Source organism: Alnus glutinosa, chromosome 9, assembly GCF_958979055.1.
Source record: "Alnus glutinosa chromosome 9, dhAlnGlut1.1, whole genome shotgun sequence".
In the NCBI taxonomy this organism is placed as follows: domain Eukaryota; kingdom Viridiplantae; phylum Streptophyta; class Magnoliopsida; order Fagales; family Betulaceae; genus Alnus; species Alnus glutinosa.
In genome coordinates, this window is record NC_084894.1 from 20222242 (window position 1) to 20293952 (window position 71711).

General features: G+C 35.7%; 4 protein-coding genes across 6 annotated transcripts in view; all 4 read left to right on the forward strand.

Annotated features, from left to right (window-relative positions):
* The first annotated feature begins 19004 nt into the window (after positions 1 to 19004).
* On the forward strand, positions 19005 to 38803 carry LOC133877512 (V-type proton ATPase subunit a1). Of its 2 annotated transcripts, XM_062315849.1 has the most exons (18): positions 19005 to 19391; positions 20639 to 20683; positions 25576 to 25698; positions 26011 to 26118; positions 27093 to 27203; positions 27298 to 27471; positions 27684 to 27821; positions 30473 to 30580; positions 30723 to 30830; positions 30966 to 31114; positions 31232 to 31385; positions 32610 to 32770; positions 34079 to 34285; positions 34385 to 34568; positions 34662 to 34745; positions 37123 to 37316; positions 37409 to 37468; positions 38085 to 38803. In XM_062315849.1, exons 1-18 carry the CDS (start codon positions 19248 to 19250, stop codon positions 38287 to 38289), a joined length of 2457 nt encoding a protein of 818 aa, XP_062171833.1. In that variant the 5' UTR covers positions 19005 to 19247; the 3' UTR covers positions 38290 to 38803. The 2 variants fall into 2 exon arrangements, 1 of the variants encoding a protein (XP_062171833.1); XR_009901753.1 differs by lacking the exon at positions 38085 to 38803 and having other exon boundaries at positions 37133 to 37316; positions 37409 to 37471.
* Positions 38804 to 39804: 1001 nt separating this feature from the next.
* LOC133877093 (uncharacterized) lies at positions 39805 to 43430 on the forward strand. Its single transcript, XM_062315329.1, has 6 exons — positions 39805 to 40109; positions 40865 to 41116; positions 41600 to 41743; positions 41838 to 42527; positions 42614 to 42861; positions 43082 to 43430. Exons 1-5 carry the CDS (start codon positions 40002 to 40004, stop codon positions 42857 to 42859), a joined length of 1440 nt encoding a protein of 479 aa, XP_062171313.1. The 5' UTR covers positions 39805 to 40001; the 3' UTR covers positions 42860 to 42861; positions 43082 to 43430.
* A 3837-nt stretch (positions 43431 to 47267) lies between these two features.
* LOC133876656 (uncharacterized) lies at positions 47268 to 55376 on the forward strand. 2 transcript variants are annotated; one of them, XM_062314908.1, is made up of 11 exons: positions 47268 to 47588; positions 48224 to 48430; positions 48534 to 48802; positions 48969 to 49053; positions 49159 to 49323; positions 49494 to 49636; positions 49790 to 50059; positions 50166 to 53374; positions 53466 to 53574; positions 54308 to 54388; positions 55045 to 55376. In XM_062314908.1, exons 1-11 carry the CDS (start codon positions 47390 to 47392, stop codon positions 55123 to 55125), a joined length of 4818 nt encoding a protein of 1605 aa, XP_062170892.1. In that variant the 5' UTR covers positions 47268 to 47389; the 3' UTR covers positions 55126 to 55376. The 2 variants fall into 2 exon arrangements, with proteins under 2 accessions (XP_062170892.1, XP_062170893.1); XM_062314909.1 differs by having other exon boundaries at positions 48281 to 48430.
* A 10370-nt stretch (positions 55377 to 65746) lies between these two features.
* Positions 65747 to 71711, forward strand: part of LOC133876824 (integrin-linked protein kinase 1-like) — a 9323-nt gene continuing 3358 nt past the window's right edge. The window contains exons 1-2 of the mRNA XM_062315067.1: positions 65747 to 65992; positions 69397 to 69463. Coding sequence (XP_062171051.1) covers positions 65747 to 65992; positions 69397 to 69463 — 313 coding nt within the window. The remainder of the gene's footprint in view (positions 65993 to 69396; positions 69464 to 71711) is intronic.

Here is a 71711-nt window from a genome sequence, read left to right on the forward strand (position 1 = left end):
GTTAGTAAAATTCTCTTTGTAAAAGTTTAAGTACTCCTAGCATTTCTCTCTATATATATATAGAGATAGGCGGTTAGCGATTATTAACCGCTTTTCACAACCCCTATAACCACTTTTGAAAGCGGTTATGCAATTAGCGGTTGCGGAGCGGTTATATTTGTACACCTCTAGGAGAAACAACCAAAATTTAGGCAAAGAGTAATGATTCACTACCATCTAAATATACAACTTTCCACCACCTTGTCTATGTGGCAAGGTGGTCCCCCACTTTAATTTATTTTTAAAAAATAAAAAAACTCAAAAAGTAGTGGGGGACCACCTTGCCACATAGGCAAGGTGGTGAAAAGTTGTATATTTAGGTGGCATTGAATCATTATTCTTTAGGCAAAACTTCAAACTTTCATTAAATTACCCTTTAAACTTAAAAATAAAATAAAAAAATTAAAAAAAAAACTCTTAATTTAGTGTATTCATCTTTCAATTTTTTTCAACTTCACCCATTTGGTAAGATTTTATGTTTAAATCTTAATGGATGGTGTCAAAATTCTCAAAAAAAAACCCTCTTTATTTTTAGGAAAAAAGAAAAGAAAGAAATTGCAAGGATTTAAGCATTGGTCAAATTTAATAGAATTTGCTAAAATACCCACACCTGAATCTTTGAATTATATATATATATATATGTTACATGGGTATTTAGGAAATTTTGACAGAATTTAACGAAAAATCTTAACAGAGTGATGAAATTGAAAAAAAATTGAAAGATGAATACACTAAATTGAGATTTTTTTAAAGTTTAGAGGAGTAATTGTAAAAGCGACAACAATTCAGAGAGATTAAGCGAAGCTTTTCCAAAAATTTAAAAATAACTGTTGAAGCCCATTATTTTATTCATCTAGTATGCTACAGTGAGCAACAAGAAATTGCTATTCACCGTAGCAATAAATGCATTTTAGCTAGTCTCCGGCTAATTAGAGTAATGGTAGGGACCATTTTTTATCCTCCTAAAGTTTATGATGTCTTTAAAACTATCCTTAGATCAAAATTCAAAGGTGATCTATCTTAAATGCAATAGCGATTTTAAAAGTCATATTAACTTTAAAAAGATAAAAATATAATTTCTAACATTACTCTTATAGCTAATCCGTTGGACAAGAAAAAAAAAAATGCAATAGCTAATCTACTATAGTTGCTTTCAGAACGGTGAATATTCATACTAGAAAGTCGAGTTTCCTTAAACATTAGTTCGGCAAGTGCAATAAAGAAGCTTGAGTGGATTCGAAATCCTCACAAAGTGCCATTAAGAATTGAATTAACAGCTCCTTATCCCAATAAGTAATAAATGTTCTAACTTCACTAGTATACTTCCATTAAGGTTCAAAAATAGCAAATTGATCCCAAAGATAATTCATTTTTGTATACTGATTAGCAGTGGATTGACCTGGTTCTTGATGCATGCAATAAAGTTTAACTGAGAGTTGATACTAATGAATATGGTGAACTGAAGTATACCGTTGAGACAAAAGATCCCATACTTCTTTTGCAGTCCCAAAGCATATGATTTTGCATGTCGATAGAATTCATCAAGGTATTTATAAACCACATAATGATTCTAAAATTAATGTTTTCCCAATCCTCCAAGTGAATAGCAAATGCAGCAGATGACTCATCTTGGGCATGTTCCAATTGGCCTTTCCGTTGTGACATAGGGCCAAAGATTACAACTTTCAAGGAAGTTATGCATAGCTTTAGCCAAATGATTATAATTGGAGTCATCCAAAATGATTTGAATAGGTTTAATAACATCAATTTGAAACCAAGGGACATGAGCCATGAGAGGAAGAGAAATGCTTTTTTTATTTTCTTTCTTTTCTTATACCTAGTGGTTCGGACTAGGCAAGTCGGTTGATCGAGATGGACCAATTTGGATCAGTTTAGGTCAAACCTAGCCAGGTTACGCCAAACCAATTCAAGTGAGATGGGAAGAAGACATGAGCGTCAGTGCATGTGGAGCATGAGATCGATCAAGAATAATGAAGGTCAAACAGTGTGTAATGTAGCGTGTGACTTCTCTAATGACAACAGAATCATGGCCGGGTCAGTTGATCGGTGGCCTTTTGTAATATATTCATGGGTTTTACTCACTCTCAAAAGACACATTGAGAGAGAATGGGACACCTTGGCTTATAAAGTCCACAACCCAGAAAAACCTATGTAATGTGGGACTCTTAACACGCCCCCTCACGTGTAGCATCATTATCCAAACACGTATACAACAGACGAGAGGAAAGACTCATCATTGTCCAAGGAATCCGGTGCTTTGATACCATGTAAAAATAAAACAAGGAAATGGAAGCTTGTAAAGGAAGAAGAAGAGAACACCAAGCAATGTTGGAACAAAGGCTTCTTAAATGCTAAAATGGAGACAATGCAAGTAGTCGATAACCGAAGACTTTCGGTGGCACGTAAGAGCACGTGCAATGTTGTTTGTGACTGAGATTTCACTAAAAAATAGATTAGAAACTTCTGGGGGTACTGTAAATTAAATGGGTAAAGAAGATACATCATTGATATGTATAAACGGGCTTTTACAATTTGTACACCTTGTGACTTATGGTAAGAGTAATACAATATAGCACAATACAATACAATGTAGTACATGCCAATATCGTACATTAACACCCATAATGATTCCCAACATACAAGCCAAACAATTGCAAGATTGGCTTTCTCAACCTAACATGGACACTCATTAGTTACAAAATCCAAAGGGCGCTGCTATTAATTGGGACATGGTTTCAGATATCGGACCTGTTTGGTAAGTTGTGGAAAATGGGATGTTTTATTTGAATAGTAGTAATAAATGATTGATGTGATATAGAATTTGAGAATGTTTTATAGAAAAGTGAAAAAGTTTTGTTTTGTAGTGAGTTTTTTTATTTGAATAGTAATAAAAAATTATTGATGTGATGTAAAAAGTGTAAAAAAGTTGGAATGTTTTTGATTTGATTTTTTTGGGAGAAGTGAAATGGAAATTGAAATGGTTTGGATTGGTTACCAAACAGCTCCATCATCTTCATCCTTCCTTTGTGTAGAAAATATGGGCGCCCAAAGTGGGCAAGCCAAAACCGTTTTCCCACTTCTCCAAGAGACATGTTGCAACACCAAAGGAGGCAATGCTTGGAGTAAGGAATAACGGTTATATACAAATGGATTGTATATAAACAATACACTGCAGCAGTTGTTTTTCTAACAGGAAGGAAAAGAGACAAAAATGTCTCTTGTAAAAAAACGTATGGCAGCAAGGCATGTGTATGTTTGTACATCTGTCTTATGCATATATGTAAATCTCTCTCGTTTTTGAATATGTGGAAGGCACTTAGACCGTGAATAGAATGAGTATTGCTATAGTAGTATGCTCTACCATTGAGAGAAGAATTCAAGAATAAAGCAAATAAAACAACTACGTAAGATCAAATTTATTTCGATACAGCAAAGATATCGAATTATTTATTCCACAATGTATGATTATATTTCTAACACTTTGTATAAAGGTGAAAAAAGTTTTTCTCCTCTAATATGCTACATAATTTTTTCTTTTTTCTTTTGTAAGGCTCATTGTTATAAGTATAAAGAATGAAAATGAAAATGATAATCATAGTTCATAAGCTTTTACTATGGATTAAACACAACTCAAAACATTTCCCTGACATGATACACATCACAAGAAAAGAAAAATAATAAAGTTGAGGAAAAGACTATGGACGCGCGCCAACACTGAAAAAAAAAAAGAAAGAAAGTAGTATATAAGAATTCAACAATGCTTCAATCTCCCGAGACCATGCACAAGCACAATAGAACAATATAACACTTGCTAAACAAAACCTTATTACAACAAGACATATTGCTTTTCAATCACTCTCATTAAGTCATTATCATCTGGGCCTCACTACCTTCTACAACTTCGACCCTTATAGGCCTATACACCATGGAAAGAAAATGCACAGGATGATGTAGGAGTTGAGTGGTCTATATTAAATGGCCCACAATTTGAACCAAAATGAAGCATAATATTGTTATTCCCACAAAATTATTTCTTAAAAGTACTTCACTCCACCCGCATGTTAAGGAAACAGAGCAAACCATTCCCAAGAATGGTAACCAATCAGCCCACCTGCAACCAGAAGAACTAGAAGAGGATCCCTCACATGATCCCTCACATCACTCATGTTTTCAGGCCTCTCTCCCTACTATCAGTAGCCTCCTTACAGCCACAACTGCAGCTGGTTCTACCTCTGATAACAGCAGCTGCATTCAACCTATTTTCCAAGATTCCTTCGTCCATATTTTCTGTCGAATCTTCCTCAATCTCAGCACACAGTCAAAGCCTTCTTGTTTCACTCATAGTTTTATGATATGTAATTTTATATGTAGCTTTTATCTTTTCTTTGTAAATCTCATCAGCTTATTTGATATAAATAGATGATCATTCTTTATTCTTGGTTAAGTGACCAAAACAGAGCTTCTCTCAACTTTCATGGTATCAAAGCCCCCAAGAGCCAACGTTCAAACCATGGCTAACTCTAGCTCTTCAGCCTCGTCCTCCAACCCACCAACTGAAATTTGGAGTGTAAACGAGCCGATCCTAAACAGGTATTGATTGTTTAGAATTAGCTCGTTTATGTGACTTTGAAGCTTGAGCTCGAGCTCGAACTCGACACGAGCCTAAATTTGGTGTGTGAGCTGGGCTCGCTATTGAAGAATTACTGATCAAGCTTGAGTTTGAGCTCGATCATTTTGGTCAATCCCGAGCTCGAATACTCGGCTCAAGATTAGTCCGAGTCAAATAATTTAAATTATTTATTTTTGCATTAAAAAACAAATTAAAAACCAATTTCATTTATTCTCTTTCCAAAAACATTTACAAATTTACAAAGAAGACAAACCGAGTGCTATCCAAACAAAATTACAAATGATCTGCACGTATTATCTCGCTTCTGGAGAAATGTTTATAACTCAAGGGACCATTTATGATTTTGCAATAAGGCGCGATGAGTCTGGATTACTCTTACAAGTTACATTTAAACAAACACAAATAAAATAAAATTACAAATACAATAAAATTACAATCACAATCACAATTACAATAGAAGACAAATCCATGGTTCTATCACTTAGGATTTATGTAATATTTCTTAAGGCAAACGTGCTTGGGAATGTATAATAATAATGTTTGATTCCTTCAAATGCTCCCAAATAAAGCATGTAGGTTGTAACACACTAAAAGAAACTTAAGTTAATTTTAACTAATTTGCATCAGTTACACAAATTCTATGAACTTAATAAGAATGTCAAGGGAGGTTAAATAATAACACAAGTTATTGTGCATAAATCATTAAATAAGAAATTATACATTACCAATTCTTCATGTCTTGAACAAAATAATATTGTACAAGATCTTCAACAAAATAACATTATTCAACAATCTAACATAGTCCCCAAACCAAAATGTATAGTTAAATTATAACACTTAAAAAAAAAAAAAAAAAAAAAAAAACAGAGGCAAAGAACACCAACAATTAATTTGCTTATGGCAAAGTTATCTCCACTTCATTTTGATCCTCCTAACATAAAAAAGAAAAAGAAAAGGGTATATGTCTAATAAATTTCTGAGTCGGAGCGCCATTTGAATTCGATCCCTCACTTTTTAAAAGTAAGTATTCGATGCTTAACTTTTTCGCGAATTTGAAACATGTCCTTCCGTCATTTTTCTATCAATTTTTCTAACCTCCGTTAATGTCACGTCAGTATTTTCGCCACATCATTTTAAAATAATATTATTTTATTTGATTATTAATCTAAAAACTTAAAATACTTTTTTTAAAAGAAAAAAAAAAAAAAGTAAGACCCCGCGGGTGGCCGCAAGCCACCCCGGAGGTGGCGCCGGCCACCTCTGGGGATGGCTAGCAAGCTACCCCCCCTCCCCAAGGTGGTGGCTACCACCCCCTTGTCCTTTACTTCTTCTTCTTCTTTTTTTGTTCTTTTTTTTAAAAAAATAATAATAATATTTTAAGTTTTTAAATTAATAATTGAATAAAATAATATTATTTTAAGATGATGTGGCGAAAATGCTGACGTGACACTAACGGTGGTTAGAAAAATTGATGGAAAAATTACGGAATGACTTGTTTCAAATTTGAGAAAAAGTTAAGCATCGAATACTTACTTTCAAAAAGTGAGGGATCGAATTCAAATGGTGCTCCGACTCAGGAATTTATTAGACATTTACCCAAAAGAAAAATAAATGAATAATTAGTACAATGTAAAAGCAAAATTAAATTAACAAACACCCTTAGAAAAAATAAAAATAAAACAAAAACTCACCTAGACTTCTTTTTAAGCCCATACATTGATCTGGCCCAATCAGCCCCACATAACAACTATTGAACTGTCTCAGTTGATAAGGAAGCTCAATGGGGATTAATAACCCTTCCTCTGACACTAAATGTAGACTTTGAAGTTTTTAATAGTAATCGGTGTTGACAAAATATCATGGCCACTATAGACAAAATACGATACTTATGCTTTGTTTGTTTCGGCGTAAAATAATTTTTGGAAAATGATTTCGGCATTTTACGGTATTTGGTAGGGGCAAAAATAATGGTCAATGAAAATCATTTTCGGTTTGATCGTAAAAGCTTATTTAATTTTTGGAAAACGATTTACAATTTTAAAAACCGTAAATCGTTTTCCGAAATTAAACTCTTCATCCTTCCACGTACGTTTGATATCCGATTGTCAGAATCAAACAATGGTCGGTCGTCGGAATCCAGGCGGTGCCGGAATCAGGCAACATCCGGCCACCAGAATATTGCTGGCGCCGGAATCCAGCGACATCCGGCCACCGTGGCCGGATCCGGCCAAACATGCTTGCCGGAATCCGGCAACGGCAACCAGACATTGCCAGATTCCGGCAACAGTTGCATTTTCGCCTTTCGTAATTTTTTCGTGTAAACCAAATGCTGGAAAATATTTTTGAAAAAATTATTTTTTTTGAAAATGATTTCGTCGAAAATATTTTACAACGGAAACCATTTTACGTCGAAACAAATGGAGCATTAAGGGTATTTGCTTTCCACTAGTCCAAAGCACTAAATTCGATGCTCTTTTCAGGTGTATATACACCTTACTCAAAATATATTTCTAATTACGATTTAACAGGTTGAAGCACCGTTTCACAACTTTTGAAGAACGGCTCATAAATTTCCAAACCATCCTAATCATCAACTGCACAGATTGGATGATTACTTGAATAGCTTTCTTGAACTTTACTTGCAAGATTTAGTTCCATAAGATTTGAATTATGTTCATTAACATAAACATCATATATCTCTTTCAAAATTCTTTGGACATATTCAATATTCTTCGTAGCTTCAGCATTTTGATAGATCTTAGGAAAGCAAAATTGTATGAACACCATCTTAAACCTTGGGTCCAAAATTGCCGCAATTGGCACCTAAGTAATGGCACTCACCCCAGTATTTATCAAACTTAGCTTGGTGTAGTCATTTTCATCATCACATTTCTTGATTAGGATGTCTTTCATTCGCCAAATTTCAGGAATGAATAAGTTTGTTGTTAGATAGTCACTCCCAGATACAATCTTGGTTACTCGGTTGAAGACCCCAAAAGTTTACACACACATTTAACTTTAGCCCAATCTTCATGCGATGGCACCTAAGTAAATTGACGATCATTGTATCCATATCTAGGAAATACATCCTTAAACTCATAAGAGCACTCCCATCAGACTCCCTAAAATGGTTCCCTTCCTTATATTTAAGGAAAGTTTTATAAAAAAACATCAAAAAACACCCCCATCAGACACCCTAGATTTACAGGATCTCCTTGGGAATCTACAGTAACCTGTAGATTCCCAATCTAATATTTTAATAAATAAAAAAACCATCTCTCTCTCCTCTCTCCTCTCTCCTCTCTCCTTCCACCTTCCCCGTCCTCCCTCGTCTCCACCCCGTCAAAGCTCAAACTCAATCAAAATAAAAAATTTCTTCAACCCCGACAAAGCCTCAAGCCCCAGGATCACCGAAAATTTCACAGTTCAGAATTCCACCCGAAATTTCCACCGAAATTTCACAGTTCGAAATGTCCAGAATTCCACCGAAAATTTCCTCTTGTTTCACCAGAAGTTCGCACCTCAAGCCACCAAAATCGCGCCCTCAACTTCGACGGCGTCGACCCAGTATCACCCACCGGAGATCGGACCTTCCTCTCACCGCGTCTCTTCTTAGGCCACCGGAAATCGGACCCACGGGTCTCTCTGCATCTCCAATTCTCTCTCTGATTCGATCTCTCTCCCTCAAACTCTCTCTCGATCTCTCTCCCTACTTCGGTCTCTCTCTTGGGTTCTCTCCCTCTACTTGTTTTGGGTCACAGAGAAGAGAGGAAGGAAGGATCGGGAAGATGAAGAAAGGGAGAAGAAAAGAAGAGAAGAGGAAGAGAATAAGGGGTGGTGGTGGGTTTTGAGAGAGATAGGACGGAGATGACAAGAGAGGAGAGAAGAAAAAAATGAATAAAAAAAATAAAAGTAGGAAAGAGAAAAAATAATAAAATAAGAGTAAAAAATAGTATTTAATTTATATGGGGAAAATTAAGGGAATCTATTGTGTGGTGTTTTTTTATAGGGAAACAAAAAGTAATTTTGTTCCCTAAATATAGGGAAAATGGTTGGGAAACTGATGGGAGTGCTCTATGCAACTGCTAACATCAAATATGTACTATTCCAACGAGTAGGTACGTCCAAAAATAGCTTCTTGGATGACAATTGCAAGTTCTTTGCAATTTCACTAAATTGCATTAACCTTCCCTCTGATGCTACAAAGAATTTAATTTCATCCCTCACACAATCAACAATCTCTCCAATTTCCCCAAGACCATCCTGAACTATTAAATTAGTTATGTGTGCACAACAACTTCCCCCCAACAACAAGTGATTTTCTCAAATTAAAAATATCTCTCAATTGCCTCATTACTACATCATTTGCCTGAGCATTGTCTACGGTGATTGAACAAATTTTACTCTCAATACCCCAGTCTCTAAAATATTATGAAGTGCGTTAGCAATAAAAAGTCCAGGGTGTGGAGGCAAAATATTACAAAAGTTCATCACACGCCTATTTAATCGACATTCAGAATCTATGAGATGATATGTCACAACCATATAAGAAACTTTTTGACAAGAAGTCCACATGTCAGTTGTGATATTAACTTTGGGAACTCGATTCAATGAAGTTTTCAATTTCTTCTTTTCTGATTCGTAGGTGGCAAAGCAAAGACTCTTTTTTAGGAGTAGCTCGGGAAATTTTTTACCAATGCAGTGTATAAGTTTTCATAAACTTATTAAACAATACATGCTCCACAATTCTAAAAAGATATTCATGATACAAGATCATGTGAGCTAAAAGTTCTCTCACCTTACTTTCATCAAACTAAAAATTTGAAATGATGCCCACACTGCCAGACTCACTACCCTCAACTGACAAAACCTTCTGCTTCTTCTTTGAACCTATGTACTTGAAACACGTCTCTAAGTGTCTTCCTAAGGTAGATGTACAACTTAATTTTGATTTGGTGAATTTATTTTTACACCATTTACATTGATTCTTTTTTATACCATCCACCTCAACTTCCTCAAAATGATTCCACACAATAGAGGTCTTCCTCCAAGGCTTTCTCTTATATGTATTCTTTCAAGCGTCTGCTTCATTGGGATCCTCATTAGTAGCAATATCTTTAACAGCTCAATGGTTGCTTCAAGTCTTCAACAGTAGTACCATAACTAATTTCAAGAAAATCCTCATTCTCATATGAATTAAAAAACTTGAATCCTTATTGCACCAACTTGAGCCAATTGAGGAGTATGAGAATGAGAATTCTCTTGAAATTAGTCATGGTGCTACACTATTGAAGCAACCATATGTGAATTAAAAAACTGTCAACTTTTAATTTTTTTAGTTCATATTCTTTTAAGGATTCTAATCTCTGCTCATTTTTTTTTTTTTAAAAAAATGGATTGTTCATAGTTTTTTTGTTAATTGCTTACTTAAGGAATTTCAGATCTGCACAGTTTTTTATATTTAAGTTTTGTTCATAGTTTTTTAAGGATATTAAGATTTACCTAGCTTTTTGACAATTTTTTTTTTCATCTTTTGTTCATTAATCATAAATAAAACAGAACACAACATTACTTTTAATTTTTTTAGTTCATATTCCATTAAAGATTATAATCTCTGCCCATTTTTGTTTTTTTTTTCTAAAATGGATTTTTTTATAGTTTTTTTTTGTTAATTGCTTACTTAAAGAATTTTATATCTTCATAGTTTTTTATATTTAAGTCTTATTCATAGATTTTCAAGGATATTAAGATCTAACTATCTTTTTGACAAATTTTTTATTTTTGTTCATTAATCATAAAATAAAACAGAACACATCATTACATAATCAGAACATAAATTTCTAAGGATTGTGAAAAAAATTTAAACAATGTGAACAATTTCTAAACATTGTAAACATTCATTGAAGGGTTTATTAATCATAATTATTAATCATAAATAAAACACAGCATTACATAATCAGAACATAAGTTTCTAAACATTGTGACAAATTTCTAAACATTGTCAATATTCATTGAAGGGTTTGTTAATCCTAATCACTAATCATAAATAAAACACAGTATTACATAATCAGAACATAAATTTCTAAACATTATGAACATTCATTGAAGGGTGTATTAATTATAATCATTAATCAGCATATAAAAATAACAAATAATGTAAATAAAAAACTTAAAACCTTAGTCATTTGTAACTTGCAGAATCAAATATTCGAAGACACAAAATTAATGAGGTAGTAGAGGCTCTAAGGCCGAACGAACGCCCCTGATTTTTGAACAATCATATGATATATCAACATTAAAATTAGAAATTTAGAATTTAAAAATATTGGAAAAAATGGCTACTAAGTGAAAGAAAAAAAAAACATTAGAACATGAAATGATGAAAGGGAACAGATATTTGATATTTAACTAAGTTATGAATACTCTTAAGTTTTGACTCTTGAGTGGTTGAGATTTGAGAGCAAGAGTATATGAGATTGAACATTTTATAACCTGCATGTATGTTGAATCCTTCGAGAATTAGGAAGGAACTGAAGAAGAACCAAATCAAGATGCAGTAGATATGCAATTCACGCAAAGCCCAGTACTCAACTACTACCATTTGGTCCATTTCAATCCGATCAAGAGTGATCTTGGTCTCTGCCATCAATATGTGTGAGGAGAACAGAAAAAACCCACAAAATTTGGAATTTGGCTGCGCCGTAGAGAGATGGAATATCAGATGATTTAGATAGATTGAATTCTTTTGGTTCGATTTCGACGACAAATGTGAATAAACTCTAACAAATTTCAAAACCAATCATGTTTCGATTAAAAGTTCAAAATAAATCAAAGGTTGGATTACAAATAAAAGGAATCGGGTAGACAAGGTAGTTGAGAAGGGAACTTTGCATTAAAAGCAATGCATTAATTTTCTGATCATTAAAAGAATGCATTATGGATCTGAAGATTTCATCAATCCTAGATTGATCATTAACCTCAACATCTAATAAACCTAGTTGTTTCAATTTGACAATCTCATTGTGTATTGAAACAACTTCAACCATCTCAGTATTTGTGTCCAGTTCGGGAATAAGATATTATTCCCCAAACTTTACTTCCAGATATTTCAACATATCTGAAGTAACCATAAAGTTTTGCAACTTTACATAAAGCTTTGCAACTTTACATAAAGCTTAGGTGCTAATGACGTCAAGATCAAATCTTTCGCTATGTCATTAATATGCAACCACTGATTGTAATTATTTACTTCATCATTAATGGCTTTTATGTAGGATTGATACACATGATGAGTTTGCACAATATTGTGCCCTTTTAGTCTCATAGTTTTATTATAATCTCTGTATCCATTTTTTATAAGTGGATTCAAAAATTAAAATAATATGACCAACTAGCATTACATAAGGATTAAATGTTGTAAAATAAAGAACAATCTTAGGACATACATTAATTTTGCAAACAAATATAATATGAAAACCCAACGCAAAACATATAATATTCAAAATGCAACGACAACCTAATCCCGTAATTAAAAGAATAACTGCCTATACCGACCGGGGAGAACAAGCCATTCGATAGGGAGATTCTTAAATTGCAAAGGCTTGGTTCGATCAAGCCACTGAGTATTGGAAACAAGCTATAGTGCTTACTTCAGATTATTATATTGAAGCACAGAATTGGTTGAAGATCACAAGGCGTTTCGAATAAGAGCACTCTGTTTATTTCTTATTTTATTTGTTTACTTCATAGTAATAGAAATACATGCCCTACCAAGACCGAATTTGTAACTTGTTATCCTCTTGGATCTTGTAGGATTCCCAAGCAATTCATCCTCCAAAGGGAGCAGAGCCCATGGCCAAGGTGAGATTTCTTTAAGTATCTGATTAGGCGAGACAACTTACTCATTATCAACATCCATAGATGTTGACATCTTGTCGCTTAACTTTAGTCTCTAACTTTAAGATAACAGAACTCCAAAGAGAGATTAATATCCTAAATTAGTCAAGTGTATACCATCAAGTAGATTTAATATGATTGTCAAGTAATTCCAAGGAAGCGTAGTTGTTTTTAATACATAACCACATCTCCTCTATACTAAGGAAATCTAACATTGTAATCCGCAAAGTAAAGACACCCTCCGAGAGGAGCAGGGCCTATGGCAAATGCGAGGTGCCCTTACTTCATAATTACATATAGACCTATGATGGAGACTACAAGAATCAACAATATTGATTCTTTCTCCCAATTGATATTTTAAACTTATGATTCTTTCTCATATGTTTTGGTGCTTAAACCGCTTTATGCGGCTAATTTCTTGGCTTTTGCCCAAGAAATAAAGGACCAGGTCGTCTTTGATTCCTTTGGGTCATTTACAAACCCATTTTCTGGTTTCTGTTTCCAATTTCAGCGTTGTTTCTTTCGATTTGGTTTGTTGTTGGGGAGCCTACCCCTCTTTTTGTTCTTTTATAACTCCTCTTTTTTTTTTTTCTTTTTTTTTTTTTTGAAGGGATCTTGTAATTTCATTAAAATGCTGATGAAGAAAGCTCAAAACTTACAAGTCTCGACAGACATGTCGGGTAAGATTCAAACCACACTTTGGTTTGCTCAGAGGAAACAACAAACTTCGCAAGGGTGTGTGCCACCATATTACCTTCGCGCCTAATAAGACTTAAACCCTAAGACCCATTCCCCTAGATAATATTTCTAGCATCCATAATTACTATCGTCCACCTCTGTTCTTCCCAAAGCTGAAATGATCGCAATAGCATCGCCCTCCAAAATCACCGAGTTTAAACCAAGAAATCGATCAAACTCAGCAGCCTGAGGAGCACCATATGCCTCTGCTACTGCTGGATCATAAATGTAGCGTTGAACAGAGCACATAGAAGCCATAACACTGCCTTCCGAAGTTCGTGCCACAACACCCACACCCATCAAAAGCTTCCTACAATCAAGAGCTGAATCCCAATTGAGCTTGATAGTTTGGGGGTACAATTTCTCCTACAAAAACCTGTCGATTTTGCCGAAACCAGATACACTGAGCTACCATAACCACCAGTTCGAGCTCATCCTTCTCCAACCGAGAACTCATACTCCCAAATAAAGACAGAAAACCTCCCTCCATTACATAGCATTTATGAATTCGAGTAGGACATCCATTCCAAACTGCTTGAGCTGCCTCACAACTCTAGATGGCATGAATGGTTGATTCTGCCTCCTTCTCGCACATAGGGGATAGAGGATCTTCGACAATACGACGCCTACATAGGTTTTCTTTAGTAGGCAGTATTTCATTACATGCCCTCCAAAGAAAAAGAAGGACATTGCGTGGTATTTGAAGCTGCCAAATTAAACTCTAGAGGGATGTGTTCGAATCCAGAGCTGAACTGCTACCGTGGCTACTGGCTCGATGATCCACCTCAAGATGGTATGCGCTCCGTTCCGTCAACTACCCAGTTGAAGTACCCCCCCAAATCAATATGTCATGCATATAGCCGTAGGACTGATCGCAGTATTACAAATGTGCTCCACAAGATCAGCAGGGAATAGTTGTTTTATGAGAGGTACGTTTCACCAATTAATATCATAGTTTATCAAATCACTTACTATTGCTATTGGATGTATACCCTGAATTGGGATTTGAATCTTATGAGAATATGTACTTGGAATCTATTTGTCTCCCTGAATTTGAACTTGAGAACCATCACCAATCCCCCATAGAAGGCCCTTTTTGAGGAGTGGTTTAGCACCCCATATGCTTCTCCAAGCATAAGATGGTCGAGGGCCTAAGGAAGACCCCAAAAAATCCCCTTTCGGAAAAAACTTTGCCTGAAAGACCTTAGCAACCAATGTTTCAGGAAATTTAATTAATCTCTAACCCTGCTTAGCACGAAGAGCAGTATTGAAACTGACTAGATCTCGGTACCCCAAAACTCTGGCCAATTTCTTCCTCCCTAAACCACTCCAAGACATCCAAGGGATTTTTGATTGGTTTTCCTTAAAATCCCACCAAAATTTCCCCATCATTGCATAATGTATTTACCAAAAAAAAAAATAATAAAATAAAAAAAGGAGGAGGATATATTTCATGCCTTGTAAAGAAAAAAATAATAAATTTGAGAAAATCCTACCTTGTACTGATTGGTCAAATTTTCAAAACCTCTTTTTCTTTTTCTTTTTTCTTTTTTTTTTTTCTTTTCTTTTAATCAAAATTTAAATTTCACTTTGCAATCCAAAAAACAACTAAAAGTATTGAAATTTGTTAGGGCTGCCTATAGGTTGAGGCGAGTGGTAAATAGTCCGAGCCCAACATTGGGCATTGGTCGAACTAAAGCTCTAGCCAACCTTCACTAGCTAGGCCCTTGATTCACTAAATTATATCTAGATAATCATGAATGGTGCATATAAAGATTTCGTTAAGAGCATTCTCAGCAGTTTCTTTATAATTTCTTTTATTTCTTATACGTAGGAAAAATGTAAAAAAAAAAAATACTTTTACACTTACAGCAGATACTCTATTAGTTCCATAAGCATTAAAAATGTTATACTACCCAATTTGTAGGGAATCAAAAGAACTTCCCTATAGCTTCTACATTCATTATTTAATACAAAATATTTCTACATTCTCTCTCATCTCTTTGCCTTTCATTAGAGATTGTGTTGGAATTTTAAGAACTTATATTTTAGAAATAAATAATATTTAATTAATATAGGTGAAGATAATACAAACTATTGTGAGATGCACTTGGATAGAAAAATAAAAAGAAGTTTTGTTATTTAAATTTATGAAATATCAAAAACAGTTGTTGGGAATGCACAGCATGCCCTTGTTTCCTATTTCCCTGGCCTACTTCATAATTAAGAAGGTTGTATAGAAATATTTGACTTAGTTTTGGCATTTGTTTGACAAAGTCAAATCTCATAATTAAGAAGGGTTCATAAAAGATTTGACTAGTATTACGTCATAAAATAAGCTCCAGCTAAGCCATTTCACGGAACACCAATGTTGACATTTCACGGAAAGCCACGTGTTAAATCATAAAAATAAGCTCCAATTAATTACATGGCTTATTGATTTCTAATAGCTTTAAATGTGCAATAACTTACATGGAACACCAAGCATTGACACTACGACAGAATTTAGGACTCCATCTGTTAAAATTTTTATTTTATATTTCTCAAAATAAAAGTTTTATTTTGACCAGAAAAAATAAAAATATTAATAAACAGTCAAAACATAAAATATTCTTAAAATTCAGTAAATAAATAATTTTCATATTTATGCCATATCACAACACTTTTTTAAACTAAAAACAAAAGGCGCTCCCAAAATATGTTAAGAAACAAAACTTAAGATTGTCATTTTGCACGTTGGATTGGCGGGTTGAAACTCAACCCTACACGATTAAGGGTTCGTTTGAGTTTGTAAATTTAAAAAGTGCGATTTAAAAATAGCAATTTGAAAACACAATTTGTGCATTTTTTTAAAATGTACTCATCGCCTGTAATTTGAAATCATATATTTTTTATGTTTTCAAATCGTAATTTTTAAAAAACGTATACCTAAATGATATGTTTTATGCGATTTGATTTAATATCGTACTTTCAGTCTTCGAAATCGTAATATCAAACACACTAAAGATATCCAAAAATAGTTTTTAAGCTGAAAATCTCAAACAAGAAGGTTTTAAAAATTAAAGTAAATTGAGCAACTCTAAATAAATTCCTAGTGCTGCATTTCCATTCTTATTTAAAGACAAAAGGTTGGTACATTTCAAATAAGGATTCTCCCAATTTTAAATAAAAATAAAGATAATAATTTTACTATACTGTAGATTTCGACCATTCAAACTCCTTAATAAATGGTTATTGTAATTTAATAAAAATATTCAATTACAGTTAGCAAGGATATTTTAATAAGTACAATTTTTTATATGATTAAAGTAGTAACTTTAGAGTGGTCGTGCACGTGAGTGGGTAAGTACGTGGATTGCCCACTAATAACTGTAAAGGGCCAAGTGGCCAATGACCTCTTTGGAGAATGTGTTACGTAAGCAGAAATAGTGGAGGTTGAGTAGCTCCAATGAATAAATTGTAGAATTTGATTCCTTCAAAGGAAAAAAAAAAAAAAAAAAAACATCCAATTGTTAAGAAAGACATGTAATGATGTAAAAGAACTAAAAGCAGATCTTTTTGTAGTTTTTATTTTAGCGGTTTATATTTAAAAAATTTTGTTAAAATTTGGCAAAATTATCAAAATATCCATTATTTTTTTAGGAAAAAAAATTGTTAAAATTTAGGTGTCGGTTGGAATTTAATTGAAATTGTAAAAATAACCATACCTGTTGAATTTTTGAAAAATTTTGTACTTTTTTTTTTTTTTTTTTAAAAAAAAATACGAGTATTTTGAGAATTTTGATAGGATTTAACGGAAAATTCTAACCGAGGACTGAGATTGAAATTTTCTAAAAAAATGAATTCCTTAAATTGAGAGTTTTAAAGTTTATGTACATTATTTCAAAAATAGTAAAAGTTCAGGAGTTATAAATGAAATTTTTCTTAAATTAAATTAAATTTAGACTGTTAAAAATTATTAAAGTTCATCTCTTATAAATTTCCTTTGACTATTGCATCACCATTAAAATGCAGTGACTATCAAATTATCAGTAATGAAGATATATAGACTTTGTGTAGGGAAACTAACATGAAGGTAAACGGATTAATTTAAAATGCTATTTAATCCATTGATAGTATTCATTTATTACTTGAACTTGTTGCGTAGGTTGTAAGTGATATGATGAGTTTGGGGCAAATTTCAGATTTGAATACTACCAGACAACAAAAATCGATCATTTTATGTGGTCAAGAATCATCAAACTCTTGCCTGGACTACTTGAGTAAGTCATATTGATTGGTTGAAAGGTCCAAAACAGAATGCTATTTTAGGGGAAATAATACCCGTTGGTACTAAATTCAAAGGATTAATTTTTATTACAATATTTTAATCTTGAGAGAGAATAATGACAAATAATTACACAAAAAGAGTATCTTATTTTGATATAATTCATAAAAGCTTGGTGTAGTTATTTCTTTGGCCATGGACCCGTGGGTGTTTGGCCATGGACCCGTAGATACCCACAACTTGGCTGTACATCTCTGGTCATAGAGTCACGGAGGCTCAATGGCTCATGGCCTGGACGTGGGTTTTTAAATAGAGAAATGATCCTTACACTCATTTTTCACAATAGTCCCACAACAAGCTGATGTGGTTGATAATATTTTATTATTTTTTATGAAAAGAAAAGAAAAGAAAAGAAAACAAAAATAATAATAAAATATTACCAGCCATGTTAGCTTGTTGTGGGGCTGTTGTGAGAAATGAGTGTAGAGATCATTTCTCCTCTAAATATGGCGCCGCGGAGAGCTTTTGATCGGCTACAATAATTTTTATTTTGAAAAAAATATACATATATTTTTTTAATTATTATTCAATTGTTAATATTCTCTCTAAGATCAATAAAAAGACAAAAATATCATAATTTTTTTTAATAAGACAAAAATGTCCATATAAATTAGAAAAAACTAAAACTAAAAAATAAAAAAATAACTAAAAAAATAACTTTTTAAGAAACAAATAAAAAATTAAGGAAAAAAAGAATAATTTTTTTTTTTAAAAAAAAACAGAAAATTAAAAAAACGAAAAAGAACAAAAAATTATAAAAAAAATAAAAGAAAAAATAACTGAAAATTATAAAAAAATTTTAAAAAATATGAAAAAAAGAAATCCCCTTTTTATTTTTATTTTTTATTTTCATTTTTTTTGTATAAATTTTTGTTATTTTAGAATTTTTTTTGAAAAAAAATTAATAATTTTATGAAGGGTATTTTTGTCATTATAATGGACATTGTCATTTTTCAATAATTTAGGAAGGAATATTGACACACTTGGTAGTTTGAGAGACATTGACAATAAAATGATAGTTTAAAGAAGTTATTTGTACTTTTCTTTTATTCTTGTTTTTAATTTAAAATATATAGGAATATAATGGATAATTTCAATTATGTTTTTTTTTTTTTTTGGTCAAAGTTTATAAAAAATTGCTAATGGAAAAGAAAAAAAAATTGTGAATAATTTGAAAGATTGATTGCCAATTTATTATTATTATTAATTTAATTTAATTTTATTTTTATATAAATTTGATGGGACGATATTGGCGTGAAGTTGAGAGTCTTGAGACTTGAGAGGGCAAGTGACAGTACCTTTAAAAAAAAAAATTCACAAAGAAAAAGCGTTATTTGTCAAACTTCCAATAAGTTGTGACTTGTGAGGGCAAGTGTTACCGTAAAAGTAATGGAATTTGACGATTCTAATGGCAGTTGCCAAGGGAAGACTGAAACCGAAGTTCTCCCAATAAACACGACTAAAAACGCACTCGGACACCATACGCAGACTCAGGCAACATAGACAAGAGAAAGGGACGGGTTCAGATCTGGAATCAGATTCCAAATAACAAGTAGTTTCTGTTTGGTTTGCGGGAAATAGAAAATAGAAGGGATTATGGAGAGGTTCATAGACAACTGGCCGCCCATGGATCTGATGCGCTCTGAGAAGATGACCTTTGTGCAGCTCATCATCCCCGTTGAGTCCGCCCACCGAGCCGTCTCATATCTCGGCGAACTCGGCCTCCTCCAATTCCGAGATGTAAGTTTTGACTCAGATCCGACTGGGTCTTCTGAGAGTGATTTTCTATTTGGCATTGGCATTTTCGTTTTTTGTCGCTGAGAGAATCGAGGAAACGTGGAAGAAATTTAATTTGAGAATTAATGGTTTACGTCATTCTGGTTCAGTTCGGGTGTTGAGTCGTGGTTGATTTAGTGGAATTGGAACTTTTGGCTACTCTGATTTCCTGCATTTTCTTATAAACCAAACAGGATTTTGGAATTTAGAGTTGAATTTGTATTTTTTTTTTGTAAGTGAGTTGAATTTAATGTTGAGTGAATATCAATGATGTTGATTTGATTGGTCGCCGCTTTTTGAAGGCAAGTTCTGAATTGAAGATTATTTCTCTCTAGAAATTTCATAATTTGTTGGATCTAGTTATCATATTAGAGGCACGAATTCTAAGTCGTATTATTTATTTTTAGTTTTTAAATACAACGTACATTCAACAAGAGCAGGGTTACAAAGAAAATCCTGAGGGGTGGGAACCCCAACAATAAACCCAAACTGAAAAAATAGTGCCAAATACTCGTAACACCAGTCAAGAAATGGGTGTGTTTTTAACTCCAAAGGAATAAAAAATTTCCCGGTCCTCTTTACCTTGGACAAAGCCAAGGATTATTTTGGGGTTGCATGACTAGTATCTGGGGTTTGCTTGAGGGCAATGGGAGGTTACAACGACTTAATCTCTTTGCATTTGAAATGGCCATTGTTGAGTGAATTGAAACAAGCTTAATTTTGGTTATGAGATGTTGGTATGGAGACATCTAGTGCACTTCTTGAAGGTGGTTGACACTTGCCCCGACTTACTTAAGGATTGTCATCAAACACTTTCTGAATTAAATTAAGTGCTAACTAGATTTAATTGGCCTGTCTTATATAGCCTTAGACAGCCCTTAGTAACATCGAATTGAAGTTTTTGTTTTCTGATATAAGATTATCATGTAAATCCATATTTTTAGGTAACTTTCCTCTTGCAGTCTAAACTTTTAAATTGGTATAAGTACCCATTGATTGGGATAAATGCTCTTTGAGATACTGGCAAACACATTGTTGAAAGCAATGGGTTTTGTTTTCATAACTTTTTGCTTCCTTCTGTACATAGTTTTGTGGTACAAATTTTAGCCTTTTTCTTTTAGTATCATTGGTGTGTTCATAGTGGAAGAAATTATATGTAGTCATGTAATTATTAATCATTATACTCATTCTCATATTCTTTTTCTTGGCAGTTAAATGCAGATAAAAGCCCTTTCCAACGAACATTTGTTAATCAGGTATCAGCTTAGCAATGATTAGAACTACTATTATAATCTGCATGCTTTAGATTGTAAAGTCTTTCCCGAGTAGTTATGGTGCATGTTGGTAACTCATAAAGTGTAAAACATTAGTTTAGTCGCACAAGTAGGTCTTCTAGAGACATCTGATTAAGCCAATTCTCAGTCTAAGTGCGTCTTATATACAGCTTGATAATTCCAGTCAATAGGATCCAAAATGTGTGCTAGTTTTACATGCTTCTTGTTGATGTTACACTGTTGAACTGGCAAGAATAAGCATTTTAAGTTTTAACATCATCCTAATGTGTGCTAGTTTTACATGCTTCTTGTTCATGTTACACTGGTGAACTGGCAGGAATAAGCATTTTAACACCAAAATTTGATTTTGTAACTTTATCTTTTCCAAATAATTTTCACAATGGTTCACTTGGATGGAAGTATTTGTAGAAAATGAGTGGGATTTAAATTTTTTGTTTTAAATGGCTTGAGTAAAGTATGAAGAGCAAATTTTATTTTACGAATGAAATTCATAGATGGATTTAAGCCTTACTAATAGTGGATTTGAAAATATCAGGTGTAAGCTGTTATTTCAAAGTCATAATGCGCATTTTGTTGGAGCGAAATCCTTTGCTAATGAAATAGAGAATTACAAAAGAGAGACTCAGTTTTATATCACTAGCCCTCATAATTCATTGATATATATATATATATATATATATATTATTTTTTATAAGTAATGTCAATTCATTAATAAAGCGCAGAGAGGCGCAATCTTAATACATAGGAAGTATACAAGAGTGCCCTTACTAGGAATGAACAGAAAAGAAATTAAAAAGTCTGCAGAAGTAAAAACATTCAAGCTATGATGAGACGCTATCCAAACATATAACATGTTAAGTAAACGCTTCCTTAGCTCTACCATTGATGTCTCTATATCTTCAAAGTTCCGTGCATACTGCTCCCGCCAAATACACCACATTAAACACAATGAAACTAACCGTCAAACTTCCTTAGCTGGGCCATACCCAAACAACGCGCCCCAATTAGTCAACAACTCCAGCACCATTTGTGGCATAACCCACTCTACCTCAAATAAAGTAAGAATATAACTCCATAGGTCGTGAGCAACTTCGCAATGAAGTTGGACACCTCTTAGGGACAGTTAGAATAAAGGAACTTCATAGGGACAACTAGAATAGGGGCACCTCATAGGGACACTCAGTCTTCTAGAATAGGAACACCTGTTCCTTCCTTTATAAGTTTAGCATGGAACAAATAAATTCTAACTGTCCCTAAGAGGTCTCCTCCAAAAAAGTTTTGTTCAAGGCCAAATCATTCTTTTACTCCTTGGCTTGCTCTGGAGATAGTCACTTTCCCTAGAAAAGTGTTTAGCGCACTCAGGCTCTTTCAAGGGCGGATTTTTTCGCGTGGTCAGCGGCTATTGGCAAGATCCTTACTCTAGACAACCTCGGGAAGCAGCATGTTATCATGATAAACAGATGCTATATGTGTAAGAAGACTAGGGAGTCCGTGGATCATTTTTCTTCTTCATTGCGACGTGGCTTCTGCTATGTGGAGCACTCCCTTTAGTCGTTTTGGTATGTCTTGGATTATGCCCAGACGGATATCGACTTGCTTGCTTGTTGGCAGTCCTTTGGAAGGCCAATGAGTGATGCGGTGTGAAAAATGACGCCTATTTGCCTCTTTTGGTGTTTATGGAGGGAAATGAACAATATGTGCATTGATGATTTGGAAAGTGCCTTGGAGGAGATTTTATCCTCGTTTTACCTTACGTTGTACTTTTAGACTACTGCTTATGTACACCCTTTGTTGTTTAATTTTGATGACTTTTTTGCTTGCTTTTCTCGTTATGATTAAGTGTTTCTTTTTTATACTCCTAGTGTACTAAGGGGTGTCTTACGCTTTTAATGAGATCGATTTTTTACTAATAAAAAAAACTTATTACGACAAAGGCTTTGTAAACACATTAACGAGTTGATTTTCTGACTTTATGAATTACGTAGATATATCTCCACTCAGAATCTTTTCTTGAGTGAAATGATATTCAACCTCAACATGTTAGTCCTTTCATGAAACACAAGATTATAGGCATTTTGCAGGTCAACTTGATTACTGCAAAACAGTGGAATAGGAGCAGGAGCAGGAAGACTACTTTCTTGAAGAAAATGTTGTAAACCATGTTAGTTTACTTGTAGTATGAGTCATTGTTCTATATTTTGCTTCTGCAACTAGATCATGCCTTCATAGTTTGCTTCTTACTTTTCCATGTGACTAGATTGCCCTTTTAGAATGTACAATACCATGTGGCAGATCTTCTATCTGAGGGAGAACCTGCCCGATCTACATCACTGAAACGTTCTACCTTGATTTGCCGATTTCGCTTATACAATATATGTAGACTCAAAGCTTGGTTAAGATAATGAACAATACGAGTAACAACATCCCGATATGGGACTCTAGGAGTTTCCAAGAATTGACTCACTACATTGACTGCATAAAAAATATTTAGTCTGGTAATTGTCAGTTAATTCAGTTTTCCTGTCACGCCCCAAACTCACAATGGGCCTTGTGGTTAAGGGAGGTGAAAATTGCACAAAGTTTTTTCACCGAATGGGCAACTCTAATAGGAGAAATAACTCCATTGAATCTCTATTAGTTGATGGTATAGTTTCTATCGACTAGGATGAGATCAGTGAGCACATTATGCAATTTTATTGTAATATGTATGCCAAGCTATTCAATAGGCGATCTAAGTTGGATGGCCTTTCTTTTGATTCTATTGGTAAGGTTGAGGCCAATTAGTTGGTGAGAGCATTTGAGGAAGGTGAGGTATTGAAGGTAGTGAAAGCTATGAATAGTGAAAAGGCCTCGGGCCTTGACGGTTACTCTATGGCATTCTTCTAAACTTGCTGGGATATTTTAAAAGAAGATATTATGAAGGTATTTCATGACTTCCACTCTAGAGGCAAGTTGAAAGGAGCCTAAATGCTACATTCATGGCTCTCATTCCGAAGATTTCAGGAGCTGTTGATCTTAAGGATTTTCGTCCGATTAGTCTAGTGAGTTTACAAAATCACTAAAGTTCTAGCTAACATGTTGAAAATGGTATTGTAGAAGACTATCTCCAAGTCTCAGAACGCTTCATCCAGGGAAGGCAGATTCGGGATCCTATTCTCATTGATAATGAATGCTTTTGATAGCAGAATTAGATCTAAGGAGCGGGTGTGCTTTGCAAATTGGATATAGAAAAAGCTTATGATCATGTTAATTGAGGTTTTCTGTTGTACATGCTGAGGATGAGCGGTTTTGGGGGGAAATGGTGTACATGGATAGCTCATTCTATCTCTTTGTGTGCTTTTTTGTTTTGGTGAACGGCACCTCCCAATGGTTTTTAAGTGGCTGTCGTGGCTTGAGACATGGATCCTCTTTGGGCAAGATGCTCTCTACTGCAGTGAGTGGGGGTTTGTTTGGCTTGTTTGTGGGATCTGAGAATGATGATGGATTTGAAATCTCTCATCTTCTGTTTGCGGATGACACTTTAATTTTTCGTGGGGTTAACCCAGATCACCTCCGTCATTTGTGTTGTTTGTTCTTATGTTTTGAAGCCGTCTCAGGTTTGGAGATCCATTTGGCTAAGCCAAAATTGGTTCATGTTGGTAATGTCAATAATGTAGAAGGTTTGGCTGGGATCTTGGGATGCAGGGTCTCCTAATTGCCTATAAAGTACCTATGTTTTTTGTTGGGTGCTTCTTTTAAAGCCATATCTATTTGGGATGGCATTATTCAAAATATTGAGCGTTGTTTGGTCGGTAGGAAGCGGTTGTACTTGTCTAAAAGGGATAGGATTACCTTGATTAAGAACACACTGTCTAATTTGCTTACCTACCTCATATCTATGCTTCTCCTCTCGGCTAGCATTGCCAATCGTATTGAGAAATTATATCAAGATTTTTTGTGGGGAGGTAGAGGTGAGGTGATCAAATTTCACTTAGTAAGTTGGTCTAAGGTGTGTTCTCCGATTATGAGGGGGGTTTCGAAATTTATTCATGTTCAATCGAGCTCTTATGGGTGAAGTGGTTATGGCGCTACATACTTATAAGAGAGGCTCTGTGTAGATTCGTAGTGGACTTAAAATATGGTAGTCAATGGGGTGGGCGGTGCTCCAATGAAGTCAATGGGTTGTATAGGGTGGGTCCCTCGAAATTCATTAGGAGGAATTGGGAGGAGTTTTTTAGATATACTAGATTTGAGGTGGGTGACAACTCCAAGATTAGTTTTTGGCATGATGTGTGGTGTGAGGATCAGCCCCTTAAGGTAGCGTTTTTAGAGTTTCTACTTTGATTTTGCTTCAGACTCAACCTAAAAGAAGAAAAATGAAAAGGGATAAGGGAAATTTTTCCCTCCCCTTAGGGTCAATTTTTTTTTTTTTTTTTTAATAAGTAAGAGAAATATCATTAAAAAGCGCAAAGCGCAATCAAGAACACAGGAAGTATACAAGAAAGGCAACTAATAAAAAAAAGAAAAAAAGAATAGGAACACCTGTCCCTTTTCTTTCTTACTATCCTTACAGCTCAATCCATCATTTTTTGTTATAATTGATATGAACAATTTATACTAGCATTTGTTCTTTTAATCCCTTGATTTTTAAATCCTCAAATCCAAACACAAACTAAGATTAAAGCCTAAAATGTACCTTTGAAAAGAGGTTTCTATTAGCCTTCTTGCTCTCTGGAATCTGTACCTCCTGAAGTTATGTGTGCAACGTAATAATATTGTTGAATTTGTTCAAGTCATTTCTGTATGGATATTATTACTAATTTTATTTTCTACAGTTGAGAATGATCCTAACTCCATTTGGAGCTTTTTCACAGGTAAAGCGATGTGCAGAGATGTCAAGAAAGCTACGATTCTTTAAAGATCAAATCGGCAAAGCTGGTCTACTTTCTTCCATGCGTCCTGTTATTCAACCAGATATTGAGCTGGAGGAATTAGAGGTTATCATTTTTCTTTGGTTTAGGGGTATCATGTATTTTGTGTAATTTAGGTTGCGCCTCTCTGCGTTTTTTTTTTTTGAAATATACATTACTTATACAAAAAAAAAAGGAATTAGAGGTTATTACTGCTCTTGTTCTACTGAGAAGTGTTTTTTTATTCCTAGGCTTGGCCTTTTATCTTTTATGGTGTCAGTCAGAACACGAAGCTATAACTTATTGTTAGCAAAGGCACTGAATAAGTGCCACTTAATGTGGGGAATGCTGTGTTGGAATCTAATGATGTGTATTATACGTTCTTTCTCTTGATTCCAGATACAACTTGCTGAGCATGAGAATGAGCTAATTGAAATGAATGCTAATAGTGAGAAACTTCGACAATCGTATAATGAGCTCCTGGAGTTCAAGATAGTATTGCAAAAGGTAAATTTATTGGCCTATATATAAATATATATATATATATATATATATATATATATATATATATATATATATATATATATATATATATTTATATATTTATGTATTGTATACACTTGTATATTTAGCTAGAGCTAGAATTTTAGGGTTTTATCTCTTAAAAACATATAATTTTGGGGGAAATTTTAAAACTTGTACTTTGGGAGGGGGGGGGGGGGGGGGGGGGGGGGTACTGCCTCCCAACCTTGCGTCGTAGTTCCACCCCTGTAGTAGTTATGTGTTTGGGGATCCTACCCACTGTGGGTGCTGGATACCTCTTTTTTTCTTCTGTTCTTGATTGGTGGGGGACCCGGGGAGTGCCTAAGTTAACTGTAGCCTGTCCTAGGCCACGCTATCTCCAACCCTATTTTTTCCGGACAAAGTTTCAATCCCTTGACACCATTTATTGGGTATTGCAGACCCCACTTATTATCTTCACTGTAACCACTTATTATTACTAGGCTACATGGCTGGTGGTGGCCTATCTATTTATTATCTTAACAATAATATTTCCCAACCACACTTACTCGGGGAAAAAAAATTGCAGCCACAAAAGAGGTTTATGGTGGGAGAAATCCTGCCATTATCTAGTGAGATTTTTCTGTCAATTTGTTTTTTGCAACGGCTACTTTTGGAATATTCTTGTTGAATTAGATATTTACATGATGCATTAATGCTCATTTAAAAGCATTCTTCTTAAGATAGGGTGTTGTTTTGCGTTCAATTTTATTGTTCTACTGGTACAAGTACCATGATTTAGCATTTGTTTTATATGTTCCTTCTAGTGTTCTATTTTATTTACTGGTTTATGTAACCTCCCCATATATTAAAGTCATCTTTTTGAGAAGTTATAATTTACAACTTTTACATTTGAAATCTAATGTTAAATGCTTTTTTCCTATGCCTTCTCATATATGGATTGTATGGGGCAATTTTAGGCAGGAGGCTTTCTTGTATCAAGTGGTAGTCATGCAGTTTCAGAAAGAGAATTAAATGAGAATGTATATTCAAATAATGACTATGTCGAGACAGCATCGCTACTTGAACAGGTACATGTTCATTATGACTTATAACACTTGATCTGTTTTTGACTGTAGAAGTGATAACTATGGTTGCATTTATCATAGATTATTCATTTTACAGGAGATGAGACCTGGACGATCAGACCAATCTGGTTTGAGATTTATTAGTGGGATTATATGTAAATCCAAAGCTCTTAAATTTGAAAGGATGCTGTTTCGTGCTACAAGGGGCAATATGCTTTTCAATCAGGCACCGGCTGATGAAGAGATCATGGATCCTGTATCATGTGAAATGGTTATCTTCCTTCTCAATACTGTTGATTGTTTTGAAAATTGTTGTTCCCCTTGATTCTGTTATCTGCAAAAAATGTCATTCCACTTCTTAGTACTTGGCTTTCTCCATCCATGTCCCTTTTTACATGAGCTGATTGATTTTATTCCTTTTAGAAAGAAGTAATTGAATCATCTTGTTGAGCCCTACTAATTTATATGAGTTGACCTTTGCAGGTTGAGAAAACAGCATTTGTAGTCTTTTTTTCTGGTGAGCAGGCAAAATCAAAGATTCTTAAAATTTGTGAAGCATTTGGGGCAAATTGCTATCCTGTTCCTGAAGATACAACTAAGCAGAGGCAAATAACTAGAGAAGTAAGTATCTGATGGGACATTGACTCTATCTTTCCATGTATTAGAAGAAAATTCACAGGTGACAGTGACATGCTTGTTGTTTCTTCACCAATGGCGACTTCTCATTCCTCTTCAGTTTCATTCGAGTATACCCTCATGAGTAAATGATTTGCTCTTTATTTTTTAAGGACGTCCAGACTCTTTTAAGTTTTTATTCAATAATATTATTCAGGAGTATTTAGAAACACACAAGGGAAATTGATGCGCATTGTAGCAACAAGTCTAGCAACTCTCTCTCTCTCTCTGCCCTTGCATCGGCGCGTGAGAGCGCGTCTAGCTAGGGATTCGTTTCTTCTCGTCGCCTACCGCTTCTTCTATCTTTCTTAGTCTTTTCGTTTGGTTCTCCGGTTTTTGAGTTTCCATTTTGCTGGTCTGTTGGGGTGTGATTCTCACAGGGGAGTCTGTCAGCGTGCTCTTTGGATTGGGTGGTTCTTTTTCTGGCGATGTAATTTTTGGCTTGCCTTGGTCGCCGGTGCTCCGGGGGTGTTGTGAGATGGGTAAGAAATTTTCAATGGAGTCGAAGTCTTTTGCTTTCTCTGTTTTGGCTGGGGCGTCGGCACTGAGGGTGGAGGAGAAGAGGAAAAATTTCTGGGAGTAGTCATTTTGAATTCTCAGAGCTCCGAATGGCTTGCATCGATGTTGGAAGTGTTGTTGGGTTTACCGAAAGAGCAAGAAATTGTAAAGTCGTTTAGAGAGGGATCGAAACTTCTGATTGCTCGAAGAGGTGGGAACAAAGATGGGTGCTTTTTAGAGGTTTCTTCATTCGGGTTGGGTGGTCGGAAAGGGTTCATTGTTATCCCCGAGGGTCGTGGAGGGTGGGGTTGGATCAAATTCTCTGATGAGCTGAGAAAGGTTGTTGATTTTCTCTCTGGCCCGGTGGGTAGTGGGAGTGGTTCCTCTCCTTCTTCGGAGAAGAAGGAAGTGAAGGCTGTTCAACCGAGTTTGGGTTTGGCTCTGAAGTGGATGGGACCCTCTTTTGCGGAGGTGTTGAGGTCGATTCCGGCCATTGCTGCGAAGGAGTTGTCCATCGTGGGTGGCGGTCGTTCCAGGTCAAGGGCTTCGTTGCCGGAGCCTTGTGAGCTTGATCTTTTTTCGACGGTGTGGCATGCAGAGTCTGTACAAAGAACGGCAGTGGATTGCTTCTCGGTGGAGTCGCATCAGCTCAACCTGTTGGACAAAGACCGTTCTCTTCGTCCGCAGGGTAAGAAGCGTCCCTCTTGTTCAAATTTGAAAATTGAACGTTCGAGGCTGCGGACGTGGCGTACGTTGGGTTCCGGGTTTTTTTTGGCTTTGGGCTGGGCCATAAGGAATCTTCTGGACAGTTTTGCCGGGTCGGGGCTAAGTCGTAAATCTTCTGGCTTCCGCGTGGGTCGTCTCATGTCGAAAGCTAAAGTCTTCCGTCCGTCGAGTTCGCCGCCGGAGACAACGTCGAAGGTGTCATCTGGGCTGATTCTGGTTCGACCTCCTCCTGGGGGTTTGGAGGTTGCTGCGTCGGTAGCCACAGAGGGCACGGATCCGGCGATCTCGGTTTCTGTTGGGGGTTCCATTAGGTCGGAGCCCTCGTCGTCGGTAGTTACAGGGATGACGTCGTTTATGCCTTCCACCGGGGGTGAGTTGAGCAACATCCATATGGTGCTTTCAAGCCAGACTCCAGCCTCTAAAGAATCTTCTGAGGGTATGGGTACGGTATCATCGGGTTATTTGGGGTTCTGTCATCCTCCTCTGCCGGCACCGGAGTTGTTGCTTCCGGTGGCTCCGGCATCTTCTCTGGGTTCTGTCTCCTTGTTAGTCGGTTCTGAGTTGAACTCTTCTCCGGTGTCCTCCTCCTCTCTAGTCCCTGCGGTTCCTTCTGTTCAAGCCCACACAGCTTCTTCTTTACATGTCTCTGCAGATCCAGTAGAAGAGAAGAAGTCTGCTGAAGATCCTCGTTGGATTTCAGAGTTATCCACTGATTCAATTTTGGGAGAGAAAGTCTGAGATGCAGTCTATTGGTGGAAGGAGGAGGTATCAAAGCTTCAAGAGAAGAAGGATCAGCCTATTGTTTGCGATCAGAATTGGGAGAAGGATTGTTGGAGTATCGAGGCAGAGCTTTGGGGGAAGATCTCCGAGGTGTATCTGTTGGTGACTAAAGAATAGAGAAAGAAGCATCGGGAGATTTGGGGTGAGATGATTGAGAACAAGAAACGCGAGAGTAAGAGGGAGCTTCGGAATCTACAAAGTTCCGTAAATTACGGAGACATCAAAGCTTCTTCGAGGTGTAGGAGAGACAAGGCCAATAGGTCGTAGGGTTGGTTGCTTTAAGGGTATTTTTGTGGGTTGTTCTCAGATTTTCTTGGTGTTTTGGGTGCTGTTTGGTTTCTTTTGCGGGTAGTATTTTAGTTGGTTCTTTGTTTTCTAGGTTTTGACTTGGGGGCTATTTCCTGGGTTTTTTTCGGGTTTTTCGGGTTAGCTGTGGTTCTCCTGTGTATACTTCCTGTGTACGTAGGGGCGCCTTACGCTTTCTTTTCAATGAAATCTACTTATCAAAAAAAAAAAGTATTTAGAAGTTAATGATTACACTCAAGTTTGTGGTTGCCCCAACTATCACCTAACATTGCTTATGTTGTTTACAGGTTTCATCGCGTCTTGATGAATTAGAGGTCACTTTGGATGCTGGGATCCGTCACCGAAATAAGGCCATTACTTCCATAGGTATCCACCTGGCTAAATGGACCAACATGGTAAGACTCAGAGACTGTTTGTCTTGTTTACTGTCATTTGCGATTTTATGGAATTTGTGATCTCACATGTGATCATTGCATGAGGGTGATTTGGCATTATTGTGATACTAACAACTATTTCATGCATCCCTTTCTTTCCCAGGTAAGAAGGGAGAAAGCTGTCTACGACACATTGAATATGCTAAATTTCGATGTTACAAAAAAATGTCTTGTTGGTGAGGGCTGGTGTCCTATATTTGCAAAAACTCAGGTAACTTGTTTTTCTCTTGCTATTTTGATCTTTTTTTTTTTATGGTTAAATATATTGTCCAGTTTCTTAATTTTTTATTTGTTGAAGACTTTTACATGCTTACAGTTACTTCTATTTTTTGAAATGATTGAACAGATTCAGGCTGCACTGCAACGTGCAACAATTGATAGCAATTCACAAGTGGGCATAATATTTCATTTGATGGATGCTGTTGAATCACCTCCTACATATTTCCGAACCAACAAACTTACAAATGCATTTCAGGAAATTGTTGATGCATATGGGTGAGTCAAATATGCTATCGAGGGGGAAAAAAGAGTTAAAATGTGCTGCCATCATTTATATGGAAAAGGTCTTTTCCCATTTTGATCAGAGACCTAATAAACCATTTTGTTTGGCAGTGTTGCAAGATATCAGGAAGCAAATCCTGCAGTTTACACTGTAATTACGTTTCCATTTCTTTTTGCTGTGATGTTTGGGGATTGGGGTCATGGAATATGCTTGTTGCTGGGAGCATTAGTTCTTATAGCTCGTGAAAGTAAGCTTAGTACACAGGTATGCTCTCTGATGAGTTTAAGCAGAATGTGTTCTTTCAAAGCAACTATCTTGGCTACTGGGGTGAATTAGTTTCCTCCAATGAAGGGAAACTTATTCAAGATGTCTTGCATTTTTTTTTTTTTTTTTTAAATGAATAATTTAGATCTTATTGAGAAAAAAGGATAAACCCACGTACACAAGAGTATACAATATAGACTCAACCCTATAAACTATTACAATGTAAAAAACTAATCAAATCAACCAGGTTTGTAGAGACAAAGTTAGGAACATTAACAAGAACCCAACCCAAGAGAGATCTCAAAAAGGAAGATTTTAGAAAGAGCGTGTTTGTGTCACTATCCTCGAAAATACGACGATTCCTTTCTCTCCAAATGCTCCACATTAAGAGGGCAGGAATAACTTTCCAGATAGCTTCTTTGGGATGTCCCCTCGAACTTTCCAGCAATGAAAAAGTTCGTGGATGTTGTTAGGCATAACCCACGAGACTCCAAAAAGATTTAGGATCAATTGCCAAAGAGCCGAAGTATACTCACAGTGGATGAGAAGGTGATTAGTCGTTTCCTCATTCTTTTTACACAGACAACACCAATTAGTCGTTTTCCACGTTTGTCTCGCATTTCGTGATTTTCTGTATTACAAGTGAAGGATTATTGAGGCTGATAAGCATATATCAGGTCATATTTTGATTCAGAAGCACCATATAATGCTAAAAATATGCTACAACCCCAGTTATGACAGTCATAGCCTCCACAAGATCATCATTACCACTGGTCCTGTTTCTACTCCAGTTGGTAAGAGTATGTAAAATGTTTGTCATATGGGTAGTCATAACTAAGCAGCACCAAGACAATGGCTTTGGTGGCTGAGATTTAATATTTTAAGATATATAGTTATGCCTTGATTTATGATGCTGGGAAGACGTAGCAGAGAGATGACATCATGTAAATTAATATGTATATCCGTATATACTTTGATAGGTTAAAAATGATAATATGTAAATTGATGGTAGCAGGAAGAGGAACACTACTTCATTTGTGGGGAAGTTGAATCACTGAACAACTTTTAACACTCTCCTCCTTTGATGGGTGGTAGCTCTTGTTTGAGAGGAACCTAATACCTGAACATGTGGTCATATTATTTTTCAGGATGTACAATTTTGGTATAAAAAGTATGGTCATATACCTTGTTTGCTTCCGTTAACAAAGTATATGTCTCCTGCAGAAACTTGGAAGCTTTATGGAGATGCTCTTTGGTGGACGCTATGTACTTCTTTTGATGTCACTATTTTCAATTTATTGTGGGTTGATTTACAATGAATTCTTCTCTGTTCCTTACCACATATTTGGTGGGTCTGCTTACAAATGCCGAGATACTACGTGCAGGCATGTGTTATCTATCTCTTTCTCAAATCTCTAAATCAAAATTATCTGGTACCACTGATGCATTTTTTTTGATTGGTATGTTGTCTAAGCCTCTGGATTGCTTAAGTCGAAATGTATCTGGTATTATTCATATTTAGGATCAATCATTGGGCATAACTTTTTTTTTTTTTTTATTTTATTTTTTTTTTTATTTTTATTTTTTATGTTGCAGTTGCATCTTAATTTTGTAACAAATGGCCTGTTGGATTTGCTTTTTTCTTGGTCGATGTGCTTCTAGGTTTGAGTGGTGTTAACAAGTATGTATATATCCAATCATTTGTAAATGGAGTCACATCAGTGATTACGTGGTGCTGTTCTCATGGTCTGGAAATACTTGAGTCTTCCCTGTCGCCCCTTCTCCCTAACCCCACCCTCCTCCCCACCCAAACACCCCAGGCATGTAAAGCAGAGGCCAATGTTATTGAATGTGAACCAATATCAGGTTATTACACAGAGTGATGGAAAAAATTGCGGAAAACCGAACAATTTTACAATATCTGCCTCATGTAACCTTATTAAGTAGCAACAAGGGCTAGTTATGTACTTTTTCCGATGTAGGGTGTGTGCACCATCATAATGTGGGATCTTTTGATGTTGGCTTTGATGCCATGGAACTTGTAAGCAGATGGTGCTAACCTACCTATGTCAGTTTCGGGTATAGGTACCCTTTTGTTGAAGGTCATTCGAGCTTTTCCAGAGTTGCATTAGCGTGTTGAATCTTATACGTATTCATCTTTCAAATGTTGTTGAGAGAGTTTTCAGTTTTTTTAGATGGTTTTTTTCTGTTCATTTCGATGGGAGATTAGGGTTTTGCTAATCTATCTATTGCTGTAATACTGTGGATCGTCAACTGCACTGATATTTAATTCTTAACAAGGGCATTGTTAAATATCATTAAGTTTGGTACTGGGTAGTGAACCTTATTAAGTTTGATAGCTTCTGTAGATATCATTAAGTTAATAAGAAAACTAGATTGAATGCTTTTCAGAAATTTTTACCATTCAATTTCCTCATATTCTTGATCTACTCTGAAATATTCTTTTTAGTTATTAGGCATCTCCTGCATTCTTTGCCATTGCCTTTATCTCTTCATACCCGCCTCTCAAATTTACATAGGTTCTTAGTTCTCAAATTTATTCTTGATCTACTCTGCATCTCCTGCATTTAAATTCCTATTTGAGTGCATCTGTTTGGAACTTTTTCTTTCTTTAAAATGAATTTAGTTATGCAGCTGTCTGATTTATAATCAACTTTTGTTCCTCTGTTCAGCGATGCATACACTGCTGGCTTAGTTAAATACCAAGATCCATACCCATTTGGTGTAGATCCCAGTTGGCGTGGAAGTCGTTCAGAGCTGCCATTTTTGAATTCTCTGAAAATGAAGATGTCTATTTTGTTGGGTGTGGCCCAGATGAACTTAGGAATCTTATTAAGTTACTTTAATGCACGTTTCTTTAGCAGCTCGCTGGATATAAGGTGTGTTTCCTGCTCCTGTATCCTCTCTCTCTCTCTCTCTCTCTCTGCAACTTCGAAGGGGAAATCAAACGTGGAACTTATTTTGCATCTTGTTTATAGGTACCAGTTTGTGCCACAGCTGATATTTCTTAACAGCCTTTTTGGGTATCTTTCACTTCTTGTTATCATAAAGTGGTGCACTGGTTCTCAGGCAGACCTCTATCATGTAATGATTTACATGTTTTTGAGTCCCACTGACGATCTTGGTGAGAATCAGTTATTTTGGGGCCAAAGACCTCTTCAGGTATGATCCCCACTTTATTTTTTCTGAGCTTTTATGTATGCTTAATTAATTTTTCCATTTTTCTATACTGTAATTTATGCTCAATTATCGCAGATCATTTTGTTGCTTTTGGCTATAATAGCAGTTCCCTGGATGCTTTTTCCAAAACCTTTTATTTTGAAGAGGCTTCATACCGAGGTACTATCATTGTCTAACTTGACTTTCATCTATTTTATTGTGCTTGTTTAAAAGAAGTTTAGAAATATGTGTCCCCTTGTATGACTCATGCATTCCTCTAATGTAAAAGAAGAAGTTCTTACATCCCTAAACTATTGGGCCCATTTTTTTGCCCACTCTTGGGCTAGATACCTATAATTGTTTCATCCAGTATTACGGATAGTATATCAATAGACATTTGTCCAGGAACTCATGTCATTCTGATTTTGGAGCTTATTCCTCTGATGTAAAGGAAGTTGTTCTTACATCCCGCAACTATTCCTCTCCCACTTTTGTATTAGATACCTATATCACTCTCATCATGTGCTCAGTATCATGTGTAGGATATGAATTGATATTTGTTCATGAACTCATAACTTGCACATGGAATTCTGATTTTGGAGCTCTATATGGTTAGGCCAGTGCTTCTCTTTGCTTGGTTCAATATTGTGCATGATAAGTATGAGACAAGTACTTATTTTAAGTTATGGCGGTATGTGAATTGATAAATGTTGAGTGGCTGTAAGAATCTCACTTTAATGAAGGGAGTGGTAATTGGGAGGAGCAGCACTAGATAGACAATTAGGGTTAGTGTTGATACTGGGTTTCAAATTGTCTGCCTTTGATTCATAAACCTTGGAATGTTATTATTATTACTATTATTATTGTTATCGTTGTTGTTGATATTATTACTTTTCTGAGTAAACCTTGGGATGTTCGGACGCTCTGTGGTCATCCTTTATATGGAAAGATTTCATGTTGTTTCACTTAATTTGAACTAATTGGAACTAACATTGAAAAAGAAAGGAAAATATGGATGGCAGCTTCCAGTCTTATGAGACTGTTTTACCATATGATTGGTAGAGGCTAGTTTTCTCTTATTTTCAGTCTTATGTGACTATTTCAGCATATGAATGATAGGGGCAAGTTTTCTCATATATTCAGACACATCTGAAACTTTTATTATGAGAGTAAAAAATACATGAACAAAAAGATTTGATTTGAGCTTCTCCTTTCATAACTTTAAAGTGTTATTTACTCCTCTAAGGGTTGGTGGTATTTAAAGAGTCCTCGAGAGCTAGAAAAGCAATGAATTCCATTCTTGAAATATCCTTTGCATGTTGCAGTTCATCATAAATTGTTAGAATGTTAATCTCAATCCATTATGATCCTCTAGTAGTCTGTGGACCTGATCTATTTGTAACAACCATGACTTTTCTCTTTGGAGAGGGAGGGAGAGAGAGGGAGGGAGGGAGGGAGAGAGAGTTTTGTCTACGAAGGAGGCATCTGGTAAGGGAGAGAGTCAGTCATGTGAAATGGAATGGCGTAGGAAATTAGGGTTTGGGAAAGAAAGCAGTCTCGGGTAGAGGTAGCGGCACATGGGAACTGAAGAGCTGCGGAAGGAACAGTTCAGATTAAGCGGTTTTGTCTACGAAGGAGGCTTCTGAAGGATGCGTCCAGTAAGGGAGAGAGTCAGTCATGTGAAATGGAATGGCGTAGGAAATTAGGGTTTGGGAAAGAAAGCAGTCTCGGGTAGAGGTAGCAGCGCATGGGGAACTGAAAAGCTGCGGAAGGAACAACTCAGATGAAGCGGCTGAAATCTGAGGGCTCCCTTTCCTGCTCACTCTTAGTGGTCCGGATCCCCACAAAGGGGGAGGGAGTCAACTTAACATCTCAGCCATTGGCGGGAATTTTGCCCACATCCGATCCCCAAGGGGTGCACGATAAGAGAGGAGCTGCATGGGTGGTGCGTGGCAAAGGTGCTTTGGTGGGGTTAGACTGAAAGGAAGAAATCCAATGATGGGAAAGAATGGTGTGACAGGTGTGCGGCAGATACACGGTAACGTGGAGGGGCGTGTGGTGAGTGGGTGCATAGAATGAGCAGGCGTGTGGCATTTTTTGTGGAGCATGTGTCTGACAGAGGCAGCAAATCTGGAAGTGCTGCTTGGACAGTGACTTTTATAAACGCATGGAATGGGCAGAAAGGTTAGCCGATTTTGGCCAAGATATGCTAGCCCGGAAGTTAGGGTTGGGTTTGAATTAGAATTAGAAATTAATTAGGAAATTAGTTAAAAGGATTTTATGTTTAAATTAGGAGAGAAGAAGGCAGTTAAGCAAAGTGTGTTGTTAATTTTCTGGGAGGCCCAGCTACTCTCAAATTAGCCACATTAAATTTTTTTCTATTTTTGTTATTTCCAAATTACAATTATCAAAATACAAATTCATAAGTTTGAAGCCCGTTACACTATTTAACCTAGTTTTTAACTAATATGTGTCGACAATAGCTGTAATTGTCGACAATAGCTGTAAGGGGCTTCGGAAGAGTTGAAACTTGATTTTATATTGATGACATTGCCAGAGATTTCAAGGTCGCACCTATGGGATGCTTGGTACATCTGAGATGGATCTTGAGGTGGAACCCGACTCTGCAAGGCAACATCATGAGGATTTTAATTTCAGTGAGGTATTTGTGCACCAAATGATACACTCCATAGAGTTTGTTCTGGGTGCAGTTTCAAATACGGCATCATATCTTCGGCTTTGGGCTTTAAGGTGCAGCCATGATTTTCCTCATGTCTTCATAAGTTTCTTTCTTCTCTATGACTATAATTGTGTAATTGATGTCTCTGTTACTGCTATTACAGCTTAGCTCACTCGGAATTGTCAACTGTTTTCTATGAGAAAGTTCTTCTCCTTGCCTGGGGGTGAGTTTTAATACTGTTGCGTAACACACTATGCTTTTGCCTCTCTCTTTTTCTTATTCTTTTTCTCTTTATTAGATACACATGCTAATTCTTCGTTAGACACACTTATACTGTGCTAATTCTTTATCGTATACTATGCTAATTCTACATAGTATATACACATATCCTATGTAGCTCAAACTTCTCTTAAGGTCTACATGGCCCCCAACATTTAGTTTTTACTTATGTCCCTAATTGTACTCCTCATTTCCTCCGATTAATTACAACCCTTGAGCTATTGCAGTTATATTGCAAATCATTCTCCCAGTTTGCCCAGGTCATATGTAAAATACAAAATATGGCGTATACAAGAGCGGTAGACTCAATACAGAATTCATTTCCTTGTAGGACTGATTGAATAACTTTAACCAATATCTTGTTGTATAGTTTAAGATGGTTTTGGATTTGTTGCTTTATATGTCTTTGCTGAAATTAACAGAGCTTCAAAATTCCTATACAAGCAACATTTTCATGTTACCATTCATGTGTACAACTTGTATACCCATCTATTGTCCTGGGCAACTGGTGTTGCTTGTTCTTTTATCAGTGACGTTACCGTTAAGGGTGGTTATGACAGGTATGACAACCTCATTATCCGGCTAGTGGGGCTAGCAGTTTTTGCCTTTGCAACTGCCTTTATACTACTAATGATGGAGACTCTCAGTGCTTTTCTTCATGCCCTGCGTCTTCATTGGGTGGAATTTCAAAACAAGTTCTATCATGGTGATGGCTACAAGTTCAGCCCTTTCTCTTTTGCCTCCTTGACCGAGGATGAGGATTAGTCCACCACTCATATATGAAATTTGCTTCAGTTTCCAGAAAGAAATACAGTATAGAGAGAGGCAGGCCTATTGGCTCTGCTTTGCTTTTCAACACTGCTCAATTTTGGACTTAGAAGTACAAATCCTGGCTCCTATTCTTTTCATGTATTGGCATAAAAGGGTTCTGCTTACAGTCATGGTAACCTACCTTGAAGAGTGGATGATGCGTTCTCTCTTCTTTTTGTTTTTCAGAAAAAAAAAAAAAAAAAGATTTTTTTTTTTTTTTGGGGTGGGGGTGGGGGTTGAGGGAGTAGCGCTTTTGTAAAGAGGAGCTGGGGAATACATGTAGCAGCATTTCTAGTTACAAAATTTTACACACACGTACAAAGGCTAGTGTGGGTTTTACTAGGAATTGGGCCTTCTTTTCTTTGTAATTTTTCTATGTAATGCTTAATCACAGTTCTACAGAGTTCCATTTTTGTAAGGATCTGTTATTTAGAGAATTCCAAGTTAATCCCATCTGCGTCTTCAACCAGCTTGATATTCAAGGATGAGAGATGTTAGGTTTTCCAAATTTCTTTCCAAAAATTTGATTCCTAAAATGATGTGTCACAATTCCATTCCATGTAATCTGTTGTTTTAGTAAGTAAATAAAGTCATAAGGTGATGGAATGGTGACACATCATTTGCATTTCTCCTGCAGTCTTTTCCATTGCATCAGAACTTCTGCCGATGAATCATGATTGTTGTCCCAACTTTAATCTCGTGATAAGAAGTGTTTTGTTTTTTAAAATAATCTTAAATGTTGGACATTTACATGTGGCATCTAAAATCTTCTTAGTGTTAATCCCCCCCCTTACCGATTACTTTTATTTGTTGAGAAACAATTAAATAGAATTGATGGCTTGAAACATCTGAATAACCACTTCACCCAACAAATTTCTTTCTATAACTAATTGAGCTCCCGATATTTGCTACTTTTTTCAGGAGTTTTTTTTTTTAAACGATAGATAAAACCCTCATCTTGTAAAAATAATGATAGACTAGAAGATCATAATTAGTTTTATGAATAATAGGTAGAACACAAGATAATTTGTTTTATCCAACTTAATGACCTAGAATTTATTGGATTTAATGGACAAAGTTCTCTATGTTTACATTTTTTTTTTTTTTTTTTTTTTTAATTGTATGCGAGAATCCCATGCTTTAGAAAAAATACATATAAAAATTATATGCTTTAAGGACAAATATCAGTTTGATATACTAGATTAGAGGACTTTCTGCCGACCTAATTAGGAGAAAAACTTGTTCCATAAATAAAAAAAAAATTAAAAAAAAAACTGAATTTTATTTATTTTTCTACGTATTTAAATCAATTCTTTAAAAACATATTACCAAACGAATTTATTTATTTATTTTTTGCCATTTGATTTAAATCGCACCTTTCATTTTACTTGTAACTTTACGGGAATTAAAAAAAAAAAAAGAAAAAAAGAAAAGAAAAGGGAATTAGACAAGAACATAAAATTAATTGGATTCCACGGACGTTCCAAATACAACAACAATCTCATTCCTAAACCTTGAATATTTCCGTCAGCCAAAAGCCACAATTGTTCATGTATCCACCATCTTTCGAGTGTACTGTCTGTGTCTCTCTTGGTGGGCAAAAAAGTTCATGAGCTCTGAAAAAACCGATTGTACTTTCTCTTTCGAGCCTGACAATTCTGCCAAAAATGGAGAATCGTTATAAGGTAATTCAAAATGGGTTTGCAGATATTTGCAGGAGAGAGATGGGTTTCACTCATCCCAGATGCTTCGCTCGCCGACTCTCTGCTTCTGAGGTTTCAATTCTTGGTCCTCTTCTTCTTTATTTCCCCATAGTAGTCTTATTGAAAAGGATGCTACTGTTGAGGCTTCTATTTTCTAATGAAAAAACAATGATGTTTACTATTTGATGCTTCTTTCTACGTTTTAATTCTACTGTAATCAGGCTATATGAAGAGCACTGCAACAGTAGCTGGATAAAACCAATCGGCGTACATGACAATTCAATGCCTTAACTTAATTAGCATTCGATTCTCACTAAAGTGCTGTACATATTAAGACTTGGTAAATTTAGTATCTGAATTTCAAGAAATCATGGAAGAGTTACATTTTCAAAGGAAGTTAGGCCATATTTCTTGATTAAATGGGTGTGATAGTATGGGAAGACTTAGCATATCTTTTTATAATTATATTAATTATTGAGGGATATGTGGAAAACAATATTTCAACATCGTAAGTAATTTGTTTTGAGTTTTATGTTGTTAAAATCTGGAATTCTGTTTCCTTTTTCCTTGCTTTCTCGTCTTACTCAATGGCAGAATAGTGTTCAAGCGTTTCATACAATTTTATACTTTTTTATTTTATTTTTTATTGAATTTTGTTCCATGGGGATATATACTAATGTTATTTAATTAATTTATTTATTTATTTTTCTGTTAACATCTGTTTTTTGGGTCAATTGAGATTCATGCCATAGTCTTCCATGTAGAAAGACTGATATGCAGCATTATGATGGTTGATTTGCCTTACATGAGTTTGCTTATCAGTGCAGGTCCTTGTAAAGCAACTAAATCTTTATGGGAAGTTAAATGGTCATAGAGGTTGTGTAAACGACCTAGAATTCAACTCCACTGGCGACCTCCTTGTATCGGGTTCTGATGACAAACAAGTTATATTTTGGAATTGGGAAACTAAAACTGAGCGGTTCTCGTATGCTTCTGGCCACTTGGAGAACATATTCCAGACCAGAATTATGCCATTCACTGATGATAGGAGAATAGTGACTTCTTCCCGTGATGGCAAGGTGAAATTGTAATTAAATTGTTCTCCTCCATTTTGTTATGCATTTTGCTCGAATCGTTTCTCCCATTTATGTGTTTTTAGGTGCAATGCTTCTGCCAGTCAATTGAGGTAGCTGGTTTTGGCCTCTTTATCAATTTGATTTTTAGTTGGAAAAAAAATTTGACTTTGGACCTTTGTTGTCATTATTTTCTTGTTTTGTAGTCTGATGTGCTCTAAGCACTTTGTACAAATGCACTTCCAATGTTATAGGCTGTTGTTTGGAAAAGATTTTAAAGAAACTAAGCCTTACAGTGTGGAAGTTGTTTGCCTGCAGAAGTTTTATCTCATTGTGATCGTCCTAAATCGTTTTGTCTGCTATTTTCTGCCACCGAAGTAAATGAGTTTTAGAAGTTTCCTTCTTAGCAGTCTGGGTTTAAGCTATCCTGCCTTTACCCCCCATATGACTAGATTTTGGCTTATGTTCCAACTGTTGTTCCCTTTGCAGGTAAGGCTTGGGCAGGTCTGGGAGGATGGCCGAGTTGATACAAGAAGGTTGGGGGGGCACCAAGGCCCTGTACACGAGCTTGCTGTGGAGCCAGGAAGTCCACATATACTATATAGCTGTGGTGAAGATGGTTTTGTTCAACATGTGGGTTAAATTTATAATATGCTCCTTGTTGATGCTCTCTTTCCTCCCTTCTATTTTATGAGTTATTTTTTGTTTTTGTTTTTGTTTTTTTCAGTTTGATTTGCGAAGTAGTTCTGCTAGAAAACTTTTCTGTTGCACCTCATTGACAGAAAATAGTAAGCAGCCTCTGAAGAGCATAATGTTGAATACCATTGTAATTGACCCAAGAAATCCAAATCACATTGCTGTTGGAGGATCTGACGAATATGCACGTGTATATGACTTGAGAAAATGCCAATTCGAAGCATCAAGTCATCTAGATAGACATGTTAACACATTTTGTCCCCATCGCCTGATCAGAGCCAACAATGTTCACATCACGGGATTGGCTTACTCTAACACAAGTGAACTGCTTGTCTCTTACAGCGATGAACTCATTTATCTGTTTCAGAAGAACATGGGGTTGGGTCCCTTACCGTCATCTGCTCCACCTGAAGAATTATCAAAAGTTGAAGAGACACAGGTTTTCATGGGCCATAGAAATTCACGGACGGTTAAAGGAGTGAGTTTCTTTGGCACCAGTGATGAATATATCATGAGTGGGTCTGATTGCGGCCATATATTTATTTGGAAGAAGAAGACAGCTAAATTAGTGCGTGTAATGAAAGGCGATCGCCATGTTGTTAATCGTCTTGAGCCACATCCACATATACCTATTCTTGCTACTTGTGGGATAGAAACAAATATAAAGGTCTGGGCTCCTATGGCGAGTGATGCTCCTCCACTGCCTGACAATGTAGAAATGGTACTATCTTTAGCCTCTATTGCCGTCCTCTTCCATTTCCTTATGGTGTTGCTCATAAATTGTCTGATACTTCTGTCTGTGAATAGATTATGGAGTCTAATAGACAAGGCAGAGAAGATCATAGACGGGTAACTCTTACCCCTGATGTTATCATGCATGTCTTGCGCCTGCAGAGGCGACAAACATTGGCCTATGTTGAAAGGAGATACAGCAGAGCTGATATTGGGAGTGATGAAGAAGATGGAGAGTCCTATGCCTTGGGATTCTCAGACGGTAACACATCTTCTGGCGAGGGTTCTACAGCAAATTCCACAGACTGCAACATTAGCTAGAGGTCTGTAACCTATAAATAAGCAAACCTAGAATATTCATCAAGCGTTTACAATCTGTTATATGGGATGTCTTGGTGTCATTTTTTGGTGGGGTTTTAGTAAGTATTTGAGCAATGAAGATGATGCATTGCTCAAATCATTACTTTTGGCCAACGTATAATCTTCTTAGAGTTTAATGGTAAGACCTTTAATTTCTGTTGATGTCCAACTTATATGTGACAGGAAATCTAGCGCTCTCAGAAGTACCATGGAGTGAAGAAGCTGACTTTTGCTGTGATGGATGAGCTTAAAGGAGTACATATTTGTTTTCTACTTTCTGAATGCCCAATTTATGAAGCAGGAGCAGAAGTTCTGCAGCGTCTGATGTAACCCAATTTTCGGTCAAAATGTCCTGAACATGCATATGCATACACCAATTGCATTCTATACGTCAATAGCATATGGCGATGATATTTCACTCTCTGTACATGTAGTGCAAATTTGCCATTCTAGTAGTTGTCTATTTGAGAAGTGTAATGCTATGCTTCACACCACAATCAAACTATAATGACAGAGTAATGTTTTTTTTTTTTGAACGGGGACCAATCTTACATATCATAAAAGCCAGACGGCATCTACAACAGCCCAAAGGCATCAACACAGCCTCAATTACAATAGCCCGAAGGCAGCCCCAAAGATACAACAGAAGCCCGAAGGCATAAGGTGGTGAGAAGAGATGAAGAAACCCTAATCACCAAGTTAGGAACAAGCCTAACTTAAAGCAGTTACTAAAATAACAAGCTAAAAAATGCAAGAACAAAACAATTGACCCTTTCTAAAACAATGAAGAACAACCCTCCTAAAGTGAAAGGGCGTGGTCTAGCTACCAAGCAACCTAAATGCCCAAGCAATTTTTAGCCCATTATAATAGTACACTGTGAAAGAGGCAAGAATATACAGTAGAAACACAGAACAAATCGAAGCCGGCAAGAGGAGGGACCACTCAAACAGCAGAGCGTTGAGCCACCCCAGCTGCAAACAGTCAACAAACTATCCCGAAAGCACAATCCAACCGGCCAGAAAGGAGGCACGCGGCCCATATGCGGAAGCCCTTTCGGCGCGTGCAAGCCACGTTCCGAGCGTGGAGGTACGACACAGCCGGAGGAAGAGACGGCAGGATCAGAGGTTGACGGCGAACAACACAGGGGGGGTCGTGTCGTAAGATCTCCGGTGAAACCATGTAGATCTAACTCAAATGAAAGCCGGAAAAAACACGAACGAAAGTCACTCCCGAAGACGACTTAAAACGAAATGTATCTGTTCAAAACAAAAGAAGAAACAACAACCACAACACAAATAAACCAACTCCATAGCCCCAACAGCTAGGAGAACAACAACACCACCGGAAACTAACCGGGGGAACAAAAACTCCCACTGGAACAAGCCAGGGGACACAAAAAAACCACCCTAGTTCACAAAGAAACTAGGGAGAGAGAACACCACCGGGAGGAGGGAGGCGTGCGGCCTCCCTCCCCCGGAGAAACCAACTTCACAGAAAACTATCTCTCTAAACGAAGAAAAAACGAGACAGTCTCTCTCCTCAGAAAAAAGAGAGCCAAGATAATGACTGAGTAATGTTAATGTTGGCGCTCGCTTGGTGCATTTTAAGTAGTTTTTATTTTGTTTTTTTGAAAAAAAATTACCATATTTTTATGCCTTCAAACTTTAAAAAATGACATCGGGACTCCCTAAACTACCGTTGCGTGTCAAATTAGATACTTTTATGTTCTCTCCAAAATACCCTTGAAGTTATTAAAAAATAAAATAAAAGTAGTTAAAAATAATCATTTGCAAAAAATTTAAGGGAGCTAATATTAAAAGAGGGGACACCCTTTTTTTTTTTTTGTATTTTTAGTTTTTCCCTATTTTTGTTTAATTTTTTTTTTCAAATGGTAAATTTTTTTAATAACTTTAAGGATATTTTGTGAAGAAAAATGTAAAAGTGTCTAATTTGACACTTGCAAAATATTTAAGGGGGCTAATATTAAAATGGACACCCTTTTTATTTATTTTTTTGGTATTTTCAATTTTTCCCTTTTTTGTTTATTTTTTAATATTTCTTTTTTCAAATGGTAATTTTTTAATAACTTCAAAGGTATTTTGGAAAGAAAACATAAAAGCATCTAATTTGACACGCAGTGGTTGTTCATGGGCCCCGATGTCATTTTTTAAAGTATGAAGGTGTAAATGAAATATAGTAATTGCTCAGAGGGTATATATATATATAAAGTAGCCGACATAAAAAATCACTTAAACCACGTCATATTAGACTATGTGAGCTGAATGATAAATATGTGATTACTCATGCTAATGTGGAATGAGCGAACTTGCCTTTTTTCTTTTCTTTTCTTTTCTTTTTTTTTTTTGGAAAATAATAATTTATCTAAGGGTTATTTTTTTTTTATAAGTAAGTAAAATTTTATAGAAAATAAAGCGTAAGGCACCCCTACGTACAAAGGAAGTATACACAAGAGAGCCAAAGCTGACCCGAAAAAACCCAAACAAAAACCCAACAAATAGACCCCAAGACAAAACCTAGAAACTGAAATAACACCCAAAAGACAACCTACAAAAGAACCCAAGCAACGCACCCAAAAAAAACCAAGAAAAACCTAAAAACTGAAAAAGCATAGCGAACAACCCACAAGAACCCCCAAGGTATACAACCCTACGACCTAATGGCCTTGTCTTTCCTACACCTCGAAGAAGCTTTAATGTCTTTGTAATTAACGGAACTTTGTAGATTCCGAAGCTCCCTCTTACTTTCGTGTTTCTTGCGCTCTATCATCTTGCCCCAGATTTCAATGAGCCTCTGTCTCTGTTCCTTAGTCACCCCCGGATACATCTCAGAGATTCTCCCCCAAAGCTCTGCTTCCTTCTTCCAAGCCTCATTCTCCCAATTCTGGTCACAAACAAAAGGCGGATCATTCACCTCTGGAGGCTCTAAAACCTTCTTCAAAGGGAGCTCCCTCTCCAGCGTCAACTTCTCAGCCGAAGAGATCTTCTTGCCCAATTCAGTCGCTCCAGCGGATAACGGAGGGGCAACACCAGACTCTGGTACCCGACTAGGAGCCTCCAAACCTTCAAAAAACTTTTTCTCTTCTACTGGAACCACAAGTGTTTGCGCAGACTTCTTCTTTTCTACTGGTGCCGCAGGAGCTTGAGAGGACAAGGAGAAGGAAGGATCCAACCTAGACCCAACCAGCAAGGGGACAGAACCAGGAGGAGCGGACCTAGAACTGCTAGGCAGTGGATCAGCAGCAAACCCAGGACCATCGGAAGAATCAGACCCAGCAATAGTCACCGGAGGACTCGCCGGAATCGCTGGGGCAACCAGAGTCACCGGAGGTACCACTTCCGGAACCAGCAAAGGGGGGAATACCCCATGCTATGTTAGTATAGAATGATTGTTGCGTAAATGATACATTTTTCATTTGAGAATATTACTTTATTTGAAGAGTAATGTGAAGGGATTTTTCTATCGCTGACGGCCTAATTTCCTCAAAATGGGTTTGAAATACCACTAAGCTGTTATTCAATTTAAAATTGTCAATTATGCTTTAGATTTTGCTCAAGATTTAGGGTGCGTTTGATATTGCAATTTCGTAGATAAAATGTGTGATTTTAAACAAAATCACAAAACATGAATCGTTTAGGATTGCATTTTTTATAAAATTGCAATTTAAAAAAATGCAAAAGGTAATAAGATTTTTTTTGAAAACACATAATTTTAAAGAATAAACTGCGATTTTGTTAAATATTTAATTGCGTTTTTAAAAATCATGTTTTCAAATCGCGCATTTTAAAATTACTATTTTTAAATCACACTTTTTAAAATCGTAAACCCAAATTATTACTTTATGCAAAAGCCATGTCACAACAATTTCAAATCCAATCGTCGAGATTTTATACGTTCCATTAATTTCACAATAGTTTTCCTTACCCTTCCCTATATCATTAAAATATTTTAATTTTAATTTCTTTTTTTAATTTTATTCCTTTATTTTTTACTGCCATCTTGACCTTTGAAATTTTCATTTCATCTCATTGACCTTTATTTCAAAGCTCTAAAACGGCATTAATGGCGATAATAAATTAACCGAAGAGGAAGACCAGCCTCAATCACCCAAGCACACTCCCAAACTCCTGAACTGTCTGGGCCAGGACCGTGTGTGTCGTCGGCCCATTCATACATCAGAAGCTTTACCTTGAGGCTGCGTTCGTAAATACGTAACTATCACATGGCTACTATTGTAATTACACATTCGCAGCCCAAATCCGATGACGTGGTCACTGTCTTCATCCACCCAACATCCCGCTTGCCAATCACTTCAAATATTTACACACACACAAACATTACGCACAAAAAGCAAAAGCGAAAATCAAAACAAGGTCCAAAGCAACCGTTTAAACTTCCTTCTTAAATCCTCATTTTCCACTGGAACCCCACCATTGGATTCTTCTAGAAAACACTTTGAGAGAGTTTCAGTGATGGATCCGGATCTCTCGCTCCTGGAGATCTCGGGCGAAGATGATTCTCTGCTGCTAATTCCAAACGACGACGCTTCGATGCTTAGCAGCAGCAGCAGCAGCAGCAACAATAACAACAACAACTATTTCTTGTGCTCGCCTCTCCAAATCCACGGATCTAAGCGTTCCGTTCATCCTCCTTCTCTTGGCCCTCCAATTGGTTAGGTTTTTCACTCTTTCTTCAAGTTTGCTTCAAATGATTGATTTTTCGTTTTCTCTGAATTTTCTGCTTCATAGTATTTTTCTATCTAGGGTATTATTTCTGTTCGATTTGAATATTTCTAATTCTGTTGATAATTTCGCTCAGGTTTTGCTCTTTTAATAAAGCTTTGATATCTACATTTGGTTGTTTACCATTTAGAACTTTGTTTTCTTCTTCTTCAGAAAGATTTAGAAGATTCGAGTGGTTTTACGTAGAATGCGGTTTTTTCAATTTCTTATTTTCACTTCCAATTGTGCTCCGCAGTTGTTGGTTGAATTTTATATGGTTACGTTGTTATGGCTTTGGCATTTACTCCTTTCGTATGAGCAAGTTTGTTTAAATTTGTGAGCTTAAAATCTGTTCAAATAATTTGGCCTTCTTCATATTGAGAAAATCTAGTCAACTTTAACCGAAGTTTGCTCTTAAATTTTTAGTTAACCAAGGTTGCTCTTAAATTTTTAGTTTCTAATCTAAGAGTAAATAAACTTTTAGGTTATTACTACTCGAGTGAAGGAAATTATTTTGTTGTAACAGAGTGATTAAGATTCTACTGATCCATGTGATGGTATAATTAGTAGTGGCTTGTTTTACAGTGGAGGGTAAGGTAGGCGGTGAGAATGCTGAAAAACCATGCTCTTCATTGGTAACAGATAGTATTAACAAAGAGAACATTAATGCAAACAAATCAGAAGTTCCGAAACTCTGTATGGAGCCGCAGCAAATGAAGAGGAGGAAAAAGGGTGGAGGATACAATTTGCGGAAAAGTTTGGCATGGGACCGAGCCTTTTTTACCGAAAAAGGTGTTTCTAATTTCTCTGACTAGATTTTTTGATTTTATTTTATTCTTTGAAAAGTTGGAGCTCGGATTCTTGTAGATGAACGTATTCAATGCTATATGTCCAGGTGTTTTGGATCCCTTAGAGCTATCTATGATTAGTGGAGGTTTTAGTAAGGTTGGTGAGGAAATGTTGCCTGGTATCCCTGAAGAAGGGAGAGAATCATTGTCTGGTGAATTGGATTGTACACGTGATTCCGCAGATTTGCAAGCACTTGAAGAAAATTTGTTCAAGGAATTGTCGACAAGTTCTCTGAACGAAGATAGAAAGAGAGGTTGTTGCTTGTTGCCAAAGCATGGTTCAGCTGCTAGAGATAATGTGTCCCCAGCATCTCAGGTTAGTTTTTCTCAAGTTTGAACATAAGTATTCTTTTTGTCTTTTTATGGGCATGTTGATTAATAGCTTAAGCTGTTGAATGTTTGCTGTTTTGACATATTCTTATTGGGTGGAGGAACTTAGGGGAAAGTAACTTATTGCAGTTGTGTTGAATATGTGATCTCAGGCCAAGACAAAGGTGCTTTTATCCCACGAGATTAATAGAAGTGGGTCTAAACGAAGTGGATGCCCACGACCGGCGGTTTCCTCTTCATATCCTTGCTAATGGAAATTCGATGGTTTTCAGTGTTTTAATTGAGTAAATCTGTCCTTTACCTATTTTGCTTTGTAGTAGAATTGGCCTTAACTTCTTTGAACTCTGAAAAGGCCTGCTAATCTGAGCACAAATAAAGCAGCAACTAAAGCACCTAAGGTTTCTAAAATACCTGTTCCAAAGCCAGATTCCTCTGTGCTTTCTAGGACTACAAAGGGTACTTCACTAAGTGCAAGCAACTCAAAGCGTAATCAGATTGCTCAACCAGGTAGTTTTGGACTCTTTTTCTCCTGATGGAGTTTGAACTTGTATGTTTATGGAATGATTGTACTATTAAGTTTCTCATCCTCTTCAGATAAATTTGTTTTGTTCAAAGCATTTATCATAATAAATAAATTTCTAATGTTCAATTACTGTATCTTGTTTTTTCCTTCACAGGTGTAGCAGTTAATGTTCAGAGGAAGATTGAATCAAAGGCCTCCTCGGGCAATAACAGAAGTGCTCAAAACAATTCTAAAGCTGGCCCTGCTAACAAGTCTTTAACTGTCGGAACTTCTATTAGACAAGCTAGGAGAAATGTGGTGAGAACCTGAAGCTCCTAGAAGTAGTGGCATTTGTTATTCAACATGGTAGAAACTTGTGGGACTAGGCTAATAATTTCTTATGCTCCATCAGCATTTTCTTATTAACTGGGAAGCATATGCTCCCCATTTTCTTTATTTAAATAAGTACAGGTCAGTTCAGCATCGGAAAAACATCGGTCAACTAATTTTCAGTGTCCTCCGGTTACCGCAGCGACTAAAGGCTTAGAGGTCATGCCAGATCCATTAGGTCCTTCCACTAGTCACAAGCCAAACAGTCATGATTGTGGAGGCAATAAAATTGCAGTTTCTCTCCCTCAAAATGCTTGCTATGCTGGTGGAAACATGCTTCACGCACAACTGCAAACAGCAAAACCCTCAGGTTTACGGATGCCATCACCATCGCTGGGTTTTTTTGGCCAGGTATGTCACTAGGATTACTGTAATTGGTAAATTGAATGCATGTAGGGCAAATGGTTTTGAAGTATTCTATTTAAGTTATCCTGTTGATTATTCTTTATGTTTGCAGCCAAAAGCTTCTTCTTTGCGTTGCCCATTACAGAAAAGTTCTCAACCAGACAAGTTTGAGTCTAATATTCCTAATTTTAGAAAACCTGGCGCCATAAACCACATTCATGCTCTGAGGCCCCCAACTCACCCTGGGAAAATTCCCAATGTGGTCAATGATGTGAGAACAATTGGAAATATGGAGGTCTTATGCTCAAGCTTGGAATGCTCAGTTCCATCTACTGTTAACCCTGCTTCACATAATAGGCAAGATGAAAAGATGAAATCTGTCTTGAAAATGAATAATAGGCAGAAGGTGGAAGCGAAGGTGCCATGCCAAGCAATAAAAAGTCAGCAACAGCTTCATAGCATTATTGATGATGTTTACCAGCAAGTTCTGGAACGTGCAGAACCATATAAAGCTGGAATGATTTCTCATAGTGAGGACATAGAATTGCAGAAAATTGATGACAAATTCCTCTTACAGGGAGCACCCTGTGGGCAGTTGGACAAATCTGATGACAACAAGAAGGTCGCTGATGTTTGCCTGAGAAATAGAGATTTAAGTGGGACTGAATTGGAAAATCACCCTTTAATTTCTTGTCTTAGTCCTGCAGTACTAGATAAAGGTGTTTCTGGGACAAATGACTTGATTGATCACCAAGCTGTAGAAGACCAACCATATAATTTGGCAATTAAGAACGGTGGTGCTTTTTCAGGGTCAAACTCTGGAGCTACCAGTTACAGTACATGGAGTAGTTTAAAAGCAAAGGTGCCATGTCAAGCAATAAAAAATCAGCAACAGCTTCATAGCATTATTGATGATGTTGACCAGCAAGTTCTGGAACGCGCAGAACCATATAAAGCTGAAATGATTTCTCATAGTGAGGACATAGAATTGCAGAAAATTGATGACAAATTCCTCTTACAGGGAGCACCCTGTGGACAATTGGACAAATCTGATGACAACAAGGAGGTCGCTGATGTTTGCCTGAGAAATATAGATTTAAGTGGGACTGAATTGGAAAATCACCCTTCAATTTCTTGTCTTAGTCCTGCAGTACTAGATAAAGGTGTTTCTGGGACAAATGACTTGATTGTTCACCAAGCTGTAGAAGACCAACCATATAATTTGGCACTTAAGAACGGTGGTGCCTTTTCAGGGTCAAACTCCGGAGCTGGCAGTGGTGATTGGCTAAGCAGTGCACATAAGGTCAAGGAACAATCTGGGGAACAAGCTGAGTTGATGAAGCCTTTCACCTGTAAAGATGATAAAATTTCTAGTGAGAGTCAGAGGTTATGGGCAAATGATTCTTGTCTCATGGAGGATAGTGGAGCTCCCGAAGAGTCCCAGAAATTCAGTTGTATAGCAGATGTCAGCCCAAAAGTCCAAGATTGTATTGAATTGGAAAGATCTCATGGTCAGTCTCTCTATATGTATGTGGAGCAGGCAAACAATGATGGTAGTAAAGATGATAAAACCAGTAGGAAATCACCTGTGGGAGATGTGCAAGTGGAGTCTTTAGATGGTGATATGTCAGATGCTACCGACAAAAGTAGCCTGAGCACTTCAACAGTGGATAATCAACTGTTAGTGATTGTTGATGAAGTAAATAAAAGATGTGGAGAAGAACCGGAGCTCCGTCAGAGTATTGAGTCTGTTATACTGGAAGCAAGTGGTGCTTGTGAAAGTAAATCAGAAAGTTCAAGTACTCTTTGTCTGATACCAGCTGCAATACAAGCTTGTGGACATGACATGGCTAGGATAGTGGAGTGCCAATATGTGGAGGATGCTCCATTAATTTGTGTGGACAGCAAGCCAGTGGTTGAAAATTATAATTCTTCTATTGATACACAGTTTAGACATGACATGGAGCTCCACGGTCAAGTTAGCTCAATGGAATTGGATATGATGGGTGAAAATCATATACCTGTGAATGGTTGTCCAAAAAGTGGAGATTTTAGCACGCATGAATTGGAAAATCCTCACCTGGCGTGCCATTTAAGCCCTGCAGTGCAAGTTGAGGGTGGTTCTGGGATAGATGATGCAATTCAACGAGAAGATATGGAAGAGAAAAAATGCACTTTGTCAACTAAAAATCCCCATTCCATCTCTGAGTTTCAGACTGGAGATGACAGTGGTGGCAGTTATCAGGACACTTCAATACTGCACATTGATGTGTTGAGTGGCAAGCACAGCACCAACGAACACTCTGTGGAACGAGCAAAACTGATTTTGCCTTTCCCTTGTGAAGCTGGTACAATATCTTATGAGGAGAATAAGAGTCCGGTGACATATCATAGCCTTTTGTTTGTGAAGAGTCCGTCTTTTGGAGGCTCCGTGAAACTCAATGGCAGAACTATGGCAGATAATTCAAAAGTCAAACGTTCTGGCGGAAGTGGATTGGAAAGTCCCCGTGGTCTATCTGAACATAAAGACGTGGATCAAGCAACTAAAGAAGTTGGAGTTAATGACATGTTTAAGGAATCACATGTAGTGCAGTCCCCAGATGGCAGCATATTATTTGACTGTTGCAGCAGTAGTGCGAGTATTTTAGGAGTAAATAATGAGTGTCAAATGGTGGTTGATGATGTAAATGGCCAATCTGGACATCCTGAGCTTCCAAATTCTATCCTTGTAGTAGAGCGAGTTTCCCAGCATAATAATCATCAATTGTATTTAAATGATGACTTGTTGCTTGCAAACACCACTCCCGGGGAACTCAAGAAGGAAAATGATTTCAGTGTTTTAGAACAATCTGAGGTTTATGGAAGTGAATCAAAAAGTGTCAAGCTTTTTTCTCATGTAACCCCTGCTTCGCAAGACAATGGTCTGGATGCAGATCAGGAGGCTGAGTGCTTACACATAGACGATGCAGTGACATGTTCTATTAACATTGAGCCGGTTGAGCATCCTGAGCATTATAGTGATGCAAAGTTCTGGCATGACAATGGCCTAAGCGGTGAAGCATCTTCTTTGGAAACTGCAAAATTGAGCACAGATCAAATTTCAGGGGCGGCGGCCATTTGCAACTCTAAGGCCTTTTGTTCTTTGAAAGAAGAATCAGGGTTATCTGTCATAAGTGTTCAGGCATCAGAAAGTGGCAATGTATTGAAGAATGGAAGTTTGGCAGGGGAAGCTGAAACTAGTATCTCTCAGATCTGTGAGATGCAGCAAGACTTGGACCAGGTCACATACGCCACAGAAGATAAGGATGCAACAGTACAGCTGTAAGTCTCATATAGTTAAATTAATTTGATTCTTTAATATCCTCATTCAAAACTCAGCGAGAAGCTTTAACGTGACGGTTTTTAATGGCAGGAGGAAACCTAAGGATGATGAGAAGGAAGAAGCTCTTGTGGTAAAACCTCCAACTCATGCTGTTCCGTTCTCTGATGAATGGTTGGCTGCATTCGAAGCTGCTGGAGAGGTATACAAATTCTCTTCCACGCACACGTACACACGCACAGATAACCAACTACATTTATTTATGAATCTTTAATTTCGAATGCCTTGTTTTCAGTTGTTTTTTTACCTTAGTTTGGGTGCAATCTCATATGTGCGTTATCTTAAAACTGACGAATAGCACTCAACTGAAGTTGAATGTACACAGGCAAATTCATTCCACTATTTTCGTGTTGCTTTGAAAATTGGATCAAAAAAGAGCAAAGTTTGCCGAATTAAATTAGACCATTATTATTTTCTTATTGTTGTTTGATACTTGATATTGAAATAAAAATCTCATGTGTTCAATTTTCTTTCAGTGTAAATTTGTTGAAACGAGAAGATATCAAAGTGGAAGCATTCTATCAAAAAGAAAGTTAGAATATTAAAAATAGCAATATTTGAGCTTGATCATTTTATTACCAGGTTGTGAAGGGAAAACTGAAACCTGACCATATTATGTAATTTGGCTGTTGCTCTGACATAAAACAGCTGATGGGCCAAATTACGAATTCTCTCAGATAATAGTTCCCGTCATTGAGTAGTAATAGTGAAGCTACCTTGTTTAAAATCTTTATGCTTTTTGAGCTATGTATGCAGTTGAAGAATTTCCATCGTCTGAAAATTCATATTATTCATTGCTTGTGATCTTATTCATGGGAAATCATTAATAGTTGTTTAAGTTCAGTATTGGTCGTCTCATACAGAGTTCTCTGCAGGAAATTCTAACATTGAAAAGTGGTGCTGTACAAAATTCACCTCCTGACAAGTCTCCACATGAACCTGGTCCTTGGTCCCCGGTATGGTCCAACTTCCTAGCTGTTTTTGTGTCACATGGATTCAGTCATTACCTAATATTTGAATACATTGTGTTTTAGATGAAAAAATCAAAGAAATATTTTGATAACAGATCGAGATTAATTATCTTCAAAGTACCCCAAGGAAAACTTAATTTAGAATATTTAATTGAGTTGTAATTATGCAAGTAGGTTTAAGTCCAACAGTTGCATTTCTCGCCGGTGTTCAGTAATTAACTAGCTGAATCACCCTATATATTATGTTGCAATGGAGTCCAAACCTGTGAGTTCCACATTAGTCATGTTTGTGAGGCATCCAGTGATTGGAGAAGCCATTGCCTTCAACAATCACAGGAAAATATTCCATATTACTGTTATATGGATATGGTATTCGTACTTCTGTGATTAGAGCTACAACTCTTCCTTACTCTTGAGCATTTTTCCATTCATTTTTTGTGTCGTATTACTATGAAAAGCAAGTTTATTTACTTTTGAAACAACTTTGACTTGATCTATGCGCCTCAATTATTGCATACTATGTTAAGGTCAAGCAAGCATTCTACTTTGCATTTTTTGTATTAATTTACAACGAGGACAATTTTATTTAATAACTGGAATTAATTTTACTGACATATATCATTCTTATTGGTGTTTTTCAGGTGAAAAAGAAAAATAACCAAGGGATCGGACCATTTGACTGTACTAAATACACCAATGTCCCATCTTCTAGTTCCCAATAATTCGAGGGCTACGATGGTTCACTAACACGACTTGACTGATTTAGAATCGCGCAATATTAATTTTGGGCAAAAATAACTGCCACGTACGGTTAATGGCTTGCTTTGAAAAAATGAGTCGAAGAAATTCTTTTGTCCTCTTTTTTATTTCTTGTACAACGACTAATTGAATGTAAATTCAGCACGATTGATCTGTAGTTCATTGTTTTGATGATTAATCTACAGAATTTTACATATAATTGACATTCGGTAAATGGCTGCCAATTAGATTAATATGACTTTTTTCTTTCTTTTTTATGTGCGTGTCGCGGTGGCTTTGCAGCGGAACAATAGGGTATAAAAAGCGGAGTTAAAGGCAGTTTCCAACATTTCATGAGGGTCACTTTCCAAGTTCTAGTTTCAAGATTACCTTTCCAAAAACTCAAAGAAAAAGTGATCACTTTGTTTGAAGTGCAACTTGGAAACTTAGAGAAATATGTGTTTTCAAATGGCCGGCAAGAAAGTGGCTATTAAGAAACGGATGCGTTTTAATGATTACAATTTTACTTAAAGATTGAACTTTGTTTTTAAAAACCGTGTTTTAAAATCATTATTTTTAATTCGCACATTTTAAAATTGTAAAATTCAAAAAGACATTAGTAACTTAGATTTCGCTCGAATTATGTCGTTGGCAGTACACGTGGGAGGGAACATGAAAGGAAAAGCAAGTTGCTTTTATCTCGACGCATGTGGTGGGACTATCATAGCTTTGTGAGTATGCGACATTGTTGAAAACTATTGTTCTTTGCTAGGCCGTCTTGATACATTTTAGGCTAAGATAACAAGTTTAAGTGATGCATTTTCTTTATTTTTAAATATATTAATTAAATAATATTGATTTTATTATTATTATTTAAAAATTATTTTTCTCGTTTTTTGAGATTCAAAATTACAAATTAAGTTTTTATATTCAAGTTTTTCTAACATTTCATTTTCAATTGATTATATATGACTAATCCATTTAATCTTTCTTGTAGTTACAATTTTTTTTAAAAAGAAATTATGAATGGTATTTTGGTTATTGGGGACATTGACATTTTTTTATAATTTAAGAGAGCATTAATATAATTGATAGTTTGGTAGTTTATTCAATTATTAACTCATTGCTTTTTAAGTTTTCAAATTTAAATTATTCCCTTCTTCTACAATTTCATTATTTTAGATTAAAGTGATTTCATTATCTTATTCAAATCTGTGTCATTTCTTTTATTTTCTAATAACTCACTATTTAAGGCATTAAAATCATTTCATAGCTATTCAATGTCAAGAAAAGGTTAGTTAACAAAAACACAATCAATCACTTGCATTAAGAACTAATTTATCTATTACTGTGCATGTTGAAAATATTAGATAATCCTATTATAAAGATTAAAGTGAATTCGAAAAACAAATAAGGTGTTATTGTTTTATTTTTTAAATTTATTTTATTGATAAAATCCCACCTAAGACTAACTATTAAAAAATAAAACAAAAACAAAAAAAGAAATTAAAAAACTATAAACAAAATAAATGACAAACAAAAAACAAAAACAAAAATAAAAAATAATTAAAAAGGAAAAAACAAATTAAAAATCGGTTTTCAAATTTTTTTTTCGTTTTATTTATTTAAAAAATTATATTTTTAATTGTCTTCAGTTTTTTTTTTCTTTTTAAATTATATGTTTCTTTTTTTCATTCTCTTTTTCCATTTTTGGTTTTTTTTTTTTTTTTTGGAGTTTATAATGACATTTTTATCTTATTGAAAGAAAAAATTATGATCATTTTGTCATTTGGTTGGTCATTGGGGATATTGACAGAATTTGTAATTTACTGAGAACACTAACAATTGAGTAGTAGTTTGATAGGTTATGTGCACTTTTTCAAATTATATTTTCTTATTATCGAATGTTTAAAGCAATCTTGTAAATAATCTAATTGGCAATTAAGTTTAAAATTTATTGATTTTCCTTTAAATTCTTATTGGAATTTTTACTGTTCAATGCTATCATAAGGCCCAAAAAATTTCTACCCACAACGTAATTGAATATTATTATTATTATTCTCTGGATTATTTTCAAAAACGTTTAAAGTTGAAAAATAATTTTTATTTAAGAATATCATTAATATTATTTGATTCTTTTATTTAATTTTGTTAAAATAATAATAATAATAAAATAAGTGGTTTGGTTTGCCGTGATGATTGATGATTGGGGGATTTTTGGTATGTTGGGTTGGTGATGGTGGACAGTTATGTTGCCATGTTTTTTTTTTTTTTTTTTTTTGGCTGGAGGTGGGTTTTTAACTAAAATAAATAAACTAAAAACGATTATTTTAGTAAATAGATAAAAAAAAAAATAAAATTAGATAAACATTTGGATCGAGACGCTGAAAAGTAAATAACTAAATTAGAAAAAAAGAAAAAAAAAAAAGAGTTTTTATTAATCATTTTGCATAAAAATATGCATAATAAATTATAAAAAAATGAATTTTTATTAACCATTTTACATAAAAATATGCAATAATGGAATGAGCAATAATCGAATGAGCGTTCTAAGAGCACTAGTAGCAGTTATCCTATATTGGTTTCCTTCTCTATATTTATGAAAAATTTCATGAAAAACATAAAAAAACCTCCCACAGCAGATGTCCTATATTTAGATGGAGGGGTTGGAAATAAATAGTAATTTCCTATGTATACATGTCTACTATTCATTCCCTATGTATTATTTTAATATAAAAGAAGTATAATTAATTGATATAGGAAAGAGACAAAAAGTAGGAAAGAGAGAAAAAGAATAAAAAAAGAGTAAAAAAATAATATTTAATTGATATAGGGAAAAGTAAGGATATCTATTGTGGGGTATTTTTTTATAGGAAAGTAAAAAGTAATTTTATTCCCTAAATATAAGAAAAATGGTTGAAAATCTGTTGCTAGTGCTCTAAGTCCTACGCAGGCACACTCATGGCTTTGGTTGAAAAAGCGTGCTAATCGCTTTTGTAAGCGGTTGAAAAAAATCGTTAATCACTTAAAATTGTGCAACTAATAACCGCTATATATATATATATATATCGTTTAAGAAAATAATTTCGGATAAGTGCAACTTATTGGACCAATAGAAATTCTGAAATTTTTATTTTTATTTTTTTAAAAAAATAAATAAAGGCAAAAAAAAACATTTTAAGCCAGCCCAAAAGGCCCAACCTAATAAAAATAGTCAGTGATGTGATTGTAAAATTATTAAATAACCACTCACTACCTTGAACGGTAATTAAATTTTACCAACCAACTTAACATTTCCTATTAAGAATTTAAGCCAATAATCGTAACCCCTTTGTTGCCCATTCTCTCGGCATAAGAAAGACACAGAGCAGATCTACCTTCTCCTTTTTCCTTTCTTTCATTTAACATTCCCATGCACCTTTTATGACACCCTTGGGCCTTGGCCTTTCATATCGACTCTTACAAAAAGTACTTTCCGTACTTTCTCCCATGCAGGACCCACTCCTCCTAATCATTCCTTTTTCCTTCCTTAATCCTTCCCCTGAAGTCCCACCCAGGAACACCTACGAGTCTACAACTAAGGACAGCACCCTCTATTTCCCATTTTCCCTGAAAATCCCTACCACACCTATGGAAATCCTCTGGAGAGAGAAAAATAATAATAATAATAATAATAACAAAAAAAAAAAAAAAACTTACTTTTATATTTATTACTTATTACTATTAAACAGAAAATTCACAAACAAAACTCTTTCAAACGGCCAAATTAATAATTATCACCGAAGAGGGAGATCTCGATTTGAGGAATTTGAAATTTTACAGTCTTCTACTTTTATTATTTTTGAGGGTCTGATCCCCCGTCTCATGAATAGACGGACTCAATTATTACTGAAAATTAATTAAGTACTGTTGATTTTTTTTATTATTAGTATTATATTTAAAAATAAAAATTATTTCTCTCGCTCTTTTTAGATGCAAAATTATAAACCCAAATTTTATATTCAAGTTTTTTAACATTTCATTTTTAATTGATAATATGACTAACCATTTAATATTTCTTGTGATATTGTTAGTCTTAAGTAGGATTTGTAATAGGATTATAGTGAATTTTAATCCTATATATGAAAAATGAGGTTTTATTGATTTATTTTTTAAATTTATTTTATTGATAAAATCTTATTCCTACCTAAGGGAATTGTTTGTGAATATAATTCAAATATAGTTTTAGTGTATTTAACTGTAATGAATTAAAAATATAGTTTATAGTATTAATTAAAAAAGTTCTCATTTTAATTAATCGAAGCATAAATTGAGAGTCTGAGGTTTTGCTTTTGTAGTGCTTAATTCGTAGATCCGATGCCAAGGAAAAGGATCTAATGGGGAGGGGCTTTAAGCCTTTAACCTACTACAGTCTACAGGACAGACTCTCTTTGTTACCTTTTAGATGTATTGGTTTTTTCTCCTCAGTAGAATGAAGAAGCGTGCCAGTAATATTATTGTGCGGTCCCTTTGTATATATATATATCCTTAATTACCATGGTCAAAAGAGAAAAATTGTACTGAATTCCTTGCTCTATAGCTTGGTAATGTCATTGACAAATAAAAAACAATTAAGGATGAAGAAACAAATGTATAATTCGATGGACAAGACACCCTTCTCTGTATAACACATCTGAATATTGGTTGGATTTAAATCATCAAACAAAAAAGGAGAAAAAAAAAATAGTTTTTCTTCGTGGGAGTTTCCACCTAGCCACCTATTTAAACATGAGGAATGTTAGACATTCAAACATTTTTTTTAAAAAAAAAAAAAATTTAATTCCAACTTAATGTGTCACAATCCCATGGGATCTATTATTTTGGAAAGTATACCACAATTTCATAAGATTGTGACACATCAGGTTAGAACTAAATTCTCAAAAAAAAAAAAAGTGTTGAGATGTCTAGCATTTCTCATTAAACATTGCCTAGTTAACTCGATCCAGATATTTCTCAGATTAAACCCAGCTTCTGTTTTGGAATCCCCTTATTTGAATGGCTATTTTCTATCACTTTGTAAAGAGAAATGATAAAATTACAATTCTTACACAACTATTCCACAACTCCAAGATATATTGGGTGAGACTCACATGCATGAATCTCACTCAATGTATCTTGGTTGCCTTGGTTGTGAGATAGTTGTGTGTGAATTACTTCCTTCGAGTAAAACCCACCAAGGCACAAACTTCTTTTCCTCTGATATGACAGTTTAACTCCAAGTGAAATGATCTTTGCACAACTGTTGCATAATCACTCGCATTGGTGAAATCCATGTATATGGGTTATTTCCTCCGATATGACAACTTAATTATAAGTAAAATGATTTATGCATACTTTTTGCACGATCACTCGCATTGATGGGATTCATGTATGTGAATTTGGATCCTCTCCATTTCAAATGGAGAGAATTCTCTTCATTTATTGTAAAAGTGAGAATATAATTATTTTTTCATATTTTAATGCTACACCCTTACTTTTACGATAAATGACTCATTTTCATTTTAAATGAAGTGAAATGGAGAGGAACCTTGTCTAATATGTGGTTTGTAAAACCCATCAATGTGATTGATTGTACAGGACTGGTGCACAGTATTACTCTTCTACCTCAAACCCTAACCCTCGGATCCCTTGGGGCTATGATGATAGGTCCCTCCCGTAATAATATCAATGTCTGATTGTTTTTGGCCAAGAGAACTGATTCGAAGGACACATATGGCGGTGACAATTCATCACCAATTGAGAAAAAAGGGAAATGATTGTTGTACAAAATGGACACAACACCCCTTCACATGATGGTGGGCCCCACACACTGGGCCCCACCCTTATATGAGAGGGTGTTGTGCCCATGTAGTAAATATAGCATTTCCCGAAAAAAAAAATAGTATAGGCTCACTTTCCCAGTGGCTTATAACTTGTGGAAGATTAACAGTTGTCCTAATCTGACAGGTCATCAAGCAAAATGTTTAACATAGGCCCTGTTTAATAACCCATTTTCTTATTTTTACATCTCCCAAAAAATATTAACTTCAAAATATTTTTAACTTTTTTTATTTTTTATATCAGATAAATAATTTTTTATTATTATTTAAATAAAAAACTCACTAAAATACGAAATTATTTATACTTTATATCACATAAATTACTTTTTACTCTAATTTAACAAAAAAATTCCTCCCATATGGAGAGGAGAGGGGAGGACGAGATTATTAAACGAGGCCATAAATGCATGAGATTTATTTGAATAACGGCCAAGCACCTGCACCAGTAGTAGGCTGCTTCTTTTATTGGATTTATTTGAAGGCCTATTGAAATATCGTAAACGAGTAACACTATTAACTAATTATTTAGTTTTTTTATTTTTTTAAGAAATTTTTTTTACATATCTATAAATCATCTAGCTAATCGACAATGTTCATTTTCAAACCTTCACTTAGAATATTAAATTTTTTTTAAAAAGAAATAAAAAAATTGTGTCAACTGTAATTTCGTTATTAGGAAAAATATTGACAATTTTTTATTATTTGAAAGAACATAATCAATTGGCTCGTAGGTCAAAAGGGAAACAAAGATTGTTTGGACTTTTACCTTCTTTTTATAAAATAATAATTAATTAATTAATATAATTCAAATTTAAAAATGTATAAAGAGAAGACGTATGTATATAGTTTATAATTGAATAAAATATTTTTTAACTTTTCATGGTTTTAGCGATTAATTAATTAATATTTTTTTTTAAGTTAGACAGTAAAATAGATTGAGAACAAAAAATTTAAAAATTAAATATATAAAACTAAAAAATATAGACCTTGTTTGATAAGAGAAAGAAATTAGTAGTGAAAATTAGAAGTGATAGATATGATATAAAGTTAAAAAAATTTATATAAAAAAATAAAAATATTTTATATTGTAATGAATATTTTTTTATTTAATAATAATAAAAAATTATTAACTTAATATAAAGTGTTTTTACTGTTTATTATTTTTAGAATAGATAAAGAGTAAAAGAGGAGGAAATATTTTTTTCTCCTGCCAAACAGTGACAGTGGCCATTGACGCGTACGATATCATTTTGACAGTGATCCATTGACGTGTGACAGAGCATTAAAAGCTTGACTACCGTCAAACTTGTCCCGAAAATTTCTCAAAGCTGGCTACTGTCAAACTCTGAAACCCTATTACTATTTAGTTCCGTCCGTGACCACTATCATCATAAAAAAGTTGTGTTTGGGTGAAACGTTCGGATAAGGTGAAAATGGAGAGGAAATAAGGGGAAATAATCTGCTGCTCGCGGTTGACGGTAAATTCAATTTTTTTTTTTGAAAATGATTTTCTCCATCAATAACCGTCAGATATGAAAAAAGTTTAGTCCAACGGTTAAATCTCCATATTTTTCTGCAAAATGGTGTTAAATAAGTACACCCAAATATTCACACAGCTGGTTCACAAAAGCTTGGCCATTTTTATTGCTTTTGTAGGTTTCGTGTCGCGTGGCATGAGCAAAAGCAAGCTCGTGCTGCCTAGGGGCGGAGTTAGGGGGCACTCAACCCACAAATTTTTTTTTTACACTTGGTAAATTTTTTTTTATACCTTAATTGCCCCCCTAAACCAACTATACGGGACATAGGCATTACTAGTAGGGGCAAGCAGCAGACGACATGCCATTTTTATTTTGTAGACTTTTATAATCCTATTTTAGTTTTAGAGCTTTCAAAAAGTTAGGTTAAAAATAAGATCCACGAAGAAGAAGATCTAAACGGTGGGTTTGAGTTGTTCTTAAATGTTTGGTGTGTTTGTGTTTTTAAACACCCCGTTTCATTAAATCTTTTGAGAAATGACACTGATTAGGCTTGAATTTAATGAAACGAAGCGTTTAAAATCACAAACGCACAAGACCCAAGCCTACTCACTGAATCCACTGATACGCAATTGTTGTCTTTTGACTTTTTTGACTTTTCTTTTTGGGTCTTGTGCTTTTTTGCCTTCAATACGAAAAAATAAGAGTAATGATAGGCAGGGGCCATCTTGCCGGCCCCTGCCTGGCCTTTTCCTACGTGGAAATGGCCATTTCAGTTTGAACATTTTTTTTAAAAAATTAAAAATTAAAAATTAAAAATTTCAAAATTTGAAAACAAAACCACTACAACACCCCATTTTCTCATTTTTGTTCCCCGAGCTTTCCCCCAAATTTTCCCTCCCTCTCTCCATCTACCCCAAAATCTTCCCACCGTTGACCACCACGCACTACCCGCCACCGTCGACCACCACGCACGACCCGCCACTGTCATTCTCCATCTTCAGCCAACGTTCGTTCTCCGTCGTTCCGGCGACCATTTTCGCACGAGCCCGCCACCGTCGTTCTCCATCTCCGGCCGTCTTCCATCTCCAACAGAGCGACCACCGACGAGGTCCCCCACCGTCTGATAAGCACCGTCGACCACAGCCTACGTCCATCTCCATGTCCGGCCACTAGGTACTACCAGACGCCATCTCCGACGACCCATACCCAACCATCGGCAGTCTTCCAGTTCTGGCCCTCTTCCATCTCCGGCCGTCTTCTAGTTCTGGCAAACCAACCTTTTTGTTTTTTTTTTTCAGTTACCGTGACCCAGCTCCGCCACCGTTGACCACCACGCACGACCCACCACTATCGTTCTCCATCTTCGGCCAAAACCCAATGTATTATCCACGATTCATTACTGGAACTGATGTAATCACTAAAAACTTTTTTTCTTTTAAGGGCATTAAGCGTATTATCCTCAAGCTGTAAAAATTAAGGGCAGATATTCTTTCAAGCACTCGGAGTCGATAAATTAAGGGCAGGAGTAAAAATTGATGAAAATGCTGCCTATAAATTCAGATTACCAAGAAAAAACATTCATTTTTATGGATAGACATTCTTTCAAGCATTAGACTATTTTGCAAAGCGCCCACAACAAGCACTTGCTGACTGCTTATAAGATTCCATATACACCGTCCCATGTTCCCATAAACACTAAAGGATGATTTCCATCTACTTATTTTTCATGTTTCATCATATTAAACCACATCATGCTCAATTTACTCAAAAAAACTTCAGTACAGGTATATAACAGTGACACACACATATATGCAGTAAATATGAACTATCATGAACAGTCATCATTTTTCCTAAGTCTAATCAAACTCAGATGGATTTTGGAAAGCAACATAGAAGATACATTTTAGTAACCCAGCCCAGAAAAAATTGAACTCGAAAGGGAGTAGATTTGGCACAAAACATTACTGGATAGCATTTTGGGCTAACAAATAAATCATTTAAGAAATGAGGCAATCAAAATAGAGAATGAGATAACTAAAGTTGGAGATGCAATGTCTTTGATGATGATAAATATGTAAAATTCAAACATGTAGATTGCATCACTTCAGTACACTATATAAATTTTCCAATAATACGAATGCTAGCTCCTTAAATTGAGAATTAGAATTGGCTAAAAATAGGAGCTTTCAGTGCTATATATATAGCCATGGGAATCAATTACATATTTCAGTTTTGAGCAGTGCTAGGGAGAAGTAATATTTCCAGAATTCATCCGGAAATATTGCTTGTTCATGGCAAAGTGGTAATATAATAATATTACCACTTTGCCATGAACAAGCAATATTTCCGGATGAATTCCGGAAATATTTCTTCTCCCAATCATTACTCTTCAGTTTTTGGCAACTTTGTTGGCAGGGAGGAGAAGCAAGAAATGTGGATTGCAAAAACAGTGACGGGGTCATTACCATACCAAGATATAATTCAAAAAGCATGGGAGCAGAAACCAAATTCTTACATCATTTTCAAGGAACTGCTCAAGGGCTGCAATAATCAAGATATAATCAAAGAATACAAACTGCAAAAATTCTGCAGAAAAGAAAAGAGTAACAACTACAAGCCAAAAACAACTAATAGGTTGAAACAAAGAAAAGGCCTAAACAAACACCAAGCAGAGCCAACAATCTTCCACAGCAAAACCAATTAACGAAAAATACAGATCTGAGTTTCAAACCCAACTATATTGAGGATAATGGAACTGAGATTCTAGATACAAAAATAAGTGGAAAAACGAGATCTTTACAACCAGAGGAGAGGAAAAATCGAAAAAAAATTAAAAAAATATAGAGAAAACCTTACCTCTTTTGATGTCTAGGCTCGTCGACGGTGATGGTAGTTCAGTTAGGCTCGTCGGATCTGTACGGTGGGAAGATATGGAGATGGGTTGTCGTGGAGGGAACTGAGATTCTAGATCTAAAAACAAGTGGAAAAACAAGATCTTTACTACCAGAGGACGGGGAAAATCGAAAAATAAAAGAAAAAAAGAAAAAACCTTACCTCTTTTGATGGTTGGGCTCGTCGGATTTGTTCGGTGGGAAGAGATGGAGATGGGTCGTCGTGGAGGGAGACAGAGATGGGTATGGGTCGTCGGAGATGGTGCCTGGCAGTACCTAGTAGTGGGTCATGCGTGGTGGTCGACGGTGGCGAAGCTGGGTCACGGTAGCTGAAAAAAACAAAAATGCTGGTTTGCCGGAACTAGAAGACGGCCGGAGATGGAAGAGGGCCAGAACTGGAAGACTGTCGGTGGTTGGGTATGGGTCGTCGGAGATGGCGCCTGGCAGTACCTAGTGGCCGGAGATGGAGATGGACGTAGGCAGTGGTCGACGGTGCTTATCAGACGGTGGGGGACCTCGTCGGCGGTCGCTCTGTCGGAGATGGAAAACGACGGTGGCGGGCTAGTGCGAAAATGGTCTCCGGAACGACGGTGGTGGGTCGTGCGTGGTGGTCGACGATGGCGGGTAGTGCGTGGTGGTCGACGGTGGGAAGATTTTGGGGTAGATGGAGAGAGGGAGGGAAAATTTGGGGGGAAGCTCGGGGAACAAAAATGAGAAAATGGGGTGCTGTAGTGGTTTTGTTTTCAAATTTTTAAATTTTTAATTTTTAATTTTTTTTGAAAAAAAAAAATGTTAAAACCGAAATGGCCCTTTCCACGTAGGAAAGGGCCGGGCAGGGGCCAGGCAAGATGGCCCCTGCCTATCATTACTCGAAAAATAAGCCTTAAAAAAAAAAAATTTACAAAAACTTAGCCTGGAAATAATTGTGGAAGAGACTAGAGAGCTTGTGCAGTGCTCTTTTTCTTTTCTTTTCTTTTTTATTTTTTAAGGACAGTGTAGGTCTTTTGAGTTTATTGACTAAGCCAAACAATAATTTTTTATTTTTTTTTTCAAAAAACGTATGATTTGAGAACTAATTTTTATATATATATATATATATATATATATATATATATATATATATATATATATATATATATTTTATGCTTATAGCTTATGGGTGAAAATATAAATTACATTTATTTATGAATTTTGTTAGTTATATTTTTTATTGTTTGTAATCAATTTTTTTTTTTAAAAAAATAAAATTTAATCTCGCCCCCCCTAAGTTGATATTCTGGCTCCGCCACTGACGTCGAGGTCGTCAAGCTTTTGCTCAGTAGGAAGGTCAGCATCGATGCTCGTGATCGCTGGTGGGCACGGTATGGTACTTCCAACTCCCTTTTTTTTTTTTTTTTCTTAAATATTCGTATTCATATCTTCATGTGAGAGGGTGTTGTGCCCATGTAGTAAATATAGCATTTCCCGAGAAAAAATAGTATAGGCTCACTTTCCCAGTAGCCTATAACTTGTGGAAGATTAACAGTTGTCCTAATCTGACAGGTCATCAAGCAAAATGTTTAACATAAGCCCTGTTTAATAACTCATTCTCTTATTTTTACATCTCCTAAAAAACATTAACTTTAAAATATTCGTAATTTTTTTTATTTTTTATATCATATCAATAATTTTTTATTATTATTTAAATAAAAAATCACTAAAATACGAAATTATTTATACTTTATATCACATAAATCACTTTTTACTTTAATTTAACAAAAAAAAATTCCTCCCATAAGGAGTGGAGAGGGGATGGCGGGATTATTAAACGGGCATAAATGCATGAAATTTATTTGAATAACGGCCAAGCACCTGCACCAGTAGTAGGCTGCTTCTTTTATTGGATTTATTTGAAGGCCTATTGAAATATCGTAAACGAGTAACACTCTTAACTAATTATTTAGTTTTTTTTTTTTTTTTTTAAGAAATTTTTTTTACATATCTCTTTAAATTATCATCTAGCTAATTGACAATGTTCATTTTCAAACTTTCAATTAGAATATTAAATTTTTTTTAAAAAGAAATAAAAAAAAATTGTGTTAACTGTATTTTCGTTATTAGGAAAAATATTGACAATTTTTTATTATTTGAAAGAACATAATCAATTGGCTTGTAGGTCAAAAGGGAAACAAAGATTGTTTGGACTTTTACCTTCTTTTTAAAAAATAATAATTAATTAATATAATTCAAATTTAAAAATTTATAAAGAGAAGACGTATGTTTATAGTTTATAGTTGAATAAAATATTTTTAAACTTTTCATGGTTTTAGCGATTAATTAATTAATACTTTTTTTTTAAGTTAGACAGTAAAATAGATTGAGACCGAAAAATTCAAGAATTGAATATATAAAATTAAAAAAAATTAGGCTTTGTTTGATAAGGGAAAAGAAATTGGTAGTAAAAATTGGAAGTAATAGATGTGATATAAAGTAAAAAGAATTTGTATAAAAAATTAAAAAAAATTTATATTGTAGTAAATTTTTTTTATTTAATAATAATAAAAAATTATTAATGAAATAAAAAGTTAAAATAATTTTACAGTTAATTATTTTTAGAATAAATAAAGAATAGGAGGAGGAAGTTTTTTTTTCTCCTGCCAAACAGTGACAGTGGCCCTTTGATATGAGTTCATCTGACAGACAAGATAAAAACGTACGATATCATTTTGACAGTGATCCATTGACGCGTGGCAGATCATTAAAAGCTTGACAACGGTCAAACTTATCCCGAAAATTTCTCAAAGCTGGCTACTGTCAAACTCTGAAACCCTATTACTATTTAGTTCCGTCCGTGGCCACTATCATCATGAAAAAGTTGTGTGTGGGTGAACCGTTCGGATAAGGTGAAAATGGAGAGGAAATAAGGGGAAATAATCCGCTGCTCGCGGTTGACGGTGAACTCAATTTTTTTTTAAATGATTTTCTCCGTTAATAAATATGAAAAAAGTTTAGTCCAACGGTTAAATCTCCATATTTTTCTGCAAATGGTGTTAAATAAGTACACCCAAATATTCACACAGCTAGTTCACAAAAGCTTGGCCATTTATTGCTTTTGTAGGTTTCGTGTCGCGTGGCATGAGCAAAAGCAAGCTCGTGCTGCCTAGGGGCGGAGCTATGGTGGCGAGGGGGTACTCAACCCACAAATTTTTTTTTTACACTTGTTAAATTTTTTTTGATACCCTGGTTGTCCCCCTAAACCAACTATAAGGGACATAGACATTACTAGCAGGGGCAAGCAGCAGACGACATGCCATTTTTATTTTGTGGACTTTTATAATCCAATTTTAGTTTTAGAGCTTTCAGAAAGTTAGGTTAAAAATAAGATCCATGAAGAAGAAGATTTAAACGGTGTGTTTGAGTTGTTCTTAAATGTTTGATGCGTTTGTGTTTTTAAACACCCCGTTTCATTTTTGAGAAATGACACTGATTAGGCTTGAATATAATGAAACAAAGCATTTAAAATCACAAACGCACAAGACCCAAGCCTACTCATTGAATCCACTGATACGCAATTGTTGTCTTTTGACTTTTTTTACTCTTCTTTTTGGGTCTTGTGCTTTTTTGCCTTCAATACAAAATATAAGCCTTAAATTTTTTTTTTTTTTTTTTTTTTTTTTTTTTTTTTTTTTTTTTTTATGAAAACTAAGCCTGAAAATAATTGTGGAAGAGACTAGAGAGCTTGTGCAATGCTCTTTTTCTTTTCTTTTCTTTTTTATTTTTTAAGGGCAGCGCAGGTCTTTTGAGTAATTGAGTTTATTGACTAAGCCAAACAATTTTTTTTTGTTTTTCAAAAAACGTATGATTTGAGAACTAATTTTTATATATTTTTTTTATGCTTATAGCTTATGGGTGAAAATATAAATTACATTTATTTATGAATTTTGTTAGTTATATTTTTTATTGTTTGTAATCATTTTTTTTTTAAAAAAAAAAAAAAATTAATCTCGTCCCCCCTAAGTTGATATTCTGGCTCCGCCACTGACGTCGAGGTCGTCAAGCTTTTGCTCAGTAGGAAGGTCAGCATCGATGCTCGTGATCGCTGGTGGGCACGGTACGGTACTTCCAGCTCGCTTTTTTTTTTTTTTGGCAGAACTTCACAAAAGAGTATCGAACTATACCGCGTTTTTACAGAAGGGTACTGAATTATCATTCCTCTCGAACCTGGGGTTTTAACTATCAAAATGAATCCCAGAAGGGCATTCCGTCTGTTCTCGGCGTTAAAACGCGACGGAAGTTGATTCACGTGACTTCCACGTGACTTTTTTAATGAGTTTGGTCTTCTTTGCCCCTGACTTCAACGGATACAATTTCGAACTTAAAATTCTGCCATCGTATCATATTTTCCTATTTTCCCCCAAATTGCTTTGTAAGTCTCCGGAAACCCTAGAGCTCCCCATCCGTACTCGTGCACTAAGAACCCTAACCGTGCTGTTACACTGTGGCTTTTTCGACAGTATACATAAGAATCAAGCATCAAAGGCTGATTTTGACTAAAGGTAATGAACTTTTTGGGTCTTTTTTTTTTTTAGTGTAAATGAATATTTATTTAACCATATTTGTTTATTTGCAGATTACTTGTTTTTCTTCTAAAATGCTGGGCGTTATTTGGGGTTTAGGGACACTTTTCCTATTGTTTAGGGTTTAGGTTGTTACGGGACCATGTGTTTGGTCATCGGCAATATCTGAGTCTTATTGAAGTTGCTGAGATGACCTAAACCCTAAAGCACATGAGTACCTAGAAAAGGTTGACCCTAGAACCTAGTGTAGAGGATGGTTCAACACAAGTACAAAGTGTGACCTTCTGCACAATAACTTGGCTGAGTGCTTCAATAGCTGGATCCTTAAGTTTTGGGATAAGACCATCTTGACAATGTTGGAAGGAATCGGGGGAAACTTAATGAGAAGGTACCAAAGGAAGAGAGATGCTATAAGGGCCATGGAGGGGAATGTGGGGCCAAAAATTAAAGAGAAGTTGGAGATGGAGGAAGATGAGGCCAGCCATTGTACACCAATATTTGCTGGTGATGGTTTATTTAAGGTTGATTGCAAGGGCAAGAAGTATATGGTCAATTTGTGTCAAAGAACATGTGGGTGTAGAAAATTGGATGTCTCTAGCATCCCATGTTGTCATGCCATCTCGGCAATATAGCATGGTGGAGGCAACCCAGATGATTATTTGAGTCATTACTTTGGAAAGGAGATGTACTTAAAGGCATATGCACCCATTATTTACCCTGTACCAAGTGAGGAGCAATGGGTTAGGACAAATCAATCGAAAATTGAACCACCTAAGTCAAGAGCAACTATAGGTAGACCTAAGAAAGTTAGAAATAGAGGTGCTGATGAGACATCAAATCCATACTCAGTTAGAAAAGGTGGCAAGAAGAACCAATGTGGGATGTGCAAGAAATATGGTCACAATACAAGAACATGTACTGTTAGGATGAGGCATGTTGAAAGACAACAACGTAGGAGAACTTCCTACATAGAACATGCTGCAGATACTGACTGCAATCTTGACAGGGTAATGTTTCTTTTTTGTGATTGTTTAGCATACATTTAGCACCTAAAGGCATATGTTTCTTCATACTGTGAGTTTAATATGTTTGTGTTGTTTTGTGATGGTTTCTGACATTTGATGTGTTCTTTTTAGTTGGGTGAATCCTCCAATGCACCATCTGTGGGCCATTCCAGTGCACCAACATCTAGTGCCCCATCTACTGACAATCCTACTGTACCAACAAGGGGTCGGGGTCGAAAGAGGGTAAAAGCAAGAGAAGAGGGTACAAGCACTACATCTATTGCACCAAGTAGGGGTGAGAAGAGTACTAGAGGAACGGGTGCAAGCACAAGATATACTAGGAAGAAGGCCAGTACCAGTTTGGCAATTAGAAGCAGAGTTGGTGGAAGATTGAGAGCACATCCTACACAAACTAACCCAAACACTCGAGGAAAGATGATGGTTGACCTCACTGGGAACCCTTCTGGACCACCCAAGGTTCCAGGAGATGGATCTGCATGCTCATGGGGTCCTCCTAGGGTTGCAGGTGGCATAACTTTCAGACTAACCCCCCATGACTTTGACATAAACAAGGCAAAAGCAACAAGTTCTGACATTCCTCCACTTGTAGGCAAAAAGGATAAAGGAAAGAAGAAGATTTCGCAAGTCTGATGTGTATTTTTGGATATGTGTTGTACATTTTGGAAGGGCATGGACAACATGGTTATGATGTATATTTTGGATTTCTGTTGTGTATTTTGGAAGGGCATGGACAGCATGGTTATGATTTGTAACTTATGTTAT

What these genes read in the sequence shown, in the direction of transcription:
- LOC133876656 (XM_062314908.1), top strand. Translation starts at nt 47,390, where the DNA reads ATGGATCCGGATCTCTCGCTCCTGGAGATCTCGGGCGAAGATGATTCT. An exon ending in ACGACCGGCGGTTTCCTCTT is followed by an intron (nt 49,054 to 49,158) that starts CATATCCTTGCT and finishes AACTTCTTTGAA; the next exon opens with CTCTGAAAAGGCCTGCTAAT. An exon ending in AACCTGGTCCTTGGTCCCCG is followed by an intron (nt 54,389 to 55,044) that starts GTATGGTCCAAC and finishes GGTGTTTTTCAG; the next exon opens with GTGAAAAAGAAAAATAACCA.
- LOC133877512 (XM_062315849.1), top strand. Translation starts at nt 19,248, where the DNA reads ATGGAGAGGTTCATAGACAACTGGCCGCCCATGGATCTGATGCGCTCT. An exon ending in AGCAGCTCGCTGGATATAAG is followed by an intron (nt 34,286 to 34,384) that starts GTGTGTTTCCTG and finishes TCTTGTTTATAG; the next exon opens with GTACCAGTTTGTGCCACAGC. An exon ending in CTTCGGCTTTGGGCTTTAAG is followed by an intron (nt 37,317 to 37,408) that starts GTGCAGCCATGA and finishes CTGCTATTACAG; the next exon opens with CTTAGCTCACTCGGAATTGT.
- LOC133877093 (XM_062315329.1), top strand. Translation starts at nt 40,002, where the DNA reads ATGGAGAATCGTTATAAGGTAATTCAAAATGGGTTTGCAGATATTTGC. An exon ending in CTTCTTCCCGTGATGGCAAG is followed by an intron (nt 41,117 to 41,599) that starts GTGAAATTGTAA and finishes TTCCCTTTGCAG; the next exon opens with GTAAGGCTTGGGCAGGTCTG. An exon ending in TGCCTGACAATGTAGAAATG is followed by an intron (nt 42,528 to 42,613) that starts GTACTATCTTTA and finishes GTCTGTGAATAG; the next exon opens with ATTATGGAGTCTAATAGACA.